Source organism: Nicotiana tabacum, chromosome 23 (assembly GCF_000715075.1).
Source record: "Nicotiana tabacum cultivar K326 chromosome 23, ASM71507v2, whole genome shotgun sequence".
Taxonomy (NCBI): Eukaryota; Viridiplantae; Streptophyta; class Magnoliopsida; order Solanales; family Solanaceae; genus Nicotiana; species Nicotiana tabacum.
Window position 1 is genome coordinate 119,599,173 of NC_134102.1, and position 72,089 is coordinate 119,671,261.

General features: G+C 39.1%; 4 protein-coding genes across 5 annotated transcripts in view; 2 read left to right on the forward strand and 2 right to left on the reverse strand.

The window, feature by feature from the left end:
- Positions 1-4,010: 4,010 nt before the first annotated feature.
- LOC107803375 (ankyrin repeat-containing protein BDA1-like) lies at positions 4,011-11,350 on the reverse strand. The gene is made up of 2 exons (XM_016627076.2): positions 10,702-11,350; positions 4,011-4,861 (listed from the first exon to the last, which is right to left on the reverse strand). The coding sequence occupies exons 1-2, from the start codon at positions 11,263-11,265 to the stop codon at positions 4,115-4,117; spliced, it is 1,311 nt and encodes a 436-aa protein (XP_016482562.1). The 5' UTR covers positions 11,266-11,350; the 3' UTR covers positions 4,011-4,114.
- Positions 11,351-18,254: 6,904 nt separating this feature from the next.
- LOC107764879 (ankyrin repeat-containing protein BDA1-like) lies at positions 18,255-19,856 on the forward strand. The gene is made up of 2 exons (XM_016583460.2): positions 18,255-18,894; positions 18,988-19,856. Exons 1-2 carry the CDS (start codon positions 18,313-18,315, stop codon positions 19,822-19,824), a joined length of 1,419 nt encoding a protein of 472 aa, XP_016438946.1. The 5' UTR covers positions 18,255-18,312; the 3' UTR covers positions 19,825-19,856.
- A 41,973-nt stretch (positions 19,857-61,829) lies between these two features.
- On the reverse strand, positions 61,830-62,261 carry LOC107782109 (uncharacterized). The gene has a single exon (XM_016602951.1). It carries the CDS (start codon positions 62,259-62,261, stop codon positions 61,830-61,832), a length of 432 nt encoding a protein of 143 aa, XP_016458437.1.
- A 9,085-nt stretch (positions 62,262-71,346) lies between these two features.
- LOC107782116 (uncharacterized) overlaps positions 71,347-72,089 on the forward strand; it is a 7,190-nt gene continuing 6,447 nt past the window's right edge. For both annotated transcript variants that reach the window (XM_016602962.2, XM_075245252.1), the window contains exon 1: positions 71,347-71,621. The gene's annotated coding sequence lies outside the window, so the exon portion shown is untranslated. The remainder of the gene's footprint in view (positions 71,622-72,089) is intronic.

Here is a 72,089-nt window from a genome sequence, read left to right on the forward strand (position 1 = left end):
GCAGCATCTTCGCTCTCGAGGTCTTCTCCAGTTTCAGATCCACTCATACTCCCAGAATCATCATCATCATCAGGAAAAGCAAACACTCTGGCTTCAGCTTCGAGCTCCTTAGCATTCTCGATCTCGGCTGTAAGATCAAATCCACGAGCATGGATCTCTTCGAGAGTCTCCTTTCGAGACTGGCATTTAGCATGCTCGGCAACCCAGTTTGCTCGAGCTTGAGTAGCTTAGGCAACTTTCTTTGCTTGAACCTGAGCACCTTCAGCGTCGGACCGGTAGACAGTCACCATTGCATCAGCATTAGCCTTGGCCGTTTCAACCTCTAATTTGTCTGCTGCAAGATCTTTGGCCAGCTTCTCTCGATCGGAAGTTGCTAAACCCAACCGAGACTGGAACTCCTCAATTTTCTTGGCTTGTACGAAGGCCTTCTCTTTCAAGCTTCAGAGTTGGGTCTCAACTGAGGCTAGTTGAGCTCGGGCAGCCTCCCTTTCTGATGCAAGGCGGTCTATGTTCTTCTTCCATGCCTCGGCCTCCGCTTTCACTATGTCCACTTCCTCACAAAGCTACCCGATCACATCGAGCTTTCACTGGATCTGTGGGATTGAACTATTAGCCACCACACCCGAGCCTGTGATATTAACTTCAAAGATTCTTTTTACCTGCTCGGTTAGATCAGCATGTTCTTTCTAAGCTACTTCTAGCTCAGCCCGTAGTCTTTTTGCTTCCTCTTCCCTCTGCTCACTGAGAAGCTTGAAGGCATCTCTCTCCTCAGTAAGCCTTCGATTTTCAGCTTCGTATCGGTTCAGATCCCCTCGAGATCAGAAGAAAGTTTCATGATAGAGCGCAGAAGCCTACAAAAATAGAAGGAATGAATTATACAATAGGAAAAAAGCACAAGTATGAAAATTGACATCGGCAAAGAAAATATGTACTTACCCGGTTTAGGGCCTGTTGGGCTTCATTCAAAAGACAAGGCGCTCCACCTCGCCCGAGCTCTTCTTCCAAACCTCCAAGTCACTCAGACCGGTGACACCTTCTACCCCAACAAAATAACCACGAAAAGTATCTTCCTCTCCATGAGCTCCTTCCTCGTGACATGCCTCCACGGCCTGAGCATCGCGTACCATCAAGTTGGAAAATAAAGGAAACAAGGGGGAATCCTAAATTTCTATTGCCCCAAGTAGGTCTTTTGGGGCACCGCCTCTGTCTTGGGGAGCCTCGAGCCGAGTTTCTGCACCGGCATCCGCTGCCTCCTCATCGGTCTCTTTGCCCTGAGGTAAAGCATCTTCATTTCCTCTTGGCTTGGGGACTTGGGCCGAAGTCTCCTCCTCGACCTCAACGAGCCTAGACAGAGTAGTATCAACTCCCACCGGTTCCGAAGCTCTCCGAAACTTGGTGCTAGCTCGTGCACGGGCCACCAACCCAGAATTCTTTTTCTTTTTCTTCTTCTTCTTCCCTTAACCTTCGGACTGGCTCCATAGTCAATGGGATTATGTTCCCCTTGGGCTTACGGTCTGTTCTTTTCTTAGGTTTTTGACCCTCAGAGTCCAAGGCCCTTTTTCTCTTATTCTCCTTCACCGATTTCGAGACAGGCGGTAAAATTTCTTCATCACCGGGCAAGGGCCTCATAGCCACATCCTTTCCAAGACCTACAAAAGGAGAAAGTAAGTAAACTTGTGTTTGCAAAAATGTTTGCACGATAGACAAATCAGTAAGTTAGGAAGAAGGCTTATCATGAGTACGAGCCTCCCACCGACCCTTTGATAAATCACGCCATGCGTGCTCAGCATACGTTGACATCGAAACCAGGCTCCTAACCTAGTTCTCAAGGTAGGGAACCGCGCCCGGCATCTAAGCAACGACTGTGTTGAGAAAAACACCGGTAAGAAAGAATGAAGAAGTAAAAACAATGAACAAAAATTAAAAACAGAATCATACTTATGTTTCATATTCCATTTCTCGGGAAATGGCATGCTCTCAGTCGGGATTAGGTCCTTGGTTTTCACCCGAACGAATCGGCACATCCAGCCCCGATCTCTGTCTTCATCTATAATCGAGATGAGCACTTTGGTATCCCGGTGTTTAAGCTTTATCAGCCCACCTCGATAGAGTCGAGGGCTATATAATCTCACGGGTGGTTAAGGGTGAAGGAAAGCCCATCGATTTTGCTCACGAAGAAACGGAGCAGTATCACGATCCTCCAAAAAGAGGGGTGAATTTGACCGAGGGTCACCTGGTATTTCTTGCATAAGTCTACAATGATCGAATCGAGAAGGCCCAATGTGAAAGGATAAGTGTAAACACTCAGGAACCCTTCCACGTGGGTGGTGATCGCTTCTTCTGGTGCCGGTATCACAACCCTTTTGTTTCTCCAGTTGCAATCTTTTTTCACCTGATCAAGGAGGCTTTTGGGTATCGAGCATATATATCTCGATACCAGTTCGCATCGACCAGGAACCGGTGAGGGTTTCTTGACCTTAAAGTCGGAATTAATGACACACCCTCCCGGAGTAAGATCTTCCGGGCGTGGCTCCACCACTGGTTTTTCGCCGGCCGACCGAGACGAGGAAGCAGCCTCTTTCTGCAAAACAGTTTTAGATGTTTTTGCTATTTAGTTTTTGTGGGCAAAGAAGAATGTAGACTGAAATGTTTTTAATTTTTAGAAAGAACGAGCAAAGAAACTTAAAGACTTGAAGATAGGAAGCTTTAAAGAAGGCAAAGGACTATGGAGATTAGAATGGAATAGATTTGAAAGTAAAAGTTTGAAATAATGAAGAAAGGGGCTATTCATCGGTTTCGCAATGACGGCTCAAAACTGGTAGTGGCCGACCGTCGACTGACGCGCATTAAATACCTAGGAAACTGTACCGACGAGACGTTTCGGTCACTTTTGCTGCTTATGTCACGACCATTACATCATGATCGAAGGCTCAAATTGTTTCTTGTCATTACTCTCCAAAGAATGAGGGGACTATCTGTATACGGTCGAAAATGAACTTGCCCGATTTTGTATGGCTAATTGAGATCGTGGCGGCAGACCAAGGTTCAATCTCAAAATAGATTGGATTATACATGTATAGATATTTCCTAGATCGTGATTCAGGGATCGATCGAGATCGAAACCAGCTAAGTTCGAGACCAGCCAATATCGAGATTGAGCTAAATGGAGATCTGCCAAGATTGAGATCGAGCTAAATGTAGAGACCGACCGAGGCCAAAGATCGGCCTCGATTGAGGAAAGCTTATCGAGCCAAAGACAGAGAACCGGAATATCAGCAATTGGGTGGAAATCTCGGCGGAAATCACGGTGCAAATCATGGAAAGACTAATTAATTAATCTATCATGGGATCACCACTATGTATTTTAATTATATCCAAAATAGGATTTTCTCACTATATTAAGGGGTGTTATCATTTGTAGGAGACAAATTTATGAAGATCCATAGAACACAAAGCAATACATTATTCTTCTCTGGCTTTGATATTTAGTTATATTGTTCTCCTATCAATTACTCTCTATTCGACTTCAAGACTTAGGCTAACTAATTCATTCGGTTTGAATTCATTTCTTTTACAACTAATTTCAATATTCATTTATTTATCTTTCCCAATTTGTACCAAGTTATACCACGTATCCTTAGAACTACGTATAAATTCAATTGTTATCCGTTTTTCGGGTAAACAATTTATAAGGTTACACTTTAAAATTTCAATATTATTAGAAATGTGCCAAATAAACATCGTTATAAGTTGTCTAAGGATTTCTAGTAATTAAAATAATTATACTTAGTCTTTGAAGATATGAGCTCTTATTATGTGCACAAAATTTAAGAAAGAATTTTTTTTTTGAAACTTGAGTATCAAATATGCCATGATGTTTTTGTCGAGTACAATGAGAAATTAAAAGTTAAATCGTTACCAAATATAAAGAGATACTATCATTCTTCACATTGTGTGTGACTGAGGTAAGTGTCAATTTTGACGACAAAAATTTTGACAAAACAGAATGGTTAGAGAAACCAATCATCAATTTACTCAAAGCTTATGGTTATAACTTGAAAATTACATAAAGTTGAACTTAAGATAAAGATAAACAGAGTTTGATCTAGTGAAGCTAATTAAACTCATCCTTTGCATACTTGCTAAGTACGACTTTTCGCTGCAATTTAAGACGATCGTAGCCTAGTAACCATCTTAAACCAGGAACATACTCCATTGATCCTAGAAACCTTGCATATATAATCACAATAGAAGACGAAATCACAGCATATGCAGCAACTTTCCCCGGCGGAAATATAGCTAACAATGAGATCATGTAACTCAACATCATGAAAACCAAAGACATTTGTAATGGCAAACTATACCTACTAGTTTGAACCAAGAAAATAATCAACCCCACAGAAATTACAAAACATATTGTATTTGTATACGTTATGGGGTTGAAGTATTTCTTTGGCAAAACCACTGTCCCGGGACGACCGCCGCCGCCCGCGGTGGTTGTAGTGCTGCCGTCGCCTTGTGTTACGTCGCCAGGTGGGCTGAGCAATGCTTGGTATGTGGCTGTTGCGATGAGTATAGCTACCACTAGAAGAGCATTTCGCACGTCATTTGATAAACCTTTTCTTAGATTAACGTCGTATTTGACGAACTTTTCGCTGATTGTCTCTTTTGATCCAAGAAAATCTGATAAAAGAACGTCTGTTTTCAGTGAAGAGGTAGTTGAAGCACCAGAAGAGCGTAAAAGCCTCTTCATTTCTCTGTTTTGTTCGTCTGGAGGTCCCATTGCTATGTCAAGTGCTGTCAATCCTTGCATATTCTTTTCGTTTATATTTTTCATGTTCTTGATTAACAACTTAACTATCTGCATAATGATAAAAATAATTAGAATTAATAGTATTGCTACTAAACCTACGATCTATTCCAAAAAGGGAAAAGGATAAAATTTGATCTTTTATTATTCGAAATTGAGCAAATTTGCCTCGGTTAGGATTAATATCGCCTCCCCGTCAGGAAACAACCTCGTCCCTAGCTAACAGAAACGAAAAAATTATAATGGAGAACTTTTTGCTGTCTATTTTATTCAACTGTGTACAAGTATTTATACAAAGCAAAAGGAATAAAAATCTGTTATGCTAGGTACAGGTGTCCTATCACTATTTGTCTATGTGTAACTACCTAAAAGAATCCTAAAAAAGAATATAGAGGAATTAATATGTACACATTTTACCAACACACTACATACGGTAAAAGAAGCTTCTAGATTTCTAATACTCTATTTCATTCTTTTACTCAAATGGACGGCCTAAATATGTTCTCTTTTAAAGCAAACAAACGGACATGATTAGCTTTGGATCTCTGAAGACAAAATGGTCCTATCTTTGGGCATATTATCATTTGAGTTTAAGCTATCTCCTTTACCAAAAATTTTCTGTGGACTAAACTTGAAAAATTCCGACGCCAATACCCCCCTTCAAGTTGGAGGAGGACGATGATAGAGTGGTGAATCGGACCGGACAAGAGTTTGGTGAAGATATCGGCAACCCGTTGATGGGAAGGGACAAAGGTCAAGGAAATGATTCCCTCATGAAATTATTGGCGAACAAAATGGCAATCAAGTTCCACGTGCTTCGTACGTTCGTGGAATACTGGATTTTTGGCGATATGAATCGCTGCTTGGCTATCGGAATGGAGCTGAATCAGCAGAGAGGGTGAAATAGACAGATCTTCGAGCAATCGAACTAACCAGGTAATCTCTGCGACCACTCGTCTCATGGATCTATACTCTGCTTCAGCAAAGGACAAAGAAACTAAAGGTTGTTTCTTTGATTTCCAGGATACCGGCGAACCACCAAGGCTAATGTAGAATCCACTAATAGAATGATGAGAATTAGGACATCGTCCCCAGTCGTAGTCACAGAAAGCAAGAAGGCGAAGCGAGGGATTAGGGTTGAGCAAAAGACCCATTGCAGGATTTGAGAGAAGATAACACAGACAATGAAAAGCTACGTCCAAGTGAGGTTGGCGTGGAGACTGCATAAATTGACTCAAATGTTGCACGGCGAAGGACAAGTCAGGCCCCGTGTGAGTGAGGAAATTCAATTTCCCTAGAAGTCAGCGATAAAAAGTTGGGTCTGGAATCAAATCTCCATTGTGAAGGTTGTCTTTGAGTGGGATCAATGGGCGATGTAGTGGCCTTGAGGTCAAGAACTCCAAATTCAGTCAAGAGTTCTGAGGTAAATCTCTTTTGAGTCAAAATGAAACCTTTTTCTTCACGAATGATTTCCATGCCTAAGAAATAGTGTGCTTGCCCGAGGTCTTTGATCTTAAATTCACAATCAAGAAACTCTTTCAAACGGTGTTGCTCTAATAAATCATCTCCTGTTATTAGAATGTCATCAACATAGACGGCAATAATAGTAACTTTCCCTTCTGATTTCTTAAAAAATAAAGAGTAGCCGTTGAGTGAATGAGAATACCCTTTAAAATTCAAAGCTGCCGTAAGCCTGGCATACCACTGCCTTGAGGCTTGCCGCAAACCATAGAGAGACTTCTTAAAGGCATACATGATTGGGTGAAGGGGACTGCATCCCCGCTGGAAATTTCATAAAGACTTCTTCTTGCAAATCCCCATGCAAGAAGGTGTTATTTACATCCAATTGAAATACTTCCCAGTTCTTCTTAACTGCAATAGCAAGAAGACATTTGATGGTTGTCATTTTGACAAATGGGAAAAAAGTCTCATTGAAATCTATCCCTTCCCGTTGAATATCTCCTCTAATCACCAAACATGCTTTGTATCTCTCCAAAGAACCATCAGACCTATATTTCACTTTATATACCCATTTACATGGTAGTTCTTTCTTTCCGGCAGGCAAAAGAACAACTTCCCATGTCTTATTTGCTTCCAAAGCCTCAAATTCTTTGGCCATAGCCTCTTGCCATCCTGGGTGTAGAACTGCTTGGGAATAGGAAGTAGGTTCTGAGGTATATGAAATAGTTTTAAGGAAAGACTAATTTGTTTGAGACAAAGCAGAGAAAGGCAATATAGTGGGCTGTATAGAAGTGGCAAAACAAGAAGCAGTAAGGTCTGTTAAAAACACTGAGTTGCAAACATAATCAGAAAGATATGGTGGGGTAATGTGTGGTCTGCTAAACCTCCTAAGTTTAGGTGATGTAGGTAAAATATGAGAGTGGGAAAAAGGAATAGGACTAAGAGAGGTTGAATGTAGGATAGGAGAAGAAGAGGAAGGAGAAGAATTAGAGGGAGAAGTGGAATGAATCATGTGAGAAGAAGCAATAGGAACTGAGAAGGAAACAGTCTGGGTATCAGAATGTGATGAAAGCTCCCTATAGACACAATCAGTAGGTTGTGTTGATGAAGAAGGGAAAATAGTTTGTTTCCCTTTAACCGAAATAAATGGGAAGATGGTTTCATGGAACTTGACATCCCTAGAAACAAAAATCTTCATGGTCTGCAGGTTTAGGAGCTTGTACCCTTTATTTCCTACTGGATACCCTACAAATACACAGGGTACAGATCTTGGATCAAGCTTTGATCTGTAAGGAGTTCGTGTGCAGGCATAGACAATGCAACCAAAAGTTCTAAGTGAGTGATAGAAGAGTGCTACACCAAATAAGACTTCATAAGGAGATTTTAGATTAAGAACCTTAGAAGGAATTCTATTAATGAGATGGGTAGCAGTTAATAAGCATTCTCCCCAGAAAGAAATAGAAAGTTTAGACTGGAACAAAAGTGCCCTGCATGTTTCCAAAAGGTGCTTGTGTTTTCTTTCAACTATTCCATTTTGTTGTGGGGGTGTAAACACAAGTAGTTTGATGTATTATCCCTTGAGAAGAAAGAAAAGCTGAACTTTCTAGTCCACTCCCAAGTTCCCAGGCATTATCTAATCTTATGATTTTGACCTTCTTCCCAAATTGTCTTTCCATCATGGCAAGAAATTATTTTAAAAGGGTAAAAGCATTTGACTTAGTACTAAGTAGATAAGTCCAAGTCCCCCTACTAAAGTCATCAATAATTGTGAGAAAATACCTAAAACCATCATGAGCGGGTTCTTTATAGAGTCTCCAAGTGTCAATGTGAATTAATTCAAAGATTTCCTTAGTTGATATAGTACTAGATTAGAAAGGTAACTTTACTTGTCTAACTTTGGCACATATCTCACAATGATTGATCAAATTAGCTGAAGTAGATTAAGAGATAGAAGAAATATTTCTCATATTATAATAAGGCAAATGCCCTAACCTCAAGTGCCATAGGCTTACATCATTTGAAAGTGCAGAACAACATGAAACTGAAACTAAACACTCAGTACTATCCCTAATACACTTAGAAGAAGCTGGACAATAGTCCTTCTTGGAAGCTGAAAAAACTGGACAGTAGTCCTTCTTGGAATCAACCAAACTTCTACTAGGCTTGATGGTGTGAAGTAGATAAATCCCTTGTTTCTCCTTACCAAGAACCACTGGCCTCTTCATTGAAGGGGCCTATAAAATTGCACCAATAGAGTGAAAAATGAGTAGACAATTAACATGCTGACAAAGTTTGTGAACTGATACAAGGTTATGCTTAAAAGTAGGAACAAAAAGAACATTAATCAAAGTGAGATCAGGAAGAACTTGTACATTTCCTGCCTGAGTGACCTTAACCCTTTGTGAGTTAGGAAGATTAACAAAGACTGGCTTGACTAAGGTTCTAACATTGAATAGAAGATTAAGATCACATGTCATGTGTTCAGATGCTCCTGAGTCTAAGATCCAAATAATAGTGTTAGCTATTTTTGAAAAAAAAGTATTTAGGTATACCAGCACAATTTGCAATCACATTCACTTTTGAGCTGATGTCTCCTTGTGGTGTAAACTTAGCTTGTTGAAGTACACGACATAGATTGTGATACTGCTCTTGAGTGAGTCCTTTCTCCAAACCATAGATTGAGTAATCAGAATTAGGATTTGTTGTGGCTGTTGCATGTCCATGAACACCTCTTTGAGACCTTTTGTTCTTAGTAAATTTAAAATCTACAGGAAACCCAATGATTCTGTAGCATTTCTCAAATGAATGTCCAGGTTTCTTACAATAATAACATACCATTGTGTTTCTCTTTCCGTCAAAATTTCCTCTCTTATCTGCTTGAGCATACTTCTGACCTCCATATTGTTGTTTTGTGGCCAAGAAGACAGAGTCAAGAGAATGTTGTGCAACCTGGATTTCTCTTCCTAGATCAAAAGTGAGTAAGCATGATTGATGCTAGGAAGAGGTGTGGTCATGAGAATATTATTTTTCACTCCTGAATAAGCATCTTTCAGCCCCACCAGGAACTGAATAAGCCTTCCATCATGCTGGGATCTCAGAGATCTGCTCTTTCCTCTACAAGAGCACTCACAACTACAGTGAGTACAAGTATCAAAACTGTCCAACTCATCCAAGATTTTCTTAAACTTTGTGTAATACCCAACAATATCAGAACTTCCCTAAACTAAATCGCTAAGTTCCTTCTGCAGCTGATAAAGCAAAGCTCCATTGCTTTGACCAAATCTATCTTCCAATTCCTTCCATATTTCTTTAGCAGTCTTAGAATAAAGGATACTCTCAGCAATCTGCTTTGAAAGAGAGTTCAGCAGCCATAATATTACCATATCATTGCATCGACTCCATGCCTTAAAAGAGGGTGAATCTGCAGGTGGCTCTGTGATCATCGCATCTATGAAGCCAACCTTATTTTTAGCTGAGAGAGCTATGAGGGCTGCTCTACGCCATCCTCCATATCCCTTTCCATCAAAGATGGAATTGACAAGAATCATTCCAGGTGAATCTGAAGGATGCAGGTAAAAGGGATGAGAGTTATCATTTGTGATAGTGATTTGAGGGGATTGGATTGTGGAAGGACTTCCAGCAGGCAGTGTAACAGAGGGATCATCAGTGACTGCCATTGAAGAAGTCCAAGAGAAAACTTGAGCAAGAAGATAGGATCTATACCTTTTGCTCTGATACCATAATAGAAACGAAAAAATTATAATGGAGAACTTTTTGCTGTCTATTTCATTCAACTATGTACAAGTATTTATACAAAGCAAAAGGAATAAAAATCTGTTATACTAGGTACATGTGTCCTATCACTATTTGTCTATGTGTAACTACCTAAAAGAATCCTAAGAAAGAATATAGAGGAATTAATATATACACATTTTACCTACACATTACACACGGTAAAAGAAGCTTCTAGATTTCTAATATTCTATTTCATTCTTTTACTCAAATGGATGGCCTAGATATGTTCTCTTTTAAAGCAAACAAACGGACATGATTAGCTTTGGATCTCTGAAGACAAAATGGTCCTGTCTTTGGACATATCGTCATTTGAGTTTAAGCCATCTCCCTTTACCAAAAATTTTCTGTAGACTAAACTTGGAAAATTCCAACGCCAATACTAGCGGAGGGGTAATTTTAAATCACAGTCAGAAGTTGAACATTTTCTCATAAAAAAATTTGGACATGTGGAGTCTACCCATTTCATACTGGAGTTATGTTAATAACAAGGGTTAATACGAGATGATTTGTCAAAGATTAGGGTATGAATGGATCAAGAACTTTACCGAAGGCAAAATTAAGTAATTTCACATAGTAAGGACAAATTTGAACATTTTCCCTTCCAAAAAAGTAGTTAGAAAAATAAGAGCACAAACCTGGAGTTGATTTGTTGACACAGCAATATGCAGAACAGTATCACCATTTTCATCTTTCAACTTAAGAATCTCTCTGTTGTTTGTCCTTTGGAGCCATCCCAGTAAAACTAGGACACAATTTAACTTGCTGGTTTTGACAGCAACATGTAAAGCAGTCTCACCACTAATGGTCAAGTCCTTGATTGATGCAGGGCAAGCATAGAGAAACTCCCCTAAAAGATTGATATTTTCTGTTTCTGCTACATAATGTAAAGGAGTAATTCTTTCTCTTCCTCGAACACGAATGAGTTCAGGATCATGCTTGATGAGTCGTTTCGCGGTCTCAACATGTCCTTTTTTCAGAGCCGAGTGCAAGGGGCTTAGACCTTCAGAGTTTAGCTTTCTACCAAATGAAGGCTTTAAGCTCAGGATTTCAATGGCTAATTGAGTTTTTCCAGCTGATGCAGCAATGTGTAATGGAGTATCCACAAATGGGATCTCATCGATTCTTTCAAGATCAGGATTTAGCAAGTAGAAGTCATTAATATCTCCTGCTTCACAAACATCGGTCAGTATTTGATCCATGTTGAGTTATTAACCGATGAAGTTACTTGTAAGTAGTAACGTTTGTTTTAGCCTTGTAGAAACAAAATTTGAAGAAAAATAGAGTGCTAATGCATTGACTTTGTGTTGCTTTATGTTCTCTTGTTCTTCCAATGAGAATTGATTGAACAATAAAAAAAGGGGAAGTTTCCGCGTATGATACTGAAAGCTTGCTGGTTTTATCCATTCTGTCCAGCAAACAAATAAGTATTTTATATGAAAATGGTAGAGTGGTGGTATTAGTTTAATCAAAGTCAATTTGGTTGTTGGTTGCGTGTTCCATTCCGCGTATAACAAAAGAAATACCTGGAAAATATTGAAATCAACATCAATATTTATGATTGTTGAGGTTTTATTTTAAGATGTAATATTCTTAAAATGAGGGTGAATGGGAAATGGAGGGAAAATGAAATTTTGAGTAAAATTTTAAGTTTCCCCCTCTTAACAATAAGACATTGTCCCATATTGGAAGTGGAAGACATTTTTGGTGGGTATATATATGATTGCTCTTCTTGTAGCTCTTAAAGAGTTAAGAAGAAAGCAAGCCTCGCGCCGTCGTCGTCGCTCGCTCGCTCGGCTCGGCTTCGGCTTCGGCTTCGGCTTCGGCTTCGGCTTCGGCGGCTTCGGCTTCGGCTTCGGCTTCGGCTTCGGCTTCGGCTTCGGATTCGGATTCGGATTCGATTCGGATTTGGTCAATTGATTGATTAATTTTTTGGATAAGATTATCCGTATTTGTAACGGATATTTTCCAATCCGTGTATTGATAATTGGCAGCCGGATAATGGTCTTCCCACCATGAAGTGCTTGCTCCACACACCATGAAGTGCTTGCTCCACAAACACTTAATGCTTGCTCCACCATGAAGGGTGGACGTTTTGGTCTTGCACTCCTTCTTGGTTCCATACGTTTTTCTGAGTATATACTCCTTCGTTCTGCATTGTTTTTTAACTTCAAACAAAGCAACTGTAAGTGTGATTTGCTACCGAACTTTGTGTTCGCCGAAACACTGGGGTTTGAAGTACCGCTACACCAGTGTGTTATTCGTTCTATCCTGGGAGGAAATAATCCATTACCTTGGGTACTAGGAGGGGATTAAATTCCTTAAGGAAACACTGTGAATTCAGTGGGCTCGAATTCATTATTATTGTTTCATTACGTTAACTTATATTTTGCAGAATTAATATTTACAAATACAGGAATATTGACCGGGAATAACAATCTTAAGGAATTTAATATTTATTTATGTACTTGTGTTATTCTTATTATTCTGCAAACTAAAACCTTTGTGGTTTTGTGTACTCCCGTTTTGGAGAGTAAAGCCTTCGTGGCGTTTTGTTGGATATTAAAATCTACGTGATTTTTACTCCAGTTTGAAAACGTGTATTAAACGTTTGTTTGTGTCATTCTTTTACAGAAAAGATGATGACTGAAAACGAAAACCAAGCTGTTCCGATGGCGACTGCCAACGCAACGACAAGCCGAACACCGGCGTTGGCACCGGCAGAAAAACCCGGAAAATTTTCCGGGATTGATTTCAAACGCTGGCAGCAGAAGATGTTCTTCTACTTAACTACGTTATGTTTACAGAAGTTCATCAAGGAAGATGTTCCTGATCTGCCGGATAAAACTCCAGATAATGAACGCTTTCTCGTGATTGAAGCGTGGAAGCATTCTGATTTTTTATGCAAGAATTATATTCTTAGCGGACTGGATGATAATCTGTATAATGTATACAGTAGCATGGAGACATCCAAAGAATTGTGGAATGCGCTTGAAAAGAAATATAAGACTGAAGATGCCGGGATGAAGAAATTCGTTACCGCAAAATTTCTGGACTACAAAATGATAGATAGCAAGTCTGTTATTACTCAAGTCCAGGAATTGCAAGTGATTATTCATGATCTACTTGCTGAAGGTCTTGTAATCAACGAAGCATTCCAAGTAGCAGCAATGATTGAGAAGTTGCCTCCGTTGTGGAAGGACTTCAAAAATTATTTGAAACACAAACGAAAGGAAATGTCCCTTGAAGATCTCATTGTTCGGTTGAGAATCGAAGAGGACAATAAAGCTGCTGAAAGGAGAGGCCGTGGAAATTCAACAATAATGGGAGCAAATATTGTTGAAGCTAACAAAAAGAGGAAGAAGGCTTCTGGTCCGAAATACAACCCAAGCAAGAAGCGGTTCAGTGGAAACTGCTACAACTGTGGGAAATCCGGACACAAATCTACGGAGTGTCGTGCTCCGAAGAAAGACAAGAAAAGGGGTCAAGCAAACATGGTAGTAAACCATGATGATGTTGATAACTTGTGTGCCATGCTCTCTGAATGTAACTTGGTGGGAAATCCTAAACTGTGGTGGTTTGATTCAGGAGCCACTCGCCATGTTTGTGGAGTTAGAGAGGCTTTTGCTACCTATGCTCTTGCTGAACCCGGAGAGACAGTTTATATGGGAAATGCTTCAACAGCAAAAGTTGAAGGATATGGGAAGGTATTTCTAAAAATGACTTCTGGCAAGGTCATGACTTTGAACAATGTCCTTCATGTTCCCGAAATGAGAAAGAATTTAGTCTCTACTGGACTTCTTGTTAAGCACGGTTTTAAGTGCGTTTTTGTATCCAACAAGGTTGTAATTAGTAAGAATGGAATATTTGTGGGAAAAGGTTACCTCACCGAGGGCCTTTTCAATCTCAATGTAATGGTTGTTGAAAATAATAATAATATTCCAGCTTCTTCTTACTTACTTGAGTCAAATGATTTATGGCATGTGCGTTTGGGTCATGTCAATTATAAAACCTTGCGGAAAATGATTAACTTGGAAGTACTGCCCAAGTTTGAATGCGAAAAATCAAAATGTCAAATATGTGTGGAATGTAAGTATGTTAAACATCCTTATAAGTCAGTTGAAAGGAATTCGAATCCTTTAGACTTAATTCACACAGATATTTGTGACATGAAGTCAATACCATCTCGCGGTGGAAAGAAGTATTTCATAACTTTTATTGACGATGGTACTCGATATTGCTATGTTTACTTACTGAATAGTAAAGATGAAGCAATAGACGCATTCAGGCAATACAAAAATGAAGTTGAAACGCAACTTAACAAGAAAGTAAAAATGATAAGAAGTGATAGGGGTGGTGAATATGAATCTCCTTTTGAAGAAATATGTTTAGAATATGGAATTATTCATCAAACAACAGCCCCTTACACGCCCCAATCTAATGGGATTGCGGAAAGAAAGAATCGCACATTAAAGGAGATGATGAATGCGTTGTTGATAAGTTCTGGTTTGCCACAGAACTTGTGGGGGAAGCCATTCTTACGGCTAATCGAATATTAAATCGAGTGCCCCATAGCAAAACACAATCCATTCCTTATGAACAATGGAAAGGAAGGAAGCCCAACTTGAATTATTTTAAAGTGTGGGGGTGTTTGGCAAAAGTGCAAGTTCCTAAACCCAAAAGGGTAAAGATAGGACCGAAAACCGTTGATTGTGTTTTCATAGGATATGCGACAAATAGTAAAGCATATCGATTTCTGGTTCATAAATCAGAAAATCCCGAGATTCATAATAATACGGTTATAGAATCAGATAATGCTGAGTTTTTTGAAAATATATATCCGTATAAAAAGGAATGTGAGTCGTTTGGTGAAGGATCTAAACGACCTCGGGAAGAAACAAAAGAAAGTACATGTAATCAGGAGAATCCAAGACGTAGTAAACGTCAAAGAACGTCTACTTCATTTGGACCAGATTTTGTGACTTTCTTATTGGAGAATGAGCCTCAAACATTTAAAGAAGCTATGACTTCTTCGGAATCATTGTTTTGGAAAGAGGCAGTCAATAGTGAAATAGAATCCATATTGAACAACCATACCTGGGAATTGGTTGATCTTCCTCCTGGAAATAAACCTTTGGGTTCTAAATGGATTTTTAAGAGAAAAATCAAAGATGATGGCACTATTGATAAATTCAAGGCAAGGCTCGTAGTCAAAGGGTATAGACAACGAGAAGGTCTAGACTACTTTGATACATACTCTCCAGTTACAAGAATTACGTCCATACGGATGTTAGTAGCATTAGCTGCAGTGTATGGTCTTGAAATTCATCAAATGGATGTTAAGACGGCCTTCTTAAATGGAGAGTTGGAGGAAGAAATTTACATGGAACAACCCGAAGGGTTTGTGGTTCCAGGTAAAGAAAAGAAGGTATGTAGACTTGTTAAGTCTCTTTACGGACTAAAACAAGCACCCAAACAATGGCATGCGAAATTTGACCAAACAATGTTGTCAAATGGTTTTAAGATAAATGAATGTGATAAATGCGTGTACATTAAAAATGTTCCAAATCACATAGTCATTGTTTGCCTATATGTGGATGATATGTTGATAATGAGTAATGACATTGCCAACATAAATGCTACTAAGCGTATGTTCAATAGCAAATTTGATATGAAAGACTTGGGAGTTGCTGATTTAATTCTGGGAATTAAGATCAATAAGACTCCTCAAGGTCTGGCATTGTCACAATCTCATTATATTAAGACAGTACTTGAAAAATTCAAGCACTTGGGCTTTAAAGTTGCAAAGACTCCAATTGACGTGAATCTTGCATTAGCAAAGAACAAAGGCCAAAGCATATCACAATTGGATTATGCTCGTGTATTGGGATGCTTAATGTATATCATGAATTGTACACGACCAGACATAGCTTGTGCTATAAGTAAACTGAGTCGATATACGAGCAATCCAGGCCAATCTCATTGGATGGCAATGAAACGAGTTTTGGGATATTTAGAACATACCCAGAACTTTGAATTACACTACAGTAATTTCCCTACGGTGATTGAGGGATACTGTGATGCAAATTGGATCACCGGTTCAACTGATTCTAAGTCCACGAGTGGATATGTTTTCACTATTGGTGGAGGAGCGGTATCTTGGAAGTCGTCCAAACAAACATGTATTGCCCGCTCTACAATGGAGGCTGAATTCATAGCCTTAGATAAAGCCGGTGAAGAAGCTGAATGGCTCCGGAATTTCTTGGAAGACATTCCATTTTGGCCCAAACCGTTGACATCAATATGCATACATTGTGATAGTCAAGCGGCAATTGGAAGGGCTGGGAGCGTCATGTATAACGGTAAATCTCGTCATATACGACGAAGACATAAAACCGTTAGGCAATTACTCTCTAGAGGAATTATCACAATTGACTATGTAAAGTCAAGTGATAATGTGTCGGATCCACTTACAAAAGGCCTAACTAGAGAGGTAGTTGAGAAATCATCAAGGGGAATGGGGCTATGGCCGAGAACAAGTCATTGTGGCGGTAACTCTACCTAGAAGACTGGAGATCCCAAGATCTAGGTTCAAAGAGATCAAACAAAGTCATTAATGACGGTTCAACATTGTCAAATAAAATTTTAGTCCATTCTCGTGATGAGACAATGTTCAGTACCAAGGATAAAGCATTAAGGCTTTTTAATGATTTCTAAATTTGATACGGGGTATATCAAATAGTGTATCTACAGGATGACACGTTTAGGAATCACCTATTTAAGTGTGAAGTGTGAGCCGCTTCAAGGAGAACTTTGTAAGGCCAGTTCTCTACGCACTTATAAACCAGGCGGTGTTCATGGCTGAAACGAACACAACAATGAGAACCAAAGACGGTTAAGGGTTGATTGTGTGACTTATGGTTGTCTAGGTATACACCAAAGATCGACGGTTCAAAGATATCAAATCTACCGATTGACCGAGTATATCCGACATAAGTTTACTACGGAAAGTTCAAAGGGAAACCTACTTATCCAGATGCAATTAATCCTTGCTTGTAAATCACACAGTTTTTCATGCATACTTCCGTGATATAGCCATTCCCCATTCATGTGGGGGATTGTTGAGGTTTTATTTTAAGATGTAATATTCTTAAAATGAGGGTGAATGGGAAATGGAGGGAAAATAAAATTTTGAGTAAAATTTTAAGTTTTCCCCTCTTAACAATAAGACATTGTCCCATATTGGAAGTGGAAGACATTTTTGGTGGGTATATATATGATTGCTCTTCTTGTAGCTCTTAAAGAGTTAAGAAGAAAGCAAGCCTCGCGCCGTCGTCGTCGCTCGCTCGCTCGGCTCGGCTTCGGATTCGGCTTCGGCTTCGGCTTCGGATTTGGTCCGGCTTCGGCTACGGCTTCGGCTTCGGCTTCGGATTTGGATTTGGATTTGGTCAAATGATCGATTGATTGATTAATTTTTTGGACCAAATTTATTTATTAATAGTAAATATTAACGTAAGATTATCCGTATTTGTAACGGATATTTTCCAATCCGTGTATTGATAATTGGCAGCCGGATAATGGTCTTCCCACCATGAAGTGCTTGCTCCACACACCATGAAGTGCTTGCTCCACAAACACTTAATGCTTGCTCCACCATGAAGGGTGGACGTTTTGGTCTTGCACTCCTTCTTGGTTGCTATATAAATGAGCAGCAATGTTGAAGGAACAAACAAGAACTCAACAAATTGGCTATACATTGCATTCCTTCCTCTCAGAACTTCCATACGTTTTTCTGAGTATATACTCCTTCGTTCTGCATTGTTTTTTAACTTCAAACAAAGCAACTGTAAGTGTGATTTGCTACCGAACTTTGTGTTCGCCGAAACACTGGGGTTTGAAGTACCGCTACACCAGTGTGTTATTCGTTCTATCCTGGGAGGAAATAATCCATTACCTTGGGTACTAGGAGGGGATTAAATTCCTTAAGGAAACACTGTGAATTCAGTGGGCTCGAATTCATTATTATTGTTTCATTACGTTAACTTATATTTTGCAGAATTAATATTTACAAATACAGGAATATTGACCGGGAATAACAATGAATTATATGCACAGCTATCAAAATAGAAATAGAATAAGATAACAAATGTAAGAAAATGTCAAGGGGCCATTGCCCCTATACTTTGCTATATATGAAAATATTAAAAGGGTCTATTCTGAAGGGCTAATCACAACAAGTTTAAGTTCCAATGGAGGCGGCTGAGAAGCTGGCGGAGGCTGCTCGAGTGGGTAATATTGATGTGTTATATGAGCTTCTATGTTCAAATCCATTTCTACTGGAAAGCTTTGAACAGGTACAATTTATCGATACGCCTCTGCATATAGCAGCCTCAGAAGGTTGTACACACTTTGCTATTGAAATAATGAGCTTAAAGCATTCATTTTGTGGGAAACTCAACACCAATGGATTTAGCCCCCTTGACTTGGCTTTGCGCAACGGACACAGGGAGACTGTCTCAAGGCTGGTTCAGTTTAACCCCGACCTTATCCGAGTGCAAGGAAAGGGAAGAATTACACCTTTACATTATGTGGCAGAAATAGATGACGTAGAATTTTTGGCCCAATTTTTACTAGCTTGTCCTGCATCTGTCGAGGACTTGACCATTTGCGATGAAACTGCAGTTCATATTGCTGTGAAAAATAGCAATGAAAGAGCGTTCAAAGTCCTCTTGGGATGGCTTCAGCGGACTGAAAATTTGGATATTTTGGACTGGAAAGATGAGGCTGGAAATACAGTTCTGCATATTGCAGCTTCTACAAACCAACCCCAGGCATGCTTTCTTGATAAATTTCTGTACTTTTAACTTTTAATTTGAAAATTAGCAGAAGATGAATTTGTAATACTAGAATGGATATTTGTACAGGTGGTTAGACGTTTGATCAAAAGAGTATACACGCTTAATGAAATTAACGCAGAAGGCTTGACAGCATTCGATATTGCCCTAAGACTAGCAATGGAGTCGAGCAGAGAAATTAAGAAAGTTTTGCAAAAGGCAGGAGTTTGCAGATCTTCATTACTTCCCTCAGTTTGTAGCAAGGCGCAATTTTTCAGTTCAAAAGAATACATGTCTCAGAAAATAGTAAAGCTCCACGCTTTTCTACATAAGGGTTTATCAGAAGACATGCGCAATGTGCTTCTAGTGGTTGCAGTTCTAATTGCCACAGCTTCTTATCAAGCTGTATTGAGTCCTCCAGGAGGACTTTATTCCAATGATTCTGGAAATTTACGAGGTGGTTTAAGCAATGGACAAGTACAAATGCCGACTAATTATCTGAATTTGTTCCTTATTTTCAACTCCTTGGCCTTTGCATTGTCTGTTGGAATGATGGTGTTATTCATTCAGGATAGTTTGGGCGGGGCGCTGCTAGATCTGGCACTGCTTTTTCTAATGTTTAGCTATTTCCTATCCATGTTTTCAATTTCAGGGAATACTAAAACTGGTTTAATGAGTGCAGGTAGAGCGTTGGCTATTATTTCTTCGCTTTTCTTGTTTTTCTTGATAATAATGCCAAAGATGTGGGTGGATGCGCCAAGAATGATGCTACTCGATTGTTTGACACGCCGGGAAACTGTTTCTGATCGAATGCAGTATCGTCTGGTGGTTAAGAAGTATTCATCACTAGTTGGTCATAAGTGTAAAGGGATCCATTGTAATGATAATATTGGAATTTTGCACAATCTTGCTTTTTTTAGCGAATGATGTTGTAATTTGTATTGGATGGAAGTCCTACATTAATAGTATCATGTCCTTTTTCAACAAGAAAGATGTTTTTTTTGTTTTGTTCATTTTCCAACCCATAAAATAGCCATTTGATCAAGTAAAACAAGAACATTATCTACTCCCTCTGTTGCATTTTCGTGAGACAATATTTCTTAATCATTAGGGGTTGTTTGGTACACACGATAAGGTGGGATAACTTGTGGAATTAAATTTGTATTGTGTTTGGTCCCAGACTTAATCATGAATATCCATCTTATCCCATAAAACTTGGGATTATTTTATAGTACCTTCCCGGTGGTATAAATTAGTTTAGGAATTGTAATCTCATGACTATAATCCCGAGATAATTTAGTCCGCACACCAAACGATCCCTTAGTCTATAAGCAGGTGCTATCTTAATAACTAAACGTTCTAAAAATTCTCAAAAGAAACTAGTTAAATTTGATCACTTGCTAGTTTTCTTCTGAACAGATGGCAGTGAAAGTCATGTGTCAATGACAACAAATCCACAAAAAAAATTAGGAGAAGAGCACTTTTGCTAACACTTTTGAAAGTCAAGATTACAAGAACCATGATGTACAAATTGATAAAACAGTAGTAATCCTCGAAGTTAGTGTTCTTCTCCGATCCTCGCGCTCGAATTATGTTAATTATATTAGGCAGAATTATACCTGTTAATCGGGCCGGACTGATCCGTTTACAGCCCGGTCTAACCCGATTCAGCCCGGTACTGTAGCGTGGGGGGGGGGGGGAGGGGGGCGGCGGGCTGGGATGGGTTGGACAGGGAGCGGGTTTCAAACGAATAATTTTTTGATACCGGTATACCGGAATCCGCTAAGCCCGTTAACCCGTTAACGGGCTACAACCCGGTTTAGCCCGTTAACTCGTTAACGGGCTACAGCCCGGTTCAGCCCGTTTATTATTACGTTTTTTTTTTAATTTTTTTTTTAATGGACCAACTGAAACTCTTGATATTGACACTTGTATTTCTTATCTACAAAAATATTTAGAAACATTATATAATAATTATGCTAACATTGTTGATGCTTCTTCTGCTGTAGATGCAAATATTCCTTCAAGTTCAGTTTCAACATCTGGGACCAGTGCTTTGGATGATAATGATGGTGTTGAAGATTATTTGATTTGGTCTACAATAGGGGAGTATCAACAAATCAGTAGCAGGAATATCAATGAACTTCAATTCTACTTGCAAAAGTCAGTAGAGCCCCGCACAAAGGAATTTCTACCATTGGGTTGGTGGAGGAGCAACTCAAATCAATTTCCTGTTCTTTCGGCCATGGCTCGAGACGTGCTAAATGTGCCGATTTCAACAGTCGCATCAGAGAGCGCATTTAGCCAAGCAAGGCAGCAACTAGGAGATACCCGTCATTCATTGGGTAGCAACGCTTTGGAAATTCTAGTGTGCTTCAGAGATTGGATAAGATCAGAACGACGAAATCAAGGGCGTGACGAGATAGTTGAAGTGGAGGACCAAGAAATTGGAGATATAATGGTTTATGGTTCTGATTCAACCAATGCCGGAAACCAAGAACCTCATGTTGACATGGATGAACTTACAAAAATGATGCAAAGCATGTGATGTACTATTTCTTTTTTTATAATTGTTGTAAACTTTTAATTTGCAAGTTCAAAAATAACAAAATCAAAAAAGAACTTGCAACTTAATTTGAAGTATTATATATTATTCAATAAAAATATCAAATGAAAGTCTTCGGAGCTTGATCCTTACATATAGGTCTTATTAAATAATTTTTTGTAGCCACTTACTTTCAAATTTTAATTTTAACATTATAAAATTCAAATTTCAAAATTCAAATTTAAAATTTTAAACTTCAAAGTTTAATTCTAAACCTTAAAAGTTTACAAACACTTAAGTATCAATAACATTGAATAAAAAAAATAAAATTTACTTTAAAAAAAATAAAAAATCCACGGTCCGCTAACAATCCGCTAACAACCCATTAAGCCGAACTCGGACGGACAAAAAAAAATTCGAAAAAGTACAGCCCGCTAACAGTCCGCAATGTTAAACGGACGGGCTGATTTTTTTTTTCCAGCCCGTCCAACCCGCCCGTTAAACACCCATACGCAGAATACATAAAATCCCATGTGAACTTGTACCCAAAATTCTTGTTACACACTTGTTGTTCACAAAAATATTTTTAGATACTCAACTTTTCAAAAGTGTATCTATTACACACCACTTTTGTGTTTCACCACTCTATACAAGTAAGTGTAATTTGAGGGATGGATCTTCCCTGGACATGAATCTTGCCCGAAGCATTTATATTGAGGGATGGATCTTCTCTGGGCATGGATCTTGTCCGAAACATTTATATTGAGGGATGGATATTACCTAGACATGGATCTTGTCCTAATCATTGATATTTGGGGATGGATCTTCCCATGTACTGGATTAGCCTTGTACAGTACTGAATGATTGGATGTCAGTTATTATGAGTGTATATATATATATATATATATATATATATATATATATATATATATATATATATATTGGGTGGCTCTTCCATGGGCTGGATTGACCATATACAGTACTGAGTGATTGAGTGTACTCTGAGAGTGCGAGTCATTACTATGTTGCATTGCATTAGATATGCATATTTGATATGTAGGCATAGAGAAGTATTTTTCATCATGCCATCTGATAATGAGACTTCTTATCTACCGTTAAAGTTGTTGAGAAATATTTATAGATTTCAGACTTACTCATATTTTTGGTGACTTTTGGCAAAAGATTTGAGTTCTACTGTTATACTTCAAAAAAGAAAATGTGTATTTTCCAGAACTATATACGAGCTGAGCATCTTACCTTTGAGTTATTACTTGTGTTGTTTTAAATTATATTGTTATGAATTGTTGTTGGTTATTGGAGTTGGACTCTTACCTTGGTACAAGCTCGTCACTACTTTCAACTCAAGTTTAGGTTTGTTACTTATTAAGTACATGGGGTCGGTTGTACTCATACTACACTTCTGCACCCTGCGTGTAGATTTCTGACGCCGATGTTGCTGCGTACAACGGGAACTGGATCTGAAGATGTACCTACATTTCAGTTATTGCTGCCTCTTGTTCATGGTAGCTCCAGAATTATTAATCTGTTCATATATATATATATATATATATATATATATATATATATATATATATATATATATTTCAAACAGATGATGTATTTTTATTTCATACCAGCTCTGTAAATTCTAATCTTAGAAGCTCATGATTTGTACTATCAGTCCTTGGAAAATGTATTAGAGTGAGTTAAATATTATTTTTAATCGGATATTTATAAATTGGCTTACCTAACGGGTTGGGTTAGGTGCCATCACGACTAGTTAGATTTTGGTTCGTGACAAGTTGGTATCAGAGCTCTAGGTTCATAGGTTCTACAAGTCATGAGCAAATGTCTAGTAGAGTCTTGCGGATCTGTATGATGACGTCCATATTTATCTTCGATAGGCTACAGGGCATTTAGGATAATTTCCCATCTTTCTTTCCTTATCATGCGGAAATGATTCAGCTTGAAGCATAACTCTTTGAATTCCTTCCACGCATTCATGTGTGCATGTGAGCGCTCTGTATCAGCCGCGCATCGCTGGCTTGTGATTCCACGAACGAGGTTTGAGATATGTATTCTGTGTTTTGGTGATGGGCTAGTCTGGAGGACTTGAGGCTAGGGTTAGACCGCAGCTTAAGCTCGGTAGCTTCAGTTGTGTGAACTTGTACATTGGACTCATATGTCCGGTAGTGTCCCTATGAGTGAAATTATGGCTCGATGAGGTTGAATGGCTAAGTGACGAGTATGATGTGACAGCGGGATGTGTTCAGGTGGCTTGAATATGATGAAAAATGGGCTATTGGGTGTTTGGTGTCTGTCTCAATTTGTGCGTTGAAGGATCTTTCATGTTGTTTAATTGTGGAGCGAAGTAGATTTTCATGTCTTGTTAATGCGTGTGGACTCAAAAAGATTAAGTGATTGCATAGTAATTGTGGCTGCGAAAGGGTATAACATGATGCCAATTTGAGGATAAATAGATGGGTTATCTCCTGCGTAGTAATCTATATAGGTGTGTTCCTTATAATGTTGAGTAGAGAGTTTTTTTCTACCTGCGGGATGTATGAGGTATTTTATGGTTGGTGTTGCATGAGCTTGATAAGAATTTTTGTTGAACTGAATACGGTATTATGGCAGTAATAGAGTATGGGTATTATGAGTTATTGAGTGTTTTAATCTATGGCTTTGAGCCAAGTGGGGGAGCCTACTATTGACAATTCAATTTCATGGTTATATGTTAAATTTTAGTTTTGGTTTAAGACATACTTGTGGATCAGTTATGACTGTAGAGGTTGAGATTGAGGATGACTCGACCAAGGAAATTTCTGAATACGGGTTACATTACACTTTATGAAAATATGAAAATCATGGAATGATTAAGTTGTTATTTGAAGGATGTAGTGCGCACGAAGTATGAATTTGATTGGTGGTGTTAAAGTAGGGTTACTTCTTTGAGTGTCATTGTGCTAATGGGTCACGTGTCTTTCGGCCTGTTTGGGCGGTACAATTTAGATTTGGGCAGAGTAGATGATTCTCGAGAGGCATCTAATGGATTTAAAATGTATATGTGGAAATGAATTTCTTTTTGAATTCGTATATTGCTAGAATCGGTTATTTACATTGGATTGTGTCGGGACTTGCGGTAATTCTATATGACTATGGATTCTACATTTCAGTATAAGAAAGGAAAGATGAACAATTTTAAGTTCACATAAGGTTTTTCAGAATGGGTGTCTCGGTTGTAGTATTTATGGGGTGCTTAAAAAGAATACAACAACTTATGGGTCTTAGAGCGTTGTGGTTTTATGTTAGGGTGTCTTATAGTGAGCTTTAGGTAAGGATCATAGTGTTCTAACAAGGAGAAGTGTCAACTTGAGGGTAATTCAGAAGAAACTCAGAGAAAATAGGACAACTGGGTAGTAGGCTAGACTAGTATGGTAATGGTATGCTCGGTTCTTTTGGATGATTATAATGTAGTGAGGCTCTACAGATGTTTTGATGGCAATATGTATATAGGCTATGGGTAGGTCGGGGCCCTGTTTCGATCACAGTATATCCATCAGTAGAGGCCTGTAGACATAACCTGTCAGTTAGTGCTGTATGTTAGCCTTATAGGCCTTGTATATATATTTTGTTGGTTTGTCAGTTGTAGTAGTTAGGACAGCCTTGCCGGCCCAGCTTCATATTGATGTTTAGTCAGCGTTAGTTTCCATTCAGTTTTATATTTTGCTTCACAAATTGTCTTGCAATGTGGCCCATGACCAAAGTATGACTTTATACGTTCAGAGTCCCTTAGTCGCAAGTTGGTATGCAAGGATAGGTGAGGCACCGGGTGCCGGTCTCGTCCCCCCAGATTCGGGGCATGACAAAAGTGGTATCAGAGCAGTTCTGTCCTAGGGAGTCCACAAGCCGTATCTAGTAGGGTCTTGTTTATAGATGTGTTGTACACCACATTATATAAGCAGGGGACTACGGGGCATTTAGGAGTTGGTTACCCTTCTTCCAAATCTAAATTGTGATGTAGAACTGAGTTATAGGAAATTTGAGTTAAACTTACGAGTTGGCATTTGCATGCACAGATGACGATGACTAGGAAGACTACGGATAGCCAGAGGAGAGATACAACAGTAGGTGATGGGGCCCAATCGGAGGCCCAAGGAGAGACCCCTACCCAACCATTACAGGCTCCTCCACCACCTGAGGAGATTCCTAGGGAGACCGCACATCCAGTTCTCCCTCCGCTTCTATCAGATCAGGACTTGAGGAGTGCGGTGCATTTGTTGACACAGTTGGTAGCTATCCAGCAACAGGCTACGGCACCCGCTAGTGCAGGATATTCTGAGGGGTCTGGGAGTTCAAGGGTCCGAGATTTTATTGCTTTGAGTCCCCCATAGTTCACGGGGACATATTAGAGGGAGGACCCATAGTATAGAAATCTCCCGGATTCAGGCATTCGCCCAGAATATAGAAAGGGGTAGGCATCGACAGCAGGGTACAGAGAGGACCGAGTCCGGGCAGCGTAAGAGGATGAGATTTGCCAGGTCTCAGGAGCAGTCTCACGGTAGTTATAGGCCCCAGTACTTCGGATGGCCACCTAGGCCTCTGCCACCTCAGTTACAGGGTTACAGGTATGACCGTTATACTCAGTCAGGACCAAGTGAAAGCTTCCAGGCATCAAGTTTGCAGCGACAGCGAGGTTTGGGGCACACATAGACATTTATGCTGTGGTGTGCCATCTGCATTAGAGGACACTAGGGCCAATGCAAAGCCGGTTCTGATGCTTGTTATACATGTGGACGCCCGGGGCATATGATGCGAGATTGCCCAAATAGAGATTCTAGGGGTATGGCATAACTAGCGAATTCAACAACAGGATCATCTATGTTTGTGCATCCTTCAGGGCACGAGTCTTAGTCTTCAGCAGGTAGAGGTCGAGATCGAGGTAGAGGTTCCAGATCAGGTGGTAACCAGAATCGTAGCTATGCTTTATCGGGTCGACAGGACCAGGAGTCTTCACCAAACGTTGTGACAGGTATGTTGACCATTTTCTCTCACGATGCTTATGCCTTGATAGACCCAGGATCTACTTTATCGTGTATTACCCCATTTGTCGCGGGGAAGTTTGGTATAGTGCCTGAAATACTAGTGATCCTTTTGCGGTATCTACACCGGTCGGAGAATCGATTATTGCTAGACGGGTTTACCGAGGTTGTACGGTGATAGTTTGTGGTCGTCAGACTTCAGCCGACCTAATTGAGCTAAAGGTGTTAGATTTTGATGCTATCATGGGCATGGACTGGTTGGCAGCTTGCTATGCCACAGTTGATTGTCGAGCAAAGACAGCCAGATTTTATTTTTCGGGTGAGCCGGTCCTTGAATGGGTATGTAATACAGTGACACCCAGAGGTAGGTTCATTTCCTATTTGAAGGCGAGGAAAATGATCGCAAAAGGGTGCATTTATCATATTGTGCGAGTTAGAGATATAGATGTTGAGATACCTACACTTCAGTCTATTCCAGTAGTAAAAGAGTACGCAGATGTATTTCCAGATGAACTTCCAGGTGTTCCTCCAGAGCGAGAGATTCATTTTGGCATCGATTTGCTTCCGGGAGCTCAACCAATATCCATCCCTCCATATAGAATTGCACCTGCCGAATTGAAGGAGTTGATGGAGCAGTTAAAAGATTTGCTGGAGAAAGGTTTTATCAGGCCCAGTACCTCACCTTGGGGTGCACCGGTACTGTTCGTGCGGAAGAAAGATGGCTCGCTGAGGATGTGTATCGATTATAGGCAGCTGAACAAGGTAACTATTAAGAATAAGTATCCACTTCCAAGGATAGATGACTTGTTTGATCAGTTGTAGGGAGCTAGATGCTTTTCAAAGATAGATTTGAGGTCGGGGTACCACCAGGTCAGAGTTTGGGAGAAAGATATTCCCAAGATAGCCTTCAGGACCCAATATGGCCACTTCGAGTTCCTTGTCATGTCCTTCGGGTTGACGAACGCACCTGCCGTATTTATGGACTTGATGAATAGCCTATTCCGGCCATTTTTAGATTTGTTCGTGATAGTATTTATTGATGATATTTTGGTTTATTCATGTTCAGAGGATGAGCATGCAGACCATCTGCAAGCAGTACTCCAAACCCTCTGTGATAGTAAATTGTATGCTAAGTTTTCTAAATGTGAGTTTTGGTTGAAGTCTGTAGCATTCTTGGGACACATTGTATCCTATGGCAGTATAAAGGTAGACACTCAGATGATTGAGGCTGTGAAATCCTGGCCTAGACCTACCACTCCGGCAGAGGTTCGTAGCTTTCTAGGCTTAGCAGGATACTACCGAAGGTTCGTAGAGGGTTTTTCTTCCCTTTCGGCACCATTAACGAAGTTGGCGCAGAAAGCAACTAAGTTTCAGTGGACGGAGGCTTGCGAGCAGAGTTTCCAGGAGCTTAAGGACAGGTTGACCTCAACGCCAATTCTTGCACTTCCAAGGGGTCCAGATGGTTATGCCATGTATTGTGATGCCTCAGGTGTCGGGTTAGGATGTGTCCTGATGCAACATGGAAAAGTAATTGCGTATGCTTCAAGGCAGTTAAGGAAGCACGAGCGGAATTATCCGACCCACAACCTCGAATTAGCTGCAGTTGTCCATGCACTTAAGATATGGCGGCATTATTTATATGGCGTTCATGTTGATGTATTTACAGATCATAAAAGCCTGCAATATATCTTCAAGCAGAAAGTATTGAATTTGTGACAGAGGTGATGGCTTGAGTTATTAAAAGATTACAATGTTAACATTCTCTACCATCCAGGCAAAGCTAATGTGGTAGCAGACGCCTTAACTCGCCGATCTATGGGTAGCTTAGCACATATAGAGGCCGAAAAAAGAAAATTAACTAGAGAGATTCATCAATTGGCTTGTTTGGGGATTCGGTTAGTAGACTCTGGCGATGGTGGAGTTGTACTCCAAAATACTTCAAAATCATCTCTCATAGCTGAAGTAAAGGAGAGGAAGTACGAGGATCCATAGTTGGTCGAGTTGAGAGAGCGAGTTCCGCAGTAGAAGAAGCCATTGTTAGAGATCAAGGGAGATGGATTTCTCAAATATAGGGGTCGTCTGTGTGTTCCAGATGTAGCAGGGCTACAAGATAGGATTATGTCAGAGGCACATTATTCGTGGTACTCCATTCATCCTGGGTCAACGAAGATGTAACATGACATTAAGGATGTGTACTGGTGGAGCGATATGAAGAAGAACATTGCTGAGTTTGTCGCTCAGTGTCCTAGTTGCCAGCAGGTAAAGGTAGAGCACCAGAAGCCTGGAGGGCCAATGCAGACTATAGAGATTCCGGTGTGGAAATGGGAGGCGATAAACATGGACTTTATCACGGGTTTACCTCGTTCTCATCGTAAGTTCGATTCCATATGGGTGATAGTCGATAGGCTCACGAAATCAGCTCATTTCTTACCAGTCAGATCTACATATATAGCAGAAGACTATGCAAGGTTATATATTAAGGAGATAGTACGGCTACACAGAGTACCAGTATCTACTATATCTGACCGTGGGGCCCAGTTTACAGCACATTTTTGGAGGTCATTTCAAAGAGGTCTAGGGACTCAGGTGAATCTCAGCACAACTTTTCATCCACAGACTGATGGACAAGCCGAGCGCACAATTCAGACGCTCGAGGATATGTTACGAGCATGTGTGTTGGATTTTAAAAGAAGTTGGGATGAACATTTACCTCTTATCGAGTTTGCATATAATAACAGTTACCACTCCAGTATCCAGATGGCTCCGTACGAGGCTTTGTATGGGCATAAGTGCAGATCTCCTTTAAGGTGGTTTGATGTTGGAAAATCTATGTTACATGGGCCAGACCTGGTTCAGCAGGTCATAGAGAAAGTAAAGCTTATCCGGGAGCGACTTTTGATAGCCCAGAGTCGTTAGAAGTCATATTCTGACGTGCGGTGACGATACTTAGTGTTCGGGGTTAATGACTGGATATTCTTAAAGGTGTCGCCTATGAAGGGCGTGATGAGGTTTGGCAAGAAAGGAAAGCTTAGCCCACGGTATATTGGGCCTTATAGGATCATTTGGAGAGTGGGCCAAGTCGCTTATGAGTTAGAATTGCCGTCGAAATTGGAGTCGGTCCATCCGGTTTTTCACGTATCGATATTACGGAAGTACATTGGCGATCATACCCGGGTGGTGACCACGGATGATGTACAGATTATGGAGGACTTGTCATACGAGAAAATTTCAGTTTCCATCCTAGACCGACAAATCCGCAAGCTACGGAATAAGGAGGTAGCCTCCGTGAAGGTTTTATAGAGAAGCAATAATGTGGAAGAGATGACGTGGGAAGCGGAGGAAGAAATGAAGTCTAAATACCCCCTCCTATTTCAAATTGAAGATATGGCTCGAGGTGGGATACCTCAGCACAGCTCTATGCAGGCCAGTAGGTCATCAGGTAAGCTCTTATTGTTGATTTTCAGAATTTATAATGGACAACTGTGTGAAGCCAAGTGTTTCTATTTATAGACATTGGCCATGTATGGCATGTATGGTATGTTTTCTAGCTGCGTACAGGTTGGTTTTAATCTAATGTACGGAAGGGATTCTGGTAAAGTTTTCCCAAAGTCTCTAAGAATAAAAATTCGAGGACGAATATTTCTAAGGGGGGAAGAATGTTACATCTCGTGTTTTCATACGTTAAAGTTTCGTCGTAAGTTAATCGACATAAGTTTGGGAAAGAAATTATTTTGATATTACAAGTATTATGTTATTTCAAATAAGGGATAAGTAAATTCGTGAAGGTGAGAGGGTAAGAGAATCGAAGAAAATATGTTTCGTCAAAGTTTGGTAATTTGGGATAAAATATGGTCCGAGCTATAATACCCGATATTTATTAACTAGTACCACACAAAGTACCATATGACCATGATAGTATGATGTATAAAGTGTATTAAAAATGAGTAGTATTTTAAGTAATTTGAGATAATTCTTAATTATGTGGGTAATTAGTTAATTATTGGTTTAACGGGAGATTAACCAAGTAATTAAGGATTTATGGATAATTGTAGGTGGGGACAAAGCCCCCCCACATGGCAACAAGTGGAGGAATATTTAAGTGACTCTTGCCTTTAGACAATTAAATTAGGAGGCACATGGACAACATTTTTAAGCCATCCCTTGCCAACACGTAATGTCTATGTTAGTCATCTTTACAATTTTGTTCTATTGATATCAAAAATTCATTTTTGGAGGAGATTTTGAAAGTTCATATTAGCAACGGCATGAACTTCATGTAAATATGAATTTTACAACATGAGACTTCATTTTACAATAGCAACGACAGTTCTTCGATTTTTAAAGAAATTTATACGAAATTTGCACTACGTAATAACAACGGGATTTTGCAATTCTAAGGGAGTACGGTGCAATCCTTCTCAAGAATATCATACGGATTTTTTCCTACTCCGGGTATGTTAAGGATAAGCCCTTCCTTCATTTTGGCATGATCTCATAATTACATATATTTTATAACGAGGCATAAAGAGAAGTTCATACTCCCGAATTTATATACATTATCCTAGTCTCATAAATTACAGTATTCTCCTTATCGGGACTTCATAATTAATTGAGTATTGTCTTCTTCCAGTCAAGAGAGCAGAGAGCCTATATATACAGTATTACAGTATTTTCATTACCATTGAGCTATAATCGATGGGCAAGCCCCTATTGGGCAACCTCTGATCAGATGATAAGTTATATACCGAGCCTACTGTGGATAAGTGCCTATGAGCGAGCCCAGTTGGACGAGATACAGAGCCTAGTATGGCCGAGCGCATATGAGCGAGCCTACTACGACGGAGCAGTTATATATATACCGAGCCTTGTAAGGCCGAACATTTATTTTACTTACTATATTGAGAGAGTTGAGTCAGTATCAGCAGGTAAGTATACCTCCAGATCATCTTTGACTCCCAGTTACATTCAGTTATTATATTATCAGTTCAGTTGCATCTTTCAGTTATTTTAGCACCTTGCATACTCGGTACATTATTTCGTATAGACGTCCCTTTTTCTGGGGATGCCGCATTTCATGCGTGCAGGTTTAGACAGACAGACAGGTAGACCTCCTTAGTAGGTGTTGTCTGAGTTCAGCTTTATCAGTAAGCTCCACGTCCTTCGGAGTTGTCGGGTCTAGAGGTTTTGTGTACATCTTATGTATATATGTATATAGGCTATGAGTAGGTCGGGGCCCTGTTCCAATCACAGTATATCTATTAGTAGAGGCTTGTAGACATAACTTGTCAGTTAGTACAGTATGTTGGTCTTGTATATATATTTTGTTGGTTTATCAGCTGTAGTAGTTAGGATGGCCTTGCCGGCCCAGCTTCATATTTATGTTTAGTCAGCGTTAGTTTCCATTTAGTTTTATATTTTGCTTCGCAAATTGTCTTGCAATGTGGCCCATGACCAAAGTATAACATTATATGTTCAGAGTCCCTTAGTTGCAAGTTGGTATGCAAGGATAGGTGAGGCACCGAGTGCCGGTCTCGCCCCCCAGGTTCGGGGCATGACAGGTATTCCGGGAGATCCTCCTGTATTGTATATTTACTTTGGGACTACAGAATGGTATTCTGGGAGATCCCCATGCACTGCACATTTATGTTTGGGACTACGAGACGGTATCTCGGGTGATCCCCTATTGTGTTTCTGTGTACTGAGTTGTTACCTTCTGTGATTTCATTCTTGTTAAATTTCAGCCTTTATTTTACTGCGGCATTACACTCTATCTTGTTTTATTATATATTTACCATTAGGGCCCTGACCTGACCTCGTCACTACTCGACCGAGGTTAGTCTTGGCACTTACTGGGTACCGATTGTGGTGTATTCATGCTACTCTCTGCACATGTTTTTCGTGTACAGATCCAGGTACTCCTTATCAGCTGCACTATTAGTGAGCCGGGATAGCTTTGGAGACTTCAAGATATATATACCGCGTTCGCAGATCCTAGGAGTCCTCTTCTACCCTTTCTCATGTCCATTATCTTCCGTATTTTTCCTTTGTTAGACTCTGATGTATAGAGACACTAGATTTTCCTTTTGTAGTTTGTGATTCACGATGTTTCGGGTTTTGGGATTGCTGTGTATTTTGAATAGTTAGTTGCTAAATTATGTTTTCATTACATTATTCCGCAAATGTTAGGCTTACCTAGTCATAGAGACTAGGTGCCGTCACGACGTCATACGGAGGGGAAATTTGGGTCGTGACAAGTTGGTATCAGAGCTCTAGGTTCATAGGTGTCGTGAGTCACAAATCGATTTATTAGAGTTTCATGGATCGGTACGGAGACGTCTGTACTTATCTTCGGGAGGCTATGGAACTGTTAGGAAAATTTCACTACTTTGATTCCTTGTCGTGCAAAACTTGTTGACTTCAAAAATTCTAAACTTCTATATTCTATTCTCTCACAGATGGTGAGGACACGTACAAGCGGATCTGATGAACAGGCACTTGCACCCCCTGCTAGATCCGCGAGAGGTCGGGGCCGGGGTGGAGGCCGAGAACATCCACGTGGTGTAGCCAGGGCACCCGCACGAGCTGCTATAGAGGAGCCCCTAGTAGCTCCAGCTGGAGAGCAGACACCTGAGGTATCTCTTTCTGCACCAGTTTACTAGGAGACTCTAGCCTAGTTTCTAAGCATGTTCAATACCTTAGCTCGGGCTGGATTGATTCCACTTGCTCCTGCCACATCTCAGGCCGGGGGAGGAGCACAGACTCCCATCGCCGGTACTCTAGAGCAGCGGGTTCGGGTCAACCAGGTTCCAAAGATTGTACCAATGCAGCTAGTAGCTCCAGCTCAGCCCGAGGTTAGGGCAGCAACTTCTGAGGCGGAGCAGCTCAGACTTGAGCGGTAAAAGAAGTACCACCCATTACCTTCAGCAGATTGGCTACAGATGATGCTTAGGGTCTTATGGAGGAGTGCCATCGTATTCTCCGTACTATGGGCGTAGCGGAGACGAGTGGGGTTTCTTTTACTACATTCCAGCTTAGAGGACCAGCCTATCAGTGGTGGCGTGCTTATAAGTTGAGTAGTCCGGCTAAGGTAGCTTCACTTACATGGACTTAGTTCTCGAACATATTTTTGAGAGAGTATGTCCCTCAGAGCCTCAGGGCTCATGGCGCGCGGAGTTTGAGCAGCTGCGCCAGGGTGCTATGACTGTGTTAGAGTATACAGTTCACTTTAGTGATTTGGCCCCACATGCATTGGCCTTGGTTGTCACAGTGTGAGAGAGGGTACGACAATTTATCGAGGGACTCCAGCATCTAGATTAGTATAGCCAGGGAGTTGGAGATGGATATTCCTTATTAGCAGGTTGTGAGTATTGTCAGGAGTTTGAAGGGCATGCTTGCTCGGGATAGAGAGGATAGAGAGGCTAAGAGGTCTCGAGAGACAGGTTATTATTCTGGAGCTCGTGCCCCAGCAGCTCGCCATGGTAGGGGTTATGTGAGTCGCCCTGTTCATTCAGCTCTTCCAGTCGCCAGCGGAGTTCCAGCTCCTTCTAGACCCCAAGGAGCCTTATTATACACCGCTAGTATCTAGTGCGCCTCCTACTCGTGGTGCTATTAGCGGCCAGTCCAACAGACCTAGCCCGAGTCAGTCACAGCAGCCACGTCCTCCCAGAGCTTTGTTTTGAGTATGGCGACACTCGCCATATGGTGAGGGATTGCCCCAGATTTAGGAGGGGTGCACCTCCACAGACTTCTCAGCCACAGCGTGCTCCACCGGGTCCTTAGGCTATGATTACAGCACCAGTTGCCACCTCACCTGCTCAGCTAGCCCGAGGTGGAGGTCGGGGAGGTAGAGGTTGCCCTAGAGGGGGAGGCCAGGCCAGATATTATGCCTTTCCTACTCGTATAAAGGTAGTCGCTTCTGATTCTATCATTACAGGTATTGTCCCGGTCTGTCATAGAGATGCGTCAGTATTATTTGACCCATGCTCTACATATTCTTATGTGTCCTCTTATTTTGCCCTGTATTTGGGCGTATCTAGGGATTCTTTGAGTTCCCCTATTTATGTATCTACTCTTGTGGGAGATTCTCTTGTTGTGGACCGCGTGTATCGGTCATGTTTGATTGCTCTTAGTCGTTTTGAGACCAGAGTCAATTTATTATTGCTCAGCATGGTGGACTTTGATATTAATTTGGTCATGGACTGGTTGTCGCCCCATTATGCTATTCTTGATTTTCACGCTAAAACCATGACGCTAGCTATGCCAGGTTTACCGCGATTAGAGTGGAGAGGTACCTTAGAGTATACTCCCAGCAGAGTTATTTCTTTTCTTAAAGCTCAACGAATGGTTGAGAAGGGGTATGACGCGTATCTAGCTTATGTGAGAGATGTCAGTATTGATACCCCTACAATTGAGTCCGTTCCAATAGTGAGGGACTTTCCAGATGTGTTTCCAGCTGATCTTCCGGGCATGCCGCCCGACATAGATATTGATTTGGGCATTGATCTATTGCCGTGCACTCAGCCCATATCTATTCCTTTATATCGTATAGATCCTCCTGAGTTAAAGGATTTGAAGGAGCAGTTACCGAAATGGCTTGATAAAGGCTTCATTCGGCCCAGTGTGTCACCTTGGGGTGCTCCTGTCTTATTTGCGAAGAAGAAGGATGGTTCTATGCGGATGTGTATTGATTACCGCCAGTTGGACAAAGTCACAGTGAAGAACATGTATCTATTGCCTCGTATTATGACTTATTTGATCAGTTATAAGGTGCCAGAGTGTTTTCCAAGATTGACTTACATTCAAGATATCATCAGTTGAAGATTCGGGAGCCAGATATCTCGAAGACTTCTTTCAGGACCTGATATAGTCACTATGAGTTTCTTGTTATATCCTTTGGGCTGACCAATGCCCCAACAACTTTTAAGCACTTGATGCACAGTGTGTTCCGGCCTTATCTTGACTCATTTGTCATTGTGTTTATTGACGACATTCTGGTGTACTCCCGAAGTCGGGAGGATCATGAGCAGCACCTGAGGACTGCACTTCATACCTTGAGAGAAAAGAAGTTATATGCAAAATTTTCAAAGTGTGAGTTTTGGCTAGACTCAGTGGCATTCTTGGGTCATATAGTATCGAGTGATAGGATCCAGGTGGATCCGAAAAAGATTGAAGCAGTGCAGAGTTGGCCCAGACTGTCCTCATCTACAAAGATCCGGAGTATTCTTGGTTTGGTGGGGTATTACCATCAATTTGTAGAGGGTTTCTCATCTATTGCAACACTTATGACCAGGCTGACCCTGAAGGGTGCTCCATTCAGGTGGACAGAGGAGTGTGAGGAGATCTTTCAGAAGCTCAAGACAACTTTGACTACAGCCCAGTATTGTTATTGCCTTCAGGTTCAGGGTCTTATACAGCTTATTGTGATGCGTCGCGAGTTGGCCTCGACACGGTATGCAGGAATGTAGGGTGATTGCCTACGCGTCCAGACAAAGGTGCATGAAAAGAACTATCTTGTCCACGACCTTGAGTTAGCAGCTATTGTAAATGTCTTGAAGATTTGGTACCATTATTTGTATGGTGTTCCTTGTGAGATTTACACCGATCACCAGAGTCTGCAGCATCTGTTCAAGCAGAAGGATCTTAATTTGCGTCAGAGGAGGTGGTTGGAACTGCTTAAAGATTATGATATCACCATTTTGTACCACCCTAGGAAGGCCAATGTGGTGGCCGATACTTTGAGTCGTCGGGCAGAGAGTTTGGGGAGCTTAGCATATCTACCAGCAACAGAGAGGCCCATGACATTGGATGTTCAGGCCTTAGCCAGCCAGTTTGTGAGATTGGATATTTCTGAGCCGAGTCGAGTATTGGCTTGTGTGATCTCTCGGTCTTCTCTTTATGATCGTATTAGGGAGCGTCAGTATGATGACCCCCATCTGCTTGTCCTTAAGGACACAGTCCAGCACGGTGATGCGAAGGAGGTCACTATTGGAGATAATGGTGCATTGAGGATGCATGGCAGGCTATGTGCACCCAATGTAGATGGTTTGCGTGAGTTGATTCTCCAGGAGGCTCACAGTTCGCGGTACTCTATTCATCCGGGTGCCGCAAAGATATCAGGACCTGAGGCAGCATTACTGGTGGAGGAGGATGAAGAAGGACATAGTGGAGTATGTTACTCGGTGCCTAAATTGCCAGCAGGTGAAGTATGAGCATCATCGGCCAGGTGGGTTGCTTCAGAAGTTGGAGATTCCGGAATGGAAATGGGAGAGGATCACTATGGATTTCATTGTTGGACTCCCATGGACTCAGCGGAGGTTTGATGCAGTTTGGGTGATTGTGGATAGGCTGACCAAGTCGTTTCATTTTATTCCTGTGATGACTACCTATTCCTCCGAAAAGTTGGCTCGAATTTATATCCATGAGATCATCAGACTTAATGGCGTATCGGTATCTATCATCTCTGACCAGGGTACGCAGTTTACATCACGGTTCTGGAGAGCCGTACAGTACGAGTTGGGTACTCGGGTTGAGTTGAGCAGAGCATTTCACCCTCAGACGGATGGAGAGTCCGAGCATACTATTCAGATACTGGAGGATATGCTCTGCGCTTGTGTGATAGATTTTGGGCGTGCTTGGGACCAGTTTTTGCCACTTGCGGAGTTTTCCTACAACAACAGTTATCAGTACAGTATTTAGATGGCACCATATGAGGCTCTATATGGTAGGCGGTGTCGGTCCCCAGTGGGATGGCTTGAGCCGGGCGGGGCTAAATTATTGGGTATAGACTTGGTTCAGGATGCCTTGGAGAAGGTTAAGGTGATTCAGGGTAGACTTCGCACAGCCCAGTCCAAACAGAAGAGTTACGCAGACCGGAAGGTTCGCGATGTTGCATTCATGGTTGGAGAGAGGTTCTTGCTCCGAGTTTCACCTATGAAAGGCGTTATGAGGTTCGGAAAGAGGGGCAAGCTGAGCCCAAGGATTATTGGTCCCTTTGAGGTGTTACAACGAGTTGGAGAAGTTGCTTATGAGCTTGCCTTACCTCCCAGTCTAGCAGGACTTCATCCGGTGTTTTATGTTTCGATGCTCCGGAAGTATCACGACGATCTTTCTCATGTGTTAGATTTCAGGTCAGTCCAGTTAGACAGGATCTATCGTATGTTGAGGAGTCAATGGCTATTTTAGACAGGCAGGTCAGAAAGCTAAGGTCAAAGAACATTGCTTCAGTAAAGGTTCAGTGGAGGGGTCAGCTGGTCGAGGAGGCAACTTGGGAGACCGAGCATGTCATACGCAGCCGTTACCCTCACATTTCCACCACTACAGGTATGTCTTTATGCTCGTTTGAGGATGAACGATTGTTTTTAGAAGGGAAGGATGTAATGACCTGGCCGGTCATTTTGAGAGTAATAGCCCCGATCCCCTATTTACTGTTTCCCCCGTATCTTTTTCTGCTTATGTGACTTGCTGGAAGGTTTTGTTTTTGGTTTCGGAGTGTGTTGGGGCACTTAGTCCTTAAAACGGGAGCTTAAGTCTTAGAATTTTGACCGTAGCCGGAACTGTGTGAAGACAACTCTGGAATGGAGTTTCGTCGGTACCGTTAGCTCAGTTGGGTGATTTTGGACTTAGGAGCGTGTCCGGATTGTGTTATTGAGGTCCGTAGCTTATTTAGGCTTGAAATGGCGAAAATCAAATTTTTGGAGATTTGGACCGGTAGTGGAAATTTTGATATCAAGGTCGGATTACGATTCAGGAAGTTGGAATAGGTCTGTAATGTTGCTTATGACTTGTGTGTAAAATTTAAGGTCAATCGGACGTGGTTTGATAGGTTTCGGCATCGGTTGTAGAATTTTGAAGTTTCAAGTTCCTTAAGTTTGAATTAGGGGTGATCCGTGATTTTAGCGTTGTTTTATGTATTTTGAGGGCTCGACTAAGTTTGTATGGTGATTTAGGACTATTCGGTATGTTTGGTTGAGGTCCCGGGAGGGCTCGGGTGAGTTCTGGATGGTTATCGGATTATATTTGGACTTGGAAGATTTTTCTGGTGCTGGTTCTGGTGTAATCGCACCTGTGCAAGTCTGTTTGAAGGTTCGAGCCCGAAGGTGCGAGCAAATTGGCGCAAAAGAGGAATGGGTGGATTAGTCAGGGGTCGCAGGTGTGTAGAAAAAGCCGCATCTTCGATGCCCGCAGATGCGCAAGGCTGACCGCAGGTGCGAAGATAGACCGCAGAAGCGGACATGATTTCTGTAGGTGCGCACGCGCAGGTGCGGCCCTTTTATCGCAGGTGCGGAGGCATAGGGGGTAAGTGATTTGCGCAGAAGCGGTCATTTTGTTCGCATAAGCGCACCCGCAGGTGGGAGCCCAGGCTCCGCAGGTGCGGAAATGCCTGGGCAGTGCTTAAAATCGAAGGGCTTCGTGATTTTTGTCATTTTGGACTTTGCAAACTCGGTTTAGGGCGATTTTTGAGAGCATTTTCGAGAGATTTCGTGAGGTAAGTCCCTTGTGCTTATTTTGATCAATAATCTTGCGTCCCCATTTATTTATCCATCTAGTTAGTCTGTATTTAAGGTAGAATTTTGGAGTTTGAGACTAGGGATTTGGAAAGTTTAATTTGAGGATTTGAAGGACCATTTGGTGTCGAATTTTAGTAAATTTGATATGGTTAGACTCGTGAGTGAATGGGTGTTCGTATTTTGTGACTTTTACCCGATTTCGAGATGTGGGCCCGGGTCGACTTTTAAGGACGGATTTCGAAATTTTTATTAAAATCTTTATTTCATTAATTAGATTAGTTATTATAGTTGTATTTATGATATGTAATTATTTTTGGCTAGATTTGTGTAACGATCCGGCCTGTTGCTTTGAATATTATAACCCTGTTCCCCCATTTACTTCTCAATTTTTGTCTTGCAATTGATTTATGACTTATCGGGTTAGTTGGTTCGGGTCCGGAAGGAACTCGGAGTGAAATGAGATACTTAGTCTCATAATTGAAAAAACTTAAGTTATAAAAGTGGACCGGATATGGACCTATGTGTAAACAACCTCGAATTTGAATTCTGATAATTCCAATAGCTCCGTATGGTAATTTTGGGCTTAGCAGCGTGTCCGAAATATTGTTTGGAGGTCCGTAGAGGAATTAGGCTTGAAATGCCGAAAGTTTAATTTTTGAGAAGTTTGACCGGGGGTTGACTTTTTGATATCGGGGTCGGAATCCGATTCTGAAAATTGGAATATCTCTGTTATGTCATTTATGACTTGTGTACAAAATTTGAGATCAATCGGACGTGATTTGATAGGTTCCGGAGTCGTTTATAGAAATTTCAAAGTTCATTAGGCTTGAATTGGGGTGTAATTCATGGTTTTAGCGTTGTTTGAGGTGATTTGAGGGTTCGACTAAGTCCGTGTGATATTTTAGGACTTGTTAGTATATTTGATTGTGGTCCCGAGGGGCTCGGGTGAGTTTCGGATGGTTAACGGGTTGGATTATGAACTTGGAACTCTGCTGGAATTTTTTTGATGCACCATCTGGTTTCCTTCATCACGTTCGCGAGTGGAGCCTCGCGTTCGCGAAGAGGAACTGAGAGGCTGGCAATATTTTCTCTCCGCGTTCGCGAAGGGTGGACTGGGTGTGCATCGCGAACGTGAGAGATGTTACGTGTTCGCGAAGAAGAGAGGAAGCAGCCGAGGACCCCAGGCAATTGGTCTACGCGTTCGCGAGGGGGTGTCGTGTTCGCGTAGTGAGGGGGAACGAAGCATCGTGTTCGCGATAGGTCGAACGCATTCGCATAGAAGGCATTGAGGCAGAGGCATTTTGTGCTTCGCAAACGCGAAGGTGATGTCGCGTTCGCGAAGTAGGAATTTGAACGGGAGCTATTTTGTGCTTTGCGAACGCGATGCACTGACCGCGTTCGCGAAGAAGAAAAGCCTGGGCAGTGAGTTTAAGAGGAAATAACGGGGTAAGTGTTCTTAACTCAATATTGGTTAAATTACCCGAATCCATGGTTGTTTTTATCATTTAATTGGTGAATTGAGTTGGGAAAATTTGAAAACCCTCTTGGTTTAAATTGAAGATTTGAGGGTCGAGTTGGGGTCGGATTTTGGTAAAATTGGTATGGTTAGACTCGTGGTTAAATGGGCTTCCGAATTTTATAACTTTTGTCGAGTTCCGAGACACGGGCCCCACGGGCAATTTTTGAGCTAATTTTTGGATGTTTAATGGAAAATCATTATTTTCTTATGGAATTAATTCCAATGAATTTTATTGATTGAAACGAATTATTTGTGACCAGATTCGAGGCGTTTGGAGACCAATTCACGAGGAAAAGACATTGCAGAATAATAATTTCACGGCTTGAAGTAAGTAACGATTGTAAATCTAGTCCTGAGGGTATGAAACCTCGGATTTCGTATCATTCTACTATTTTGAGGTGACGCGCATGCTAGGTGATGGGCGTGTGGGCGTGCACCGTTGGGGATTTATAACTTGGTCCGTCCCGTAGCAACTGTAAAGTTGCATATTTTGTTGAAACTATATGATACTTATATGTTTTAGACAGAGTTTCTGTAAATTGGGATAAATGCCATGTTTGAGCCGTGTACCAATGCTGTTTGGACCCTTAGGGGCCTTTGCTTACTATCCTCCCACTGTTTTCGATTTAAAATCTATACTCAGTCATGGTTATACTTGTTTACTGAATAACTCGATTTTATGACTCTATTTTGATGCATATAAATGTATTTAGGTCGAATGCTCTGTTTTACTGAAATGTCCGAGTGGCTTGAGAGGTTTAAGACTAAGTAAGGCCGAGGGCCTGATTGTGAGGATGAGTGTGGATCGGGGCTGCCTGCCTGCATCATACTTTATTATTATAGCACGTGAGTTGTCCGTGCAGCACGTGAGTTATCCGTGCAGATTGTAGCGCTTGGGCTGAAGGAGCCCCTCCGGAGTCTGTACACACCCCAGTGAGCGCAGGTACCTACTGAGTGCGAGTGTCGAGTGCTGAGTGCTGAGTGACTGGGAGGCATGAGTGATTGTCAGGTATGACCGAGTGGGAGTGGAAAGAGTGACTGTGAGGTTTGCCCGAGGGGCTGTATATGAGTGATGTTTTGCCCAAGGGGCTCTTCATGATTTTACCATTTTGCTCACCTTTGCATTTTTCCTCTGTTTGAAAAATATCTTTAAATGATTTTTTTACTGTAACTGGGTTTAAACGAGATTTTTGATTCAAATCCTGATTTTAAAAGCATGTGGTATTTTACTGAGTTTTCCTGATATGAATGTTGTATGCTTTATTGCTCATCACTGCTGCTCAGTATTTATTTATTGTTGTTACTTACTGAGTTGGCTATTTATTTATTGTTGTTACTTACTGAGTTGGCATACTCACGTTACTCCATGCACCTTGTGTGCAGATTCAGGTGTAGCTGGACACGGTAGCGGTTATTGATTGTTCTGGTTGCAGATTTTTCTTGGAGATAGCAAGGTAGCTGTTTGGCGATCGCAGCCCCTGCTCTTCTCCCTCTTATCTTCCTCTAGGTGTATTAGCTATTTTTCAGGCTTAGTTATCCTTGATATTGTTAGACAAATTATAGTAGATGCTCATGACTAGTGACACCCCGATGTCGGACTTTTCCTTCCGCACTTTTATTTTGATTGGAACTCCTTTACGAAGGTTTTATGTTAAATAGCATTGAAATTATCTTTGAAAATAAAAATATCAGTTTGTTTTGGAAATGAGTCGGCTTGCCTAGTTCCACGACAGGCACCATCACGACAAGGGTTAGTTTGGGTCGTGACAATTTGGGCCATTCGGAGTCGGATATTCATGAAAAAGGCATTATTTCCGATTGATTGAGCCTGGTTCGAGGTAAGTGGCTTGCCTAACCTTGTGTCGAAAAACTCCCCGTAAGATTTGTACTATTTTTGATATATGAGCGCCGTGTACATGAGGTGACGAGTACGTACACGGGCTAATTGTGTAAAAATCCGATTTTCTACTAAGTAATAACCTGATTTTCTTTCTTAATTGAGTTTCATCAGCATGTGTAGTATCCTGCTAGATTAGAATAGCATGCCTACTTGCCTAAACTGTTTACTTGAACTACGTGCAGCATGTTTAGTGAATTTACATGTCTTTCCTTAACTGATACTTAGGTTGAACTATAGAATTTCGTGCCGTAACTATTGAATTCTATTGTTTTCGCTGCATATTTACTTTGGGACTACGGAACGGTATTCCGGGAGATTCTCCTGTACTGCATATTTACTTTGGGACTACGGAACGGTATTTTGGGAGATCCTCCTGTATTGCATATTTACTTTGGGACTACGGAACAGTATTTCGGGAGATCCTCCTGTATTGTATATTTACTTTGGGACTACGGAACGGTATTCTGGGAGATTCCCCTGCACTGCACATTTACGTTTGGGACTACGAGACGGTATCTCGGGAGATCCCCTGTTGTGTTTCCGTGTACTGAGCCGTTACCTTCTGTGATTTCATTCTTCTTAAATTTTAGCCTTTATTTTACTGCGGTATTACATTCTATCTTGTTTTATTATATATTTACCAGTAGGGCCCTGACCTGACCTCGTCACTACTCGACCGAGGTTAGGCTTGGTACTTATTGGGTATCGATTGTGGTGTACTCATGCTACTCTCTGCACATGTTTTTCGTGTGCAGATCCAGGTACGCCTTATCAGCCGCACTATCAGTGAGCCGGGACAACTTTGGAGGCTTCAAGGTATATCTGTCGCGTCCGCAGATCCTCGAAGTCCCCTTCTACTCTTTCTCATGTCCATTATGTTCTGTATTTTTTCTTTGTTAGACTCTGATGTATAGAGACACTAGATTTTCCTTCTGTAGTTTGTGATTCACGATGTTCAGGGTTTTGGGATTGCTATGTATTTTGAACAGTTAGTTGCTAAATTATGTTTTCTTTTCATTATTCCGCAAATATTAGGCTTACCTAGTCGTAGAGACTAGGTGCTGTCACGACGTCAGACGGAGAGGAAATTTGGGTCGTGACATCCTCGGAACATGTGCCACGTGGTGCGAAGTTTAATATTAGAAACAAAAAATCTATTATAAAATTGATAATATTTATATTGGAATTTATTAATATATACGACACTAAAATACAAAATAAAAATATGTCATGTTAAAAATACGTGAATAAGAATATTTTAGAAATATAATTCTAATATAGTATATTAACAATACGTGAATAAAAGTATTTGAAGAAAATTCTATAGGTATTTTATGTAGAAATCCAAATGCATATAACCTTTACTAGGATGTCTTTTTGTGACAACCATAATGACGTGTAGGTAAATATATTTCTTTTCAGCAAAAAGGGGTAAAATATTATAATCCTCATTATGTCCTTCGATTTTCATGTCATTTTGAAGTTTTAAAATCCTTATTGATTTGTCATTTATGAATAATCTGTGTGATCGTTTGTTTATTATATCGTCGAAGCGAAATTTGTTTTTTTGATATCTTTTTGAACCCATGTTTATCATATCGTTGATATTTGAAAGTATGTCATATTGTTAAAGCGAATTTCCTTTGGAATGCATGTTTATCAATGATAAAAAGAATTTGATTTTTTCTGTGTTTTATCGTGCCAACCGGCAATAGCGCAGAAAAGAACAAAGGTAATAACATGATACACGCCGATTGAGATTTTAGCTGTCAAACTAGTAATTGTCGCAAATACAAAACGTAAAAAATGTAAGTCAAAGAAATAATTAATATGAATAAAGCCATTTACAACCCGTAATTTCATCATTTATCTTCCATCCTTGGAAGCTTTGCACTTTGATTCGTTTTCTGTTTTTTCTTAAAAAGAATATATACTTTAAATTTTAAATTGCTTTAAAATTGATCTGCACAATCTTGTTTCGATCTACTGAATATAGATCATGTTGGTATGTCAGTCTTATTATCAATTTTCTCCTATCTATATTAAATATCGTTATTTTTTAGGATCTTAATTCACTTATAACATAAAACAAAATTCAAATTCCTTTTTTATTAGGGACATAGCCAACCACAATATAGTTGAGCCAAAACTCTACTTTCACATAAAGGGGAGAATAACTCGACCATTACGTGCAACCCTATTTTTGCCATATATATTGTTCTGGGTAGTAAAAATGATCAGTGTATAGCATAAAACACTTGATCTTTATAAAGAAATAGAAATCCTGAAAAGGTATTATAAGATAAGTAAGTAACTAAAGAAAAGAACAAGTCGTTATACAAAAAAGGGAAAATAATAAATTACCCAAAGGTTGTATTCTGACAACTCACCAAAGATAGTTATTCCTTCAGATCCTATCTATTGATAACAGTAACTATTCTAAACTATTGTCGTTTGAAAAATTAAGAAAGAATTAATTATCTTTTTCAAAATTTCCTTATTTACTACACTAGTAAAAGTCCAACAAAAAGTAAAAGAATTGGGTGATCGAAGAATCAAGAAGACAATGTAGTCAAATAACTTTTATAATTAATATTTTCTTGAAAAGTTGGTTACTTAATTGCAAATGGCTAATGTGAGGAGTAGATATTATTAACATATTATACCTTTAATCAGAGGTATTAGATTCGAGTCTTCCGAATGAAAATATCCTTGGTAAAAATGCTTCCACTTTAAATGGGCTCTATATATGTGTGTGCGAATTGTTAGCTGGGTCACTGCGTTCCAGATACCAAATATAATTGTTAAAAAATAAAAAAGACCAGAGGAAGTATCAAGTATCAATTTAGGGCTGTTCAAAACGTAACCGAAATCGATAACTGAACCGATAGCTTATTGGCTTATTGGTATCGGATTATCGGGATAATGGATGGTGAACAGATTGAGATTTTATAATTAACGGCTTAACAGTTTGGGGCGGATTACTCAATTTTCTTATCGGGTAAACAGTTAACCCGTTAAAAATTTTTATATTTACACTTTTACCCCTATGTATATAAAGTACTATTGAAACCCTAAATGGCGAAATCCTTAATTTCTATTTTCTAATTCTCAATTGTCCGCAGGCACCAGAGGCAGAGAAGTCGTCAGTCTCGTCTCTCTCTTGAACTAAAAACTAAGAAGTCGAAAAATCGAAATCTCAATGATTAATACGTGTATGTCTGTATGAGTAATCTTGATGGTATTAAAAATTTGGTTAATACGTGTATGACAGTATGAGTAGTCTTGAAGATTCTTCAATTAAAAAATACCGTTTGGTTAGATCTTAGATGGTATTAAAAATTTGGCATTGATTTGAAACTGTTTGGTATTGATTGAATGATTGTGCAAAAGATTTCTATTTGGTTTAGCCGATAAGCCGCCCGATAACCGCCGGATAATTGTTAATCTAATACCAATTTGCATGTTGTCTTATTGGATGGCTAGCGAATTACTTCATTTATAATCCGATAATCGTTAAGCCGAACTGTTAAGCTTAATTATCCACCTGATCCGCCCGAGAAGCACCCATGAGTATCATGTGTGGTTAATATGCTTTCTTGTCTTTTATTTGTTTGTTTTTCTTTTTGAGCTGACATTTCAAGTAAGTTTATTTTTTTTTTTAATTATAAAATTTCCCAGACAGCTATCTAGGTTGTGTTATATTCAAAAAAGTACAAGAGAAGGACTAGACCTTACCTCAGAAAAATACAACAGCGGTGATACCATCACCCCAAAAGAATAACATGAAAGGAGGTTTATATATAAGGTCTTCTTCTTGAGAAACTATGAACATATTAACTAACGAAGAAATTAGATTTTTCATACTTCGTCCTTATACTAGGAAGCTGTCATTTATCTAAGAGGAAAGGTCCTTTAGCACTATTGGACAGTTGTTAGAATGAATGGAACATTCTCCTCTGACTTGTGGTGGTAGCCAATTTTGCAAGACAATCTGCTACCTGATTACCTTCTCTGAAGTAATGTTTAACATTAACTCTAGCATGTTTTCTCTATCAATTACCAGCTTGATCTTCAAATTGTTGGTGTCTCTTTCTGTAAGCATATTAGCAATAACCATTGAGTCAAGTTCAAGAGAAAAATTAGTGTATCCATTTTTGTTACACCATTTCCCTCCAAACTCAGCTGTTTTTGCCTCCGCCATATTGTTACTATAACAATTGATGGGTATAGAAAAGGCCATAATGAGATCACCATGGCAGTCCCTAACCACCCCACTGATGCCCGCTTTTTCACTTTCCTTGCTAAAGCTACTATCAGTATTAACCTTGACAGTTCCCGGCAAAGGGGGTTCCCATATAACTTGCATCTATTTTTGCGATGGCCTGAGTCTCTCAATTTTTTCGCATAATAAGGGCCATTCCAGATGAGTATAGTCCCCAAGAATATGTTTGGAAATTATTGCTTTTGAGGTCCAAATACTTTGATGTCTCATGTTGTTTAGTTGAAACTTCTTTTGCTTTCCATATCTACACGCATTTCTCTGCTTCCAAAGTTCCCAACAAATGAACATGGGAGCTATCTGTAGGATTTGATTATGCACTCTATTGTTGGCGCTTGTCTCCCACCATCTCTTGAATATAGCAATTACTGGTTCTTGTTGGTGTTTAATTCCAAGTGCATTCCCAATGTAATTCCAAATAAAATTGGCTGCATCACTACTATTGAAAATATGTTGCACTGTCTCCACCTGCGCAGAAGAATAACATGAACATCTAGAAATGATATTAGTGTCAAATCTGCCTATAACATCATCAAACAACAATCTATTTTTAAACAGTCTCCAAGTGATAAAGAAATTTTAAATGGGATAGAGTTATGCCATATTTTGTTTATAAAATTATTCTTTTGCTTTTTAAATCTAATAGATTGACATGCTGAATTAGAAGAGTAATGCCCATTATTAGAAATAATCCAAACATGAAAGTCATCTTCATTCGGATCACCAATGTCCAATTGAACAATGCTGTCAGTAAGATGAACAGGGAGAACTTCATTAAGTTTGTCAATATTCCATCCTCCATTATTCAAGAACTGCTTCACCTGTACTTTAGCAGACCTACCACCACTTTGTGAGAGATTGGCTAATGCACCTTTGTCGGTCCAGTTGTCCCACCAGAAGCTGCAATTACCTTTTTGAACTCCCCATTTAATGTTATGCTCCACTTTGTCTCTGATCTTTAACATATTCTCCATATATGAGAATTCACTGGACTTAGTCCTTTATTCACCGGATGAGCTCTTTTTTAGTATTTATTCTTGAGAAAGGTAGCACAAAGGGAAGGTTGAGTTCTGAATATCCACCACCTTTTGATGCTAAGTGTGTCAATGATGTCCTCCATTTTCCTGACACCAGCTCCTCCCTCATCTTTAGGGAGACAAAGATTGTTCCATGAAGACCGATGATATTTATTTCTACCTTCATTGGATCCCCAAAAGAAATTAGCAAAGTATTTCTCCATGATCTTAGTAATTTCTTTAGGAGGATTCATAGTAGACAATATATAGGTGGGAAAAGACTGCAGAACATGTTTGACCAAGATCATTCTCCCCCCAAGAGACATCATATTGGCCTGCCATCTATTGAGCTTTTTGATAAATTTGGAGAGCATACCATTAAAGAGACTACTTGTCTTTCTCCCATAATATATAGGGCATCCCAAATAAGTAAATGGGAAAGACTTATCCATAAAATCAGTGGCATTTCTTATTCTATTGATTCTGTTGGCACAAGTGTGAGGAGTCGTGTTATGACCCAAAAGGTCATCTTATATTTTAGAAATCAATTCTGCGCTCTTAAGCCTGAAAAATCTCGTTTTTACCCTTCTCGATTTACGTGCACAGTCCGGACGTGTTTCAGGAAAACTTTTATGTTGAAAATTAATGAAAATAAGAATTTTTGCCTTAAAAGTTAATTTTAGTTGACTTTGGTCAATATTTTTAGTAAACTGGCCCGGATTTGTATTTTGACAGTCCCGGTGGGTCCGTATCAAATTATGGGACCTGGGCGTCTGCCCGGAATCAAATTCGGAGGTCCCTAGCTCGAGTTATGAATTTCTGATAAAAATTAAAAGTCTGAAAATTAATTATTTTTAAGAATTGGTTGATGTTTGGCCTTGTTGATACCCGGTCTGTATTTTGATTTCGGAGCCCGGTATAGGTCTAATATACTATTTATGACTTATCTGTATAATTTGGTAAGAAACGGAGTTGGTTTGACGTGATTCGGACGTCCGGTGGTGAAGATAGAAATTTTAAAGTGTTCTTGAGAATTTCATTTAACTTGGTGCTATATTCGTAGTTCTAGGTGTTATTTTGGCGATTTAATCACGCGAGAAAGTTTGTATGATATTTTTAGACTTATGTGCATGTTTGGTTAGGAGCTCCGAGGGCCCGGGTGAGTTTCGGATAAGCCACGGGTGTTTGGACGTTCAAAAATCTGGTTTTCTGCAGATTTTGGTGCCTTCTGGTTTCCTTCTTCGCGTTCGTGAAGGCACTCTCGCGAACGCGAAGTAGAAACTGGGATGGCTGATTTTTTACTCTTTGCGAATGCGAAGGCCCGGTCACGAACGCGAAGTGATGGGGGATTTACCCTTCGCGAACGCGACCGGCTCATCGCGAATGCGAAGCACTTGGGGACCTGGGGGAGGGTTGGTCTTTCCTTCATCGCGAACGCGAGCAATGACTCGCGAACGCGAAGGTCAGGGAGAGTAACCTTCACAAACGCGAGCAAGGGCTCGCGAACGCGAAGGCTTGGAAGCCTATACTCTTCGTGAACGCGACAGTGTTCTCGGGAACGCGATGAACACTGTCGCCCAGCACTTAAAACAGAATCAAAACGGGACATAGGCCATAAATCCATTTTTTCAATAACCAAACGGACTAGAGGCAATTTTCAAGAGTTATTTTCTTCCCCAAAGTGTTGGTAAGCAATTCTAAACCTTTTTCTTTCAATTACCCATCTAATTTCATAAACTTTCAACCTAAAATCTAGAGTTTTCATGGTAGAATTAGGGGTTTGGGTAAAAACTAGGGATTTCGGAAATTTGGGAATATAGACCTCAATTTGAGGTTGGATTCCAAAACCAATTATATATCCGGGCTCGTGAGTGAATGAGTAAATGGATTTTGGTCCGAACCTCGGGTTTTGACCAAGCGGGCCCGGGGTCAATTTTTGACTTTTTGAAGGAAAATTTAGGAAATCTAAATTTATGCAATATAATTAATTCCTTTAGCAATATTTGATATTATTGAGTCATTTTTGAATAGATACGAGTGGTTTGGAGGTGGATTCTAAAGAAAAAGCTGTGATTGAGTATTAAGTGGCCTTCTGAGCGAGGTTAGTGTTGTGTCTAACTTTGACTTGAGGGAATTAAGAACCTTAGACTATTTGTTATGTGAAATTCATGTGAGCGGCGTATATGTGAGGTGATGAGTACTTATGCGCCGCCAATTTACCTGTTTTCCCTGTTTTCTCCCGTTTTTCTTATATTGTCTCTTTCCTATGCCTAATTGCTACGTGTTTATTCTATTGTTGTTAAATTGAACGTTCTTATCATGTTTATGGATTTTCTGGTGATAATTGAGTATTTATGTCAAAGTTGAGATTGAAATTGTGAAGCTAAATATTGAAGTAAGGCTTGCACTTGTTATTTTATCTCCCTGTTGTTATTTATGCATTGCATTATGGTAAGGGGGAGTGTTAATGCATGAAGGGTGATGTCGTACCATTTTGTGAGTGTTAATGCACGAAGGGTGATGTTGTGCCATATTGTGAGTGTAAAAGCACGAAGGGTGATGTCGTGTCATATTGTGAGTGTTAATGCACGAAGGGTGATGTCGTGCCATATTGTGAGTGTAAAAGCACGAAGGTTGATGACATGCCATATTGTAAGTGTTAATGCACGAAGGGTGATGTCATGCCATATTGTGAGTGCTAATGCACGAAGGGTGATGTCGTGCCATGATATGAGAGTTAATGCACGAAGGGTGATGTCGTGCCATATTTATTGATTTTATGGTGAGGTTGAGAGTAAAAGCACGAAAGGTGATGCCGTGCATTTTTTCCTTTACTGTAATCATGTTCCTGTTGATTCGTAGCATATTGGTTGTTCCAGTTATCATTCTGCTGTAGTTTTTTTTCTCGTATTTCCCCAGTATGTTTCCCCCTCCCGATATTTCCTGTCTAGCTCTTCATTACTGTTGTTTGTATATACACTGTTAAATTGTACAAGTTAATTTGTAGGTGCCTTGCCTTAGCCTCATCACTACTTCGTCGAGGTTAGGCTCGACACTTACCAGTACATGTGGTCGGTTATACTGATACTGCACTCTGCACTTTCTGTGCAGATTTTTGTACCGGCTCGGGTTGATCGAGATTTTTCTGTTGGACCGCTATCCGGAGACTCAAGGTAGATCTGTCGTCGTCCATAGACGTTGAACTCCCCGTCTATCTTTTTTGTTCTACTGTTTCTTTCATTCAAACAGTTGTATTCCTTTCAGATTATTACTTGTAATAAATTCTAGAATGCTCATGAATTGTGACTCCAGATCCGTGTGGTAGTAATTAATGCAGTTTTTATATTATTCCGCACTCATTATATTTCACCTTAGCTAATTTGCTGTTATTTACTGAATGGGATAAGAATTGGTTTAATGATTCTCTAACGTTGTCTTGCCTAGCAAGTGAAATATTACGCGCCATCACGGTCCCGACGGTGGGAATTCCAGGTCGTGACAAGTTAGTATCCTTAGCACTAGGTTGACTAGGTCTCACAATTCACGAGCAAGATTATTAGAGTCTGGAGGATCGGTACGGAGACGTCTGTGCTTATCTTCCAGAGGCTATGAAGTTTAGGAACAAATTTCACTTCTATTCTTCTTTGTCGTGTGATTTTGTTTTCTCAATACTGATTGAACTCTTCTACTCTTATTCTCTCGCAGATGGCAAGAACACGTACCGCTTCCTCAGTTGAGCAGTAGTTAGAGCCTCCAGTGGTAGCTCCTACGAGGGGCAGAGGTCGAGGCCGTGCCAGAGAGAAGGTTATGCCTATCACATTGAGAGAGGAGCATCGTCGTCAGTTTGAGCGTCTCCAGTAGGGCAGTATGACTGTTACTCAGTATGAGAGCCATTTTGTGGATTTGGCCCATCATGCTATTCTTCTGCTTCCCACCGATATAGAGAGGGTGAGGAGGTTTATTGATGGACTTGCTCAGCTTATCAGATTGTAGATGGATAAGGAGACTGGAGTGAGATTTCTTTTCAGGAGGCTGTCAATGTCGCCAGACGAGTCGAGATGGTTCTTACTTAGGGAGGTCAGGGGTCTGACAAGAGACCTCGTCATTCCGGTGAGTTCAGCGGTGCCTCATCTAGAGGCAGGGTTACCTTTGGTAGAGGCCATCCTCCTAGGCCATTTCATTCAGCACTCCAGGCATCCCACGGTGCCTCAGGTGGTCGTGGCCCTCAGATGCATTATTCCGACCAGCTAGCCTATAGTGCACCACCAGCTCCTATTAATGCACCTCCACTCCAGAGTTATCAGGGTGGTTACTCAGGTCAACAGGGTCAGTTTCAGGGTTAGCAGTCACAGCAACCGAGATTATGTTATACTTGTGGTAATCCGAGGCACATTGCTAGATTTTGCCCTCGGGCAACGGGCAGCTCACAACATCAAATTTCTCGTGCCATGGTTCCAGCACCAGTTGCTGCACCACCTACTCAGCCAGCTAGAGGCAGGGGTTAGGTAGCTAGAGGTAGAGGCCAGACTGTTAGAGGTGGAGGTCAGGCCGTTAGAAGTGGAGACCAGCCAGTTAGAGGTCATCCCAGGGACGTAGTTCAGGGTGGTAGGGCCCAGCCCTGGTGTTATGCTTTCCCAGCCAGGTCTAATGCTGAGTCATCTGACGTTGTTATCACAGGTAATGTTTCAGTTTGCAGTAGAGATGCTTCAGTTCTATTTGATCCGGGATCTACTTACTCATATGTGTCTTCCTATTTTGCTTCATATTTGGTTGTGCTCCGTGATTCTTTGAGTGCTCTTGTGTATGTGTCCACGCCAGTGGGGGATGCTATAGTTGTAGATCATGTTTATCGTTCGTGTGTGGTCACCATTGGGAGTCTTGAAACTCGTGTAGATCTTCTACTCCTCTATATGGTTGATTTTGATGTCATACTGGGTATGGATTGGCTATCACCTTATCATGTTATATTAGATTGTCACGCCAAGACGGTGACCTTAGCCTTGCAGGGGTTGCCTCGATTAGAGTGGAAAGGGATTTTTATCCATTCTACCAGCAGGGTTATCTCTTATGTGAAGGCTTGACAGATGGTCGAGAAGGGGTGTCTAGCTTATTTGGCTTATGTCCGTGATTCTAGTGCGGAGGTTCTATCCATGGATTCAGTGCCAGTTGTTCGTGAGTATCCATAGGTGTTTCGTGCAGACCTGCCGGGGATGCCATCCGACAGGGATATTGATTTCCGTATTGATTTGGCCCCGGGCACTCAGCCCATTTCCATTCTGCCATACCGCATGGCCCCACAAGAGTTGAAAGAATTGAAGGAACAGTTGCGGGATTTGCTTGATAAGGGCTTCATTAGACCTAGTATCTCGCCCTGGGGTGCACCTGTGTAGTTTGTGAAGAAGAAAGATGGATCGATGAGGATGTGTATAGATTATCGGCAGTTGAACAAAGTCACCATCAAGAACAAGTATCCATTACCGAGGATTGATGATTTATTTGATCATCTTCAGGGTGCCCAGGTATTTTCGAAGATTGATTTGAGATCTGGCTACCACCAGCTGAGGATTAGGGCATCTGATGTCCCTAAGACAACTTTTCGGACTCGATATGGGCATTATGAGTTTCTAGTAATGTCGTTTGGGCTAATAAATGCCCCAGCAGCATTCATGGATATGATGAACCGGGTGTTCAAGCCCTACTTGGATTCCTTTGTGATTGTGTTTATTGATGATATCTTTGATCTAATCCCACAACCGAGAGTAGCATGAGCAACATCTTCAGATCGTTCTTCAAACTCTGGGAGACAACCAGTTATATGCTAAGATCTCAAAATGCGAGTTCTGATTGAGTTCAGTTGCTTTCTTGGGTCACATTGTATCGGCAAAGGGTATTCAGGTCGACCCTAAGAAGATTGAGGCAGTTCAGAACTGGCCTAGACCTACATCAGCTACAAAGATCCGTAGTTTCCTGGGTTTGGCGGGCTATTACCTTCGATTTATGGAGGGGTTTTCATCCATAGCAGCCCCGTTGACCAGGTTAACCCAGAAGGGTGCCCCGTTCAGGTGGTCAGACGAGTATGAAGCGAGCTTTCAGAAGCTCAAGACAGCTTTGACTACAGCATTGGTATTGGTGTTACCCACAGGTTCAGAATCTTATACAGTATATTGTGACGCATCTCGTATTGGTCTGGGTACAGTATTGATGCAGGGTGGTAAGGTTATTGCATATGCTTCACGACAGCTGAAGTTTCATGAGAAGAATTACCCAGTTCATGATCTAGAGATGGCAGCCATTGTTCATGCACTGAAGATTTGGAGGCACTACCTTTACGGCATGCCATGTGAGGTATTCATGGATCATCAGAGCTTGCAGTATTTGTTCAAGCAAAAGGAGCTCAATTTGAGGCAGAGGAGGTGGTTAGAGCTATTAAAAGATTATGATATCACCATCTTGTATCATCCCGGGAAGGCCAATATGGTGGCCGATGCTTTGAGTAGAAAGTCAGCTAGTATGGGTAGCCTTACTTATATTCCAGTTGGTGAGAGAGCGCTTGCATTGGATGTTCAGGCCCTGGCCAGCCAGTTCATGAGGTTGGATGTTTTTGAGCCCAGCCGTGTTCTAACTTATACAGTTGCTCGATCTTCTTTGATTGAGCGCATCCGAGATCGGCAGTATGACGATCCTCATTTGCTTGTCCTTAGAGACACAATGCGGCACGGTGGTGCCAAGCAGGTTTCTGTTGGAGATGAAGGAGTTTTGAGGATGCAGGGTCGTATTTGTATGCCTAATATGGATGGACTTCGTGAGTTGATTCTTGAGAAGGCCCACAGTTCCCGGTATTCTATTCATCCGGGTGCCACCAAGATGTATCAGGACTTGCAGCAGCATTATTGGTGGAGGAGGATGAAGAAAGACATAGTTGCATATGTAGCTCGGTGTCTAAATTTCAAGCAGGTAAAGTGTGAGCATCAGAGACCTGGTGGTTTACTTCAGAAGATAGAGATTCCTGAGTGGAAGTGGGAGCGTATCACTATAGATTTTGTTGTTGGACTCCCACGGACTCAGAGGAAGTTCGACATAGTGTGGGTCATTGTAGACAGGCTGACCAAGTCAGCGCACTTCATTCCTGTGGTAGTTACCTATTCTTCGGAGCGGTTGCCAGATATTTACAATTGTGAGATCGTCCGTCTTCACGGTGTGCCCTTATCTATCATTTCTGATCGAGGTACGCAGTTCACCTCATACTTCTGGAGGGTAGTACAGCGTGAGTTGGGTACGCGGGTTGAGCTGAGCATAATATTTCATTCTCAGAGGGACGGGCAGTACGAGCGCACTATTCAGATCTTGGAGGATATGCTCCGCGCATGTGTCATAGACTTCGGAGGATCGTGGGATCAGTTCTTGCCCCTTGCGGAGTTCGCCTACAACAACAACTACCAGTCGAGCATTCAGATGGCTCCCTATGAGGCATTATATGGTAGGCGGTGCGGGTCGCCAATTGGGTGGTTCGAGCCGGGGGAGGCTCGGTTGTTGGGCACAGACTTAGTACAGGATGCCTTGGATAAGGTCAAGATTATTCAGGATCGACTTCGCACATCTCAGTCCAGGAAGAAGATTTATGCCGATCGCAGAGTTCGTGATGTTGTATTCATGGTCGGAGAGACAGTATTGCTTCGGGTATCACCCATGAAGGGTGTAATGAGATTCGGAAAGAAGGGAAGTTGACCCCTAGGTATATCGAACCTTTTTAGATTCTAGAGAGGGTAGGAGATGTGGCTTACAGGCTTGCATTGCCACAGGGGTTATCGTCATTTCATCCCATGTTCCATGTGTCCATGCTTCGAAAGTATCACGGTGATCTGTCCCATGTGTTAAATTTCAGCTTTGTCCAATTGGACAAGAATTTGACTTACGAGGAGGAGTCGGTGGCTATTTTAGCCCGACAAGTTCGCCAGTTGAGATCAAAGAGTTACCCTTCAGTTCGAGTATAGTGGAGAGGTCAGCCTGTTGAGGCAACTACTTGGGAGTCCGAGTCCGATATGCGGAGTAGATATCCCCACCTTGTCACCAGCCCAGGTACTTTTCTATGTCCGTTCGAGGACGAACGGTTGTTTTAGAGGTGGAGAATGTGATGACCCAAAAGGTCATCTTATGTTTTAGAACTCAATTCTGCGCTCTTAAGTCTTAAAAAACTCATTTTTACCCTCCTCGATTTTTGTGCGTAGTCCGGGCATGTTTCCGGAAAACTTTTATGTTGAAAATTGATGAAAATAAGAATTTTTGCCTTAAAAGTTGATTTTAGTTGACTTCAATCAACATTTTTAGTAAACGGGACCGGATCTGTATTTTGACGGTCTCTGGTGGGTCCGTATCGAATTATGGGACCTGGACGTCTGCCCGGAATTGAATTCGGAGGTCCCTAGCTCGAGCTATGAATTTTTGATAAAAATTAAAAGTCTGAAAATTAATTATTTTTAAGAATTGGTTGATGTCTGGCCTTGTTGATACCAGGTCCGTATTTTGGTTCCGAAGCCCGCATAGGTCCAATATACTATTTATGACTTATCTGTGAAATTTGGTGAGAAATGGAGTTGGTTTGACGTGATTCGGACATCTGGTGGTGAAGATAAAAATGTTAAAGTGTTCTTGAGAATTTTATTTGATTTGGTGCTAAATTCGTAGTTCTATGTGTTATTTTGACGATTTGATCGCGCGAGCAAGTTCGTATGATGTTTATAGACTTGTGTGCATGTTTGGTTTGGAGCCCCGAGGGCTCGGGTGAGTTTCGGATAGGCCACGGGATGTTTGGACTTTGAAAAATCTGGTTTTCTGCAGATTCTAGTGCCTTCTTGTTTCCTTCTTCGCGTTCGCGAAGGCACTCTCGCGAACGCGAAGTAGAAACTGGGATGGCTGATTTTTTACTCTTCGCGAATGTGAAGGCCTGGTCACAAACGTGAAGTGATGGTATCCTTCGCGAACGCGACCGGCTCATCGCGAACGCGAAGTACTTGGGGACCTGGGGGAGGATTGGTCTTTCCTTCATCGTGAACACGAGAAATGTCTTGCGAACGCGAAGGCCATGGAGAGTAACCTTCACGAACGCGAGCAAGGTCTCGCGAATGTGAAGGCTTGGCAACCTATACTCTTCGCGAACGTGACAGTGTTCTCGGGAACGTGATGAACACTGTCGCCCAGCACTTAAAACAGAATCAAAACGGAACTTAGGCCATAAATCCATTTTTTCAATAACCAAACGGACTAGAGGCAATTTTCAAGAGTTATTTTCTTCCCCAAAGTGTTGGTAAGTGATTCTAAATAATTTTCTTTCAATTACCCATCTCATTTCATAAATCTTCAACCTAAAATCTAGAGTTTTCATAGTAGAATTAGGGGTTTGGGTAAAAACTAGGGATTTCAAAATTTGGGGATTTAGACCTCAATTTGAGATCGGATTCCAAAACCAATTATATATCCGGGCTCGGGAGTGAATGGGTAAATGGATTTTGATCCGAACCTCGGGTTTTGACCAAGCGGGCCTGGGGTCGATTTTTGACTTTTTGGAGGAAAATTTAGGAAATCTAAATTTATGCAATATAATTGATTCCTTTAGCAATATTTGATATTATTAAGTCATTTTTGAATAGATAGTAGTAGTTTTGAGGTGGATTCTAAAGGAAAAACTGTGATTGCGTATTAAGTGGCCTTCGGAGCGAGGTAAGTATTGTGTCTAACTTTGACTTGAGGAAATTAGGAACCTCGATTTATTTGTTATGTGAAATTCATGTGAGTGACGTATATGTGAGGTGACGAGTACTTATGCGCCTCCAATTTACCTATTTTACCTTTTTTTCCCGTTTTTCTTATATTGTGCCTTTCCTATGCCTAATTGCTACGTGTTTATACTAGTGTTGTTAAATTAATCGTTCTTATCATGTTTATGGATTTCTGGTGATAATTGAGTATTTATGTCAAAGTTGAGATTGAAATTGTGGAGCTAAATGTTGAAGTAAGGCTTGTACTTGTTATTTTATCTCCCTGTTGTTATTTATGCATTGCATTATGGTAAGGGAGAGTGTTAATGCACGAAGGGTGATGTCGTACCATATATGAGTGTTAATGCATGAAGGGTAATGTTGTGTCATATTGTGAGTGTAAAAGAACGAAGGGTGATGCCGTGCCATATTGTGTGTGTTAATGCACGAAGGGTGATGTCGTGCCATATTGTGAGTGTTAAAGCACGAAGGGCGATACTGTGCCATATTGTGAGTGTTAATGCACTAAGGGTGATGTCGTGCCATATTGTAAGTGCTAATGCACGAAGGGTGATGTCGTTCCATGATATGAGAGTTAATGCACAAAGAATGATGTCGTGCCGTTTTTATTGATTTTATGGTGAGGTTAAGAGTAAAAGAACGAACGGTGATGTCATGCATTTTTTCCTTTACTGTAATCATGTTCCTATTGATTCGTAGCATATTGGTTGTTCCACTATTATTCTGCTGTAGTTCTTTATCTCGTATTTCCCCCAGTATGTTTCCCCCTCCCGATATTTCCTGTCTAGCTCTTCATTACTATTGTTTGTATATACACTGTTAAATTGTACAGGTTGATTTGTAGGTACCTTGCCTTAGCCTCGTCACTATTTCGTCGAGGTTAGGCTCGACACTTACCAGTATATGGGGTCGGTTGTACTGATACTGTACTTTGCACTTTCTGTGCAGATTTTGGTATCGGCTCGGGTTGATCGAGATTTTGCTGTTGGACCGCTATCCGGAGACTCAAGATAGATATGTCGGCATCCACACACCTTGAAGTCCCTGCTATCTTTTCTATTCCACTATTTCTTTCATTCAAATAGTTGTATTCTTTTCAGACTATTACCTGTAGTAAATTCTAGAATGCTCGTGAATTGTGACTCCAAATCCGGGTGGTAGTAATTAATGTTGTTTTTATATTATTCTGCACTCATTATATTTCACCTTAGCTAATTCGATGTTATTTACTGAATGGGATAAGAATTGGTTTAATGATTCTTTAACGTTAGCTTGCCTAGCAAGTGAAATGTTAGGCGCCATCACTGTCCCGGCGGTGGAAATTCTGGGTCATGACAAGCTGTGATAAAGAAACTCTTGTCATTGTTAACTTTCTGCCCTAATGTCTTTTCATACCTGTCAATAACCTTTTTAATGAGCTTGATAGTCATGTTGTTACCTTCACATATAATAACAATATCATCTGCATAAGCTAAATGGTTAATAATTAGCCCTCTGTGATCCATGCTAAAAGGAGTAAAGCTAATAAAATCATTCAGCTCATTGAGAGATCTGAAAAGAACCTCAGCTCCAATAATAAACAAAGAAGGGGATAGAGGGTCCCCTTATTTGAGGCCCTGAGTAGATGTGAAGAAACCAGTTCTGCCCCATTGATAATGATGGAGTACCAAACTCCCTGTAGAAGTCCCCAAATAAGGTCAATCTAATTTTCGGAGGAGCCAAATTGCCTCATTACTGCCATCAAGAAGGTCCATGAAATTCTGTCATAGGCTTTTGCCATGTCAAGATTTATAATAACATTGCCTCCTCTGTTCTTCTTGTTTACACCTTGAGCAATCTCCTGGGCCAAAAGAATGTTTTCAGTGATCAATCTACCTTTGACAAAGCCACGCTGATTCTCGGATATGAGCTTCCCTAGTATAGGATCCAGTCTTCTAGATAGCATTTTGGAGATAATCTTGGCCGTAAAGTTACTCAAACTAATAGGTCTCAAATCCGAGAAACTACTAGGAGAGTCCACTTTAGGAATAAGAGCAAGGCATGTATGAGAAAAGAACTTAGAAAGTCTTCTACCATTGAAGACATCTTGAACAAAATCAGTAATGTCATCCTTAATGATGTCCAAGCATGTGTTGAAAGAATTTTCCATTATAGCCATCCGGCCCAGCTACACTATTAGGACTCATGTTGAATACAACATCTCTAATCTCTTCAATATCAGGAATGACAGTAAGGGTTTCATTGTCATCATCATTAATATACTGAGAGATACAATTGATGATATCTTGATCCCTGGAGTGGTGTTTGATATTAAAGAACTATTGAAAGTGGTGAACAACTGCTTTGCCAATGTTAGAATCTCCTTCAATCCATTGACCCCTGTGGTCTTTAATTCTGTGAATTTGTAATCTTCTCCTTCTATCTCTGATGGTGCTATGAAAATATTTAGTATTAGTGTCACCTTCTTCAAACTAATTCACCTTAGCTTTCTGCCCGAGAATGGCATCTTGTATCCCCAGCCATCTAATGTATTCTGCTTGGCCTTTATTCAATTCATCCCTAGAGTGATCATTACTGTTATTTAGATCACTTTGCTCAATGTCTTGCATTTTGTTTTCCCAATACTAGACTTGATCAAAGACATTGCCAATGTCTTCTTTAGACCATTGAGTCAGCCTTCTACTAAGCATTTTGAGATTTTGTTGAAGTCTCCACAAAGGGTTACCTTGAACTTGATTACTCCAAACTTCTTCTACTACCTGCAAAAAAGATGGTTGATTAGTCCAGAAATCTAGAAACTTAAAATATTTAGTCCCTTGTTGGTTAGAATCATGACATTGAATTAGAATAGGTCTATGATCAGACCCAATTCTAGCCAAGTGATTGACTGTGTTGTTTTGAAAAACCTGAGACCATTGATCATTGATAAACACTATGCCAAGCCTCTTCCAGATTCTTCTTCTAGGTTCTCAATTGTTACACCATGTATACTTTGGCCCAACAAATTCCAAATCCATCACTCCACAGTTATCCATACAAGTATTAAAATCGAGACTTTTATTCATTCAATGTGGTGTGCCACCTTTTTTCTCATCGGGGTCTAGGATGACATTGAAATCACCCCCAATGTACCATGGACCATTCACCTGGAGATGAGTGCACTCTAAGCTACTTTATAGATCTCTCCTTTCTTCAGGAGTGCACTTAGCATAAACTGCTGTGATATAGAGATCACTATTAGCAGCCCCATAGTGTAATTTGATAGTAAGTTGCTGCTCATGATTGTTCAAAACAATGGTCATATTGTTACCTGACCACATGATCCAAATCTGACCATTAGTATTGGAGATATAATGATGATAGCCAAGGAATCTCCTGCACCTTTCAATTTCATTGGTACTGGCAAAAGGTTCCAGAATGGAAACAAGTTCTGCCTTATAGATGGTAATAAGTTTTTTTTAACCTTGACAAGGCTTTTTTGGTATTGACTCCTTTAATGTTCCAGAATATTGCACTTATCATGGAAAACTCAAAGAGTTAGCATGAGTTTTCTCCTTTAGGAGGTGTAATATCTTTGTTTTTGTTCTTTTTTCCTTTTTTCTTCCCCTTTTCTTTGCCTCATATGACCTGGAAAGAACCTTCATTCGATTCTATTTGAAGTTGATCATCCGGAATCATGACTGTCACCCTATTAGGGGAAGTCACTTCAATTTGTTGACTTGTAACCTTTTTTTCCTGTTTTAGATTGGATTCAAGATTGAGATCAACTACCACATCAATCCCAGGAAGGTTTCTGATCTCAGAAGGTATACTAGTTGATTCATTGACATAGTCTTTCATTGTAAGAGATTTCTTTCCTGCTTGTTTTTCCTCTTGATCTCCATTTTTATTTTGATCACCATTTTCTTGTATTGATTCCTGATAGTCTTCTTTGGCTTCACTGTGATTTGGAGTTCTAGTGTTTTCATTATTGCTTCGATTTCTAATTAATGTATCCTGACTATAAGCTTCCCCCTCTCTATTGTTGCTCGGATGCCTCTGTTTATCCTTGGTCTCAACATATTCACTTCCCTTATCTATATCTTGTAAAGCCATTGTTATCTCTTTGTTGTTCTTCTTGCCCTTGTTTGTAACTTCGACGGCTTGATAATGGGCTTGAAAATTACTTTAGCCTTCTTCTTGGGAAGTTTCTTCTGTTTGCGCTTCTTAATCTTTCTGCTGGTTCTGTCTTTGATATTACTTGATGAACTTTGTACGACATTCTCCAGTTCAGCACCATTCTTTTGGTACAATTGATTCTTTATCATATTGGCACTAGTTTGAGCATTATCTATAGCAATACCATTTTCTTATTCATCCAGTTTGTTGTCTTTTTTATTTCCTTTTGCTTCTTCATTCTGATTTGCCATATCTTTTTGAGCTTCCAATTCTCTAGCTTCAGCAGCTTTCTTCCTTTCTAGAGCTCTACAATTGATCATATTGTGACCCAACTTTTTACAAAACTTACAGTGTTTTGGAACACCTTCAAACTCTAATTTTTGAACAAAAACTTTCTGAGGAGCATTCTCGTATATTTGTCCCACATAAACAGAGTCTGGTTGGCCTTTAAGCAGGTCGATTTCGACTCTAACTTTTGTCATGCTTGGCCTCGTCCTTCCTCTAGTAGCCAAATCCATTTCAAGGGGGGTACCAATTGCACTCACCACTTGTTTAACATAGTTCCATATGTGCATATGAAAAGGTAAACCAAGAAGAAGGACCCATACCGGAGCAATAGGCATATCCTCTTTAGGTTAGAAATTAGAGGACCATTTTTGCAGCCATATCTATTGGCCCTCAATTTCAATAACCCTTCTAAACCAAACTGAGTTAAAGTCTTCTTCATTGATGAAGTCCAAAAAAATATTATAATTGTCATAAATCACGTTTTTTTGTAGAACCCTTAATCGAGATTAATTCCTTGAATTTTAACCTAATTTTGTAAATTTGTGGCCGTGGTTTGAGAAATCACCCAACCATTGTAAGCTTGCATTCTTCTGCCATAATACCGTAGTAATCCGATGCTTTGAAGAGCACCGCCGGCATCCCATTGTGAGTGGTGTGAGTAGCAACAACTGAATCTCTGCCATGGCGATTTGGGGGAATCGGCACATTCGAGGAAGTGATGACTTTTGTAGCATAAGACAACTTTCCATCTGTAAACTCAGTAGACTGGTTCGCCGATAAATTTGGGGTTGATTAACCTTCTAGACGCGTCGGAGCGGCGCCGTCCGGCGGTTCCATTGACTGGAGCGTGTGGTGGAATCGCAGTTAGAAAATAGCCGTTATGGGCCTGTTTAGAGAGAGAAGTAGACGTTCAAATACCAAAATATTACATTTCAAGTAAGTTAATAATTCTTTTTCTACACATAGCAAGAATGCAGAACTATATTTGTATATTTTTCAAAAGACTTTTTTATAATTTGTAAACAGAGTAAGGATGCGGAATTACATATATTTTCAACAAGTTTAAGTTTTTCATTTTTCCATTGTAAGGTAATCTTCACATATATGTTTTGCAAATGCATAAATACAACGTAAAAGAGTGCTACTTGCAGTAAAAACTAATGGGATCCCATTTCACGAGATCTGGTTTAATGATAATCTAATTCTGAGAATAAAGATATTGGAATTTAGTTGTAGCCTTTTAATGAAGATAAATTCTATATAAGTAAAACTCAACTGCTTTTATATGTGTTTGGTAATTTAATAAAATTTCAACCGAGTTGCAATTTATATAACGACGAGTAATTTATAAAAGTAATTTAATTAGTAATTTATATAACTATCTTATGTATTCACTGAGTAATAAGATAGTTATACAAACGAAACACACAACAATTTTTCCAAAAGAAATTTGTCGTAATAATTATAGTTGTGGACGGATTGACATATTGATTTGTGGATATCAATGCCTTTGGTTTTTCTCTTCTACAAAAGACACACTATTTACACACCATTTGCTGATATGTTCAAGATACATTAATACCATTTCATTTTGCATGCTGAATTTAACAATGAAATGTTAATTAGTTTTGCGAGTGAAAAAAACAAAAACTTGTTTGTGATTAATGCCCTCAAACCATAGAAGATGTTCTCGATTTGAGCCATTTTCCACCTCCTTAATATGATTTTTCATCTTGTTCCAAGAAATAAAAAGAGCAGGGTTATAGTTGGATTCACTAATTCCGTCTCAATCTTCATTAAAATTATTCATCACTCATTATACAAAAATACACACAATTATAATTGATCAACAATTGCAAAATTATTATTTATTGTGTAGATAATTTCTACGTTATAATTTATGCATTGTAACTAGTTGTAAATTAAACGGCCCATAAAAGTAAATTATTGTGAAAAGACATGGTAGTAGAAAATTAAAAAATTATTACAAACAAACAAAAACTAAATACCTGATATGCATGTCGAAGTGCAAAAGATAGGAAGAATTTTAGTAGTCCCGATTTCCATTCTTTAATTTCTTGCTTTTAAAATTTTTATAATTAATAGTGCAAAATAAAGTTAGACGAGACAATTATTGCGGATAAAGATTAAAGATGCTATAACAAATGTAGTAATATCATTACATATTTTCCACGCATGGATATTTATAATATGATTTATTTTAAAATGTTAAATCAGACACCTTTTAAATTATGAATGCTATATATAGGATGAAAGAAATGAGGATTAATCCAAACAAGTTTGTTATGATATACAGGTCATATCGATATGTCAAATCTGTCTGTTTATTTACTTTTTTTTAATATTTGCATCCATTATTTTTTAAACGGCAAAGGGACAAATATACTCATCTATTTTCGAAAATGGTCTAAGAATACTCCTCGTTATACTATTGGGTTATCTATACCCTGTAGTCATACTTTGGGTTCAAATATACCCCTCATTTAAACGGAGGGACACGTGTCATCGTCCCGTTGACCAATTCTAAATATCTTCTAATTAATTAAAAAGACCAATTACTCATACCCGAAAAGTAATTTTTATTTTTTGTAAAAACTGAAAAAAATAAAAACAAATTTTTACTAAAAACTGAAAAAAAACGAAAATATTTTTTTTTCCAATTTTTACAAAAAAACTGCTTTAAAAAAACTGAAAAATATTTTCTAAAATAATATTTTTGTAAAAACTTTAAAAAAAAACTGAAAAGTAATTTTCTAAAGCAATTTATAACTAAAAAAACTGAAATATTTTTAAGTAAAAGCTGGAAAAAAAATATTTATTTTTTCAGTTTTTACAAAAATATTGCTTTAGAAAATTATTTTTTAGTATTTTTTCAGTTTTTACAAAAATATTTTTCAGCTTTTGTTAAAGCAGATTTTTTGTAAAAACTGGAAAAAAAATATTTTCATTTTTTTCAATTTTTAGTAAAAAAATATTTCAGTTTTTTCCAGTTTTTACAAAAAAAACTACTTTAGAAAATTGATTTTCAGCCTTTTTTGTTTCCAGTTTTTACAAAAATATTGTTTTAGAAAATATTTTTCAGTTTTTTCTAAAACAGTTTTTTTGTAAAAACTAAAAAAAAAATATATTCGATTTTTTCAGTTTTTAGTAAAAATAATTTCAGTTTTTTTCAGTTTTTACAAAAAAAAAATATTATTTTTCGGGTATGGGTAATGAGTCTTTTTAATTAATTAGGAGATATTTAAAATTGACCAACAAGACGATGATACGTGTCCCTCCGTTTAAATGAGGGGTATATTTGAACCCAAAGTATGACTGCAGGGGTATAGAATACCCAATAGTATAACGAGGGGTATTTTTAGATCATTTTCGAAAATAGAGAGGTATATTTGGCCCTTTGCCGTTTTCTAAAATCTTAAGTCACTCTTAATATAAACAAGAGTTCCAACGGGTCATGAGATTTTGTCTAGTTATCTATCATTTAATTTTCTTCTTTATACTTAAAAAGGCGAAATACAATGGCTATTAAGTATATTAGACACCTCACACTGACATGGCAAGTTGTGTGTATTTTAGTTTGATTTGGGCGTGTGAGACTTTTATCAGATTTTCTCTCTCTTATTTTTAAATTAATTTAAATTTTGTATGTGGGTCCAACACTATATTATTATATTTTCCTCGACCTTTTTCACCGAACGAATTCAGCCATCTTCTTCTTCCTCATAAGCAACCGCCGATTTTCACTTTTCCACTTTTACACGATGAACCACCAAGGTTCAGCCATGGATAACCTTGAAGGCCACTGGATTTGGCGTCACTCTTTTAGCCTTTGGATTTTCGAGTTCTTGATTTTTCCTATAATTAATAGAGGAGAAAAATAGAAGAAATAGAGGGAGAAAAGAATGGAGTAGTGGAGCCTTCACCGGAGCAGTGGCCGGAATTTTTGCCGGAGCAGTGGCTGGAAGTTTGACTAGAGCCTTCACTGGTCTAGTTTTTGTTGTTTTTATGCAGAAAAAAGAATCAAGAATTATAGTATCAAACAATCCCATATACAAGAATAAAAAGATTTAAATCAATTCCAATCCAACCCCACCATTCAAGCAAATGAACCAACATACCATCCTCAAGATTTTAATGCCTTAATACAGCAAATAGAGAGAAGAACAGAGAAGATCCAACTAAAGCACTAAACATTGGCAATAAGAACCGGCTCCGGCATCGGGCGACGGCGCCGATTCAAGAATAGGCTGCTACGAACAGCAACAACACACGAAGGCATGCTACAAAAAGGGGAAATTGGGATTTAGTGATGATGAGCTGGACTAGTTATAAGCAAGGGAAAAAGCCTCTTTTTGTTAAATGTTTTTCCTTTTCTTTTTGTTTAATTACACGTGTCAAGTTTTTAAATACAAATTATATGTGTCTCTCTTTAATTTATTTGCTTGACATGTCATTGGCAAGTGAGATTCACCCATATGATATGTTGTATTCGGGTATTTATTTGATACATTTAAAAGTCACTTGAAATGTCAAAATGATAAAGGGATTAGTAGAGGTATTTGTCTGTTCATTGAGAACAACTTAAAGGGATTGTTTATTTATTTCGCCTATTTAAAACCATATTTTAAAAATCTTTTTAATTCACTCTTTGTATAATATAAAGTTTCACATTCTATTATTTATCATATACATAACTTACAACCATAATGTCTATTATTTATCATATACATAACTTACAACCATAATGTTTACTGAGACAAAACTCAACCTTTATTATTTAGTTTCAACTTTTCTCCTTTCACTCTATTTTGTACCATTCTCTTTTACGAAGTTATTATCTGCCTATTAAATCAGACTAAATAAGGTTTATTTTCAACCATTTACTATCCTTTTCCCTTTTATTAACAAAAACTAATTTTAGGGTTAATTCCTTGGTTTGTCCTGCAAACACGTGCCATGTGGCAAATCACAGCTCGTTTTAGTCTGAAGTTTAATATCGAAAACAAAAAATCATATTTTGATATTAATATAATTTATATTGGAAATTATATATTATTTTATATGATATTAAATAAAATAAAAAATATATCATATTGAAACTACGTGAATAAGAATATATTAAAAGTAAAATTTTAATATGGTGTATTAACCATACATGAACAAAAGTATCTAAAGATTCTATCGGTATTTTTTGCTAGAAATCCAATTGCATATAACCTTTACTAGGATGTCTTTTGTTTGACTACCGTAATGACCTGTAGGTAAAAATATTTCTCTTTAGCAAAGAAGGGAAAAATATCATAATTCTCGTTATGTCCTTCGATTTTCATTTCATTTTGAGGTTTTAAATTCTTATTGATTTGTTAAATGCCTGGATTAGACCTACTTATGAATAATCTTTTTGAACAAATGTTTATTATATCGTTGGAGAAAAAAAAATCATATTTTTGATATCTTTTGAACACAAATTTATCATATCATTGATTTTTGAATGCATGTTTATCATATCGTTGAAGTGAAATTCCTTTTGAACGCATGTTTATCAATGATGAAAAAGAATCTGATTTTTTCAGCATTTTAATTATCGTGCCAACCGGCAATAGTGCTGAAAAGAACAAATGTAAAAAGATGATGCATACCGATTGGGATCCTAGCTGTAAAACTACTAACCGTTGTAAATACAAAAAGTAAAAAATGTAAGTCAAAGAAATAATTAATGTGAATAAACCGTTTACAACCGGTAATTTCATTATTTATCTTCGTGAAAGTTTTAAATTCTGATTCATTTTTCGTTTTTGTTAAAAGAACATATACTTTAAATTTTAAAATACTTTAAAATTGACGCGCACAATCTTATTTCGATCTACTGAATACAAAGCATGTTGGTCTGTCAACACTTGTCTTGTTATTAATTTTCTCCTATCTATATTCAAAGTCATTATTTTTCAGGATCTTAATTCACTTATAACATAAAACAAAATTATTTTATTATGAACATAGCCAACCACAATATACAGTTGAGGAAGGAAAAACTCTACTATTACATAAAGGGAAAAATAACTCTACCATTATGTGAAACCCTATTTTTGCCATATTTTGTATGTGTTTGGTAATTTAATAAAATTTCAACCGAGTTGCAATTTATATAACGACTAGTCATTTATAAAAGCAATATAATTATGATGCACAATATAGCTATTGAAAACCCTATGTATTCACTGAGTAATAAGATAGTTATAACAACGAAACACACAACAATTTTTCCTAAAGAAATTTGTCGTAAAAATTATATCAATGCCTTCGGTTTATCTCTTCTAGAAAAGGCACACTATTTGCTGCTGTTCAAGATTCATTTATACCATTTATTTCGCATGCTGAAATTAACAATGAAATGTTAATTAGTTTTGCGAGTAGAAAAAAAAATTATTTGTGAAAAACACCCTCAAACCATAGAACATGTTTTTGATTTGAGCCATTTTCCGCCTCCTTAGTATGAATTTTCATCTTGTTCCAAGAAATAATAAGAGCAGGGTTATAGTTGAATTTTCACAGTTATTCCGCCTCAATCTTCATTAGAATTATTCATCAATCATTATACAACAATACGCACTGTTATAATTGATCAACAATTGCCAAATTATTATTTATTGTGTAGATAATTTCTACATTATAATTTATGCATGTTTAACTAGTTGTAAACTAAACGGCCGCTAAAAGTAAATTCTCATGAAAAGACATGGTAGAAAATTTAAAACATATTACAAATAAAATGGAAAAAAGACCTGTTATGCATGTTAAAGTGCAAAAGATTAGAAGAATTTTAGTAGTTCAGTTGGTTGGGTATCTGAACTTTTACCTTATTGGCGAGAGTTCGATTCCCGTTCTTTGATTTCATGCTTCTAAAATTTTTATAATCATTATTGCAAAAGAAAGTTAAACGAGGCAATTATTGTGGATAAAGATTAAAGATGTTATAACAAATGCAGTAATATCATTACATATCTTCGATTCATGGATATTTAAAATATGATTCATCTTAAAAATTTAAATCGGACACCTTTTGAATTATGAAATGCTATACATAGGATGAAAGAGACTAGGATTAACCCAAACAAGTTTGTTCTGATATACAGGTCATGTCGATCTGTCAAATTCGTCTGTTTATTTAAGTTTCTTATTTATATTTACATCCATTATTTTTTAAAATCTTAATTCATTCTTAATATAAACAAGAGTTTCAACGGGTCATGAGATTTGTCAAGTTATCTATCATTTAATTTTCTTCTTTATATTTAAAACCATTATTTTTAAAATCTTTTTAATTCTCTCTTAATATAATATAAAGTTTCACATTCTGTTATTTTATTATATACACAGCTTACAACCATAATGTTTATTGAGACAAAACTCAACTTTTATGTAAATGGCAAAAGAAAACTCTACCTTTCTTGATCTTTTACGAAGTTGTTACCTGCCCATAAAATTAGACTAAATAAGGTTTATTTTCAACCATTTACTTCTGTTTACCCTTTTATTACCACAACCCCTAATTTTAGGGTTTATTCCTTGGTTTGTCCTCGGACCATGTGCCACATGGCAACCGCCATAGCACATGCAAATCCAGCTCGGTTTAATGTGAAGTTTAATATCGAAAACAAAAAAATATATTTTAACATTAATGTAATTTATATATTATCTTAAATGAGATTAAGTATGAAATAAAAATATATCATATTGAAACTACGTGAATAAGAATATTTTAAAATTAAAACTAATATAGTGTATTAACAATACATGAATAAAAGACCTAAAGAAAATCCTATAGGTATTTTTTGTTAGAAACCCAATTGCATACAATATTTACTAGTATGTCTTTTGTTTGACAACCGTAATGACGTATAGGTAAAAATATTTCTTTTAAGCAAAGAGGGGCAAAATATCATAATTTCCGTTATGTCCTTCAATTTTCATTTCATTTGTAGTTTAAAAATCCTTATTGATTTGTTGAACGCCTGGATTAGACATACTTATGAATAATCTTTTTGAATGTATGTTTATTATATCGTTAGACAAAAATTAGTCTTTTTATATCTTTTAATAGTTGATTTTTGAACGCATGTTTATCATATCGTTGAAGTAAAATTCCTTTTGAACGCATGTTTATCAATGATAAAAAAAGAATATATTTTTTTCAGCATTTTGTCGTGCCAACTGGCAATAGTGCTGAAAAGAACAAATGTAAAAAGATGATGCACGCCTACTGAAATCCAAGCTGTCAAACTACTGACCGTTGCAAACACAAAAAGTAAAATATATAAGTCAAAGAAACAATTAATATGAATAAATAGTTTACAATCGGTAATTTCATCATTTATCTTCTATAGGTGGAAGCTTTACATTCTGATTCGTTTTTTCGTTTTTGTTAAAAGAACATATACTTTAAATTTTAAAACACTTTAAAATTGATGCGCATAATCTTATTTTGATCTACTGAATACAGATCATGTTGGTCTGTCAACAGTTGTGTTGTTTTTAATTTTCTCCTATCTATATTCAAAATCATTATTTTTAGGATCTTAATTCACTTATAACGTAAAACAAAATTTAAATTCTCTTTTTTATGGACATTGCAACCACAATATATTGAGCAAAAACTCTACTTTTACATAAAGGGCAAAATAACTCTACCATTATGTGAAACCCTAATTTTGCCATATTGTTCAGACTTCAGAGTAGTAGAAGTGATCAGTATATAGCATAAAACACTTGATTTTTAAGAAAAAAATAGAAATCCTGAAAATATATTATAAGAGAAGTAAGTAATTAAAGAAAAGAACAAGTTGTTACACAAAAAAAGGAAAAATAATAAATTACACAAAGGTTGGATTCTGATAACTCTAATAGTTTATTATTTTTCCTTATTTTCAATAGGATCCCACTTATTTTCTACCTTTTTTCTTTAGTAAGTTGTTCATTTTTTTTTAATATTATATATTTAGTAAGTTATTTACCTGCCCATTTTGTATATATAAAGAGCAAATATTAGGGTTATCCCCACTCCTCACTTTCTCTTTCTGTTTTATGACCGATCCCAAATATTTAGGGTTTTATTCCTCAATTTCTCCACCAGTCACATGTTACGTGTCACACACACCTCAGCATATGCCAATTACAGCGTGAGCACATCTGACGTGCCATCCCCTAATTGGTTGGTGATTTGTCTCTCATGCATTCATGCAAATTTGAAAAAAGAGAGATACACGTAATAAGTGTATAGATTACAACAATACATATTTTTAAGGAGAGATAACATAGACTTTAAAACCTCTGCACTTCATTCCTCCTATATAAAGCCAGTCTCCTCTATTTTTATTGTATAATTTCCCCCTTTCATTTCTTTTATGTCTTAGTCTTTCTATTCTATCATCATGTTTTCTGTCATTTGTCCAAGTGTTTGACACACTCCCCCTCTCCCTCTCTTTAGAATTTCATTTCTTTTCGCAAACCTAAGATTAAACTTAAGAGGTTTTCTCTTGATTTTTCCCTCACATTTTATTCAGACATCTTCGAATCCATCCAAGATTCCTTTCTGGGTGTCGTTAGCTCTTAGTTTTCTGCCGAGCTTTTTCTTGGTCTAAAAGTGGGTGTTCTTCTGATCCGAGGTCTTGATTGAGGTGAAGATATAGTTTTTCTTCATTTCTGATTGTTTTTTTCACTTGAGTTTGTCTTTTTTTTTTTCTTTTTTTTTTTCACGCGGTTTTTTTTAGCTCATCTGTTTTGCTGATTATTTTTATACCTTTTCTTGAAATGATTTTGAATGTACATTTGTTGTGTGCATTTATTTTTGTTTATTTTGTTTCTGGTTGGTTTATTTATTTATCTGTACTTTCTTTTTTGGGTTTGTTTTACTTATGCTTTTTACTGCGCTTCTGGTAGTAGTTTTCGTTATTTTGGCCTGTGGGGTTTATCCTTTGGGTATATCGAAATGGTTGGCGACTGGCAAACCTCTAATTTGGCTATTGTAGTTTTTTGTGAATGATTTTGCTTAGATCTAATGTGGATTTACCGTAGCTTGATCGTGTTACCATAATTTTATGTGAATCTTTGAAGTCCTGATAAAACTTTGTCTTTTTTTAACCTTG

Coding starts and splice junctions, on each gene's coding strand:
- LOC107803375 (XM_016627076.2), bottom strand. CDS start 11,265: ATGGATCAAATACTGACCGATGTTTGTGAAGCAGGAGATATTAATGAC. Junction 4,862..10,701: donor TGTCAACAAATCAACTCCAG/GTTTGTGCTCTT, acceptor ATCATTATGCAG/ATAGTTAAGTTGTTAATCAA.
- LOC107764879 (XM_016583460.2), top strand. CDS start 18,313: ATGGAGGCGGCTGAGAAGCTGGCGGAGGCTGCTCGAGTGGGTAATATT. Junction 18,895..18,987: donor CTTCTACAAACCAACCCCAG/GCATGCTTTCTT, acceptor ATATTTGTACAG/GTGGTTAGACGTTTGATCAA.
- LOC107782109 (XM_016602951.1), bottom strand. CDS start 62,261: ATGCCTATTGCTCCGGTATGGGTCCTTCTTCTTGGTTTACCTTTTCAT.